Here is a 72,089-nt window from a genome sequence, read left to right as displayed (position 1 = left end):
ATGAGCTATCCATCAGTAAAATTTGACAAGGCAAGCTGGGCAAAATTACTAGAAAAAATAGGATCATCTTATGTTTATGTTTTATACACACAAGTTTAGACTCGTGAGTAAACTGGTATATACAGAAACTAAAATGGATGAAACACTGATCTTGAGTAGTAATGTATCCAGATGTACCACACACACCCTCTCCTTTATCAACACTGTCTTTGTGGTTGAGCAACCAGTATAGAAATGCTAAGGACCCTTCTAGCCATTGGTGAAACAGGAAGAGTGTAAGAAAACAACCTTTAAAAGAATGACATGGTCAAAGGACATGTCAAAAACTGGTTAGAATTAACTAGATCCAAGATGGTGGAAGATTCAACTTTCAGTAGACCTTGAGCCGTCAGTTCAGTTCAGTTCATTTCAGTCGCTCAGTCGTGTCCGACTCTTTGTGACCCCATGAATCACAGCATGCCAGGCCTCCCTGTCCATCACCAACTCCCAGAGTTTACCCAAACTCGTCCATCGAACCCGTGATGCCATCCAGTCATCTGATCCTCTGTTGTCCCCTTCTCCTCCTGCCCCCAATCCCTCCCAGCATCAGGGTCTTTTCCAAAGAGTCAACACTTTACATGAGGTGACCAAAGTATTGGGGTTTCAGCTTCAGCATCAGTCCTTCCAAAGAACACCCAGGACTGATCTCCTTTAGGATGGACTGGTTGGATCTCCTTGCAGTCCAAGGGACTCTCAAGAGTCATAGTAGTATACGCTCATTGTAATGCATTCAGTTCAGTCCAGTTCAGTTCACTCGCTCAATCGTGTCCAACTCTTTGCGACCCCATGAATAGCAAATACTAAATAACACACTCATAAACCTCATGACAGTTCTGAAAACGAAAATGCTAGTCGCTCAGTGGTGTCCAACTCTTTGCAACCACCTGAACGGTAGCCCCCCAGGCTCTTCTGTCCGTGGAATTCCCTAGGCAAGAATACTGGAGTGGGTGGCCATTTCCTTCTCCAGGAGATCTTCCTGAGGCCAATCATAAAAGGCCAAAAAAGTAGGTGGTGGCCTAATTCTGGGAAATCCCACCCCTTCCCTGAAATAGTTGGAATAATCCTCCCACTCATTAGCGTATGAAATTACCCACCCCATAAAAACTAACCTTGCCATATTTCAGGTCCTCTCATCTTCTGAGATGGTCCATACTCTGTCTGTGGACTGTGCTTCTTTCTAAATAAATCCACTTCTTACCTACTGCTTTGTCTCTCACTGAATTCTTTCTGTGATGAGACATGAAGAACCTGAGCTTCATTAAGTCCTAAGACCAGGTGTGTGATCTCAATAAAAGGACCATGGGTTCAAGTCCCAATCTACGTTGCATGGTTTTACTGGGATGACAGAAAGAGAACCAACTTTTCCTAGAAATTTCCAAAGAAGTGGAGAAAAATCCTCATCAGTGACCTTTGAGCATGTGTTCACCTGCATCTGCCACTAATAAATCACCCAGATCTGGACTAGTTGGTCAGTGAGAAGATGCCAAAGTTGACCTTGTGCTCGCTGTGTGACCCCATGTTTGTGAGGTCGCCATCTTGTTCCAAGTCTATTATTTGGAAGGATGAATGGAAGGAATGAAAGAACAAAGGAAGGAGTAGATTATATCCACAACAGTCAGAATATAGTTTAATTTGCCTTGGGCCTCCTTATCTAAATTTGAGTTGGGCAGTAGAAACAAGTAGTGACCTATTTCCTGGTTGTAATTATCAGTTCAGTTCAGTCACTCAGTCGTGTCCAGCTCTTTGCAACCCCATGGACTGCAGCACACCAGGCCTCCCTGTCCATCACCAACTCCCTGAGCTTGCTCAAACTCATGGCCGTCGAGTCAGTGATGCCATCCATTGGTTGCAGTTATATTTGCCATTATATCTGTTGTCACAAAGAAAACATCTGGGTCGTGGAGGGGTGGAGGGGGGAGGGTTCGTTGTGAAATCCAGTCAGGTCGGCAGCCCGAGTCCTTGAGGGAAAGTGCCTGGATTCAAGCTCTGACAATTCCATCCATTAGCTATATGACCTTGGGGATTTTTGTTGTCTCTCTATGTTTAAATTTCCTTATAAAAAGGTGATGTCTACCTCACTGAGTTTCATGAGGCTTAGAGAAATAATCGTATGTAAAGCACATTATTAACACTGAATAAATGTTGGCTGTTGTCATAACAATGCTAATTACTATCATCTTAAAAAACATACAGGCACAGAGTAGGGGTGGAAGTGAGAGTGGAGGGAAAGGAAGGGCTGGCGACTGTCACCAGTAAGTGAAAACCCAACACTGAGTCAAGTGAAGACAAACCAGAAGCCAAAGTCAGACTGAGAAATTTAACTGTGTCCCCCATGAGAGGTCCTGGCGTTGATGGAGGGTGAAGGCAGTGTCCAGCACGGCTCGGGACTGGAGTGTCAGGGTTGACTAGACTGGACGGTACCTGGTGAACATGTGGAGCTGCATTGTATTGGCTCCAAAGAACATAGAGCCACAGCCCAGGCCAAGAGGTTCTGAAGCTCTGACACCTGCCCTGAAGGTGTGGAATCGCTTTGGGGACAGGTGGTTCAGCCAGGATAGAGGCTGTTCTTCTTTGGTTATTTGGGTCCAAGAACTCATAGTCATTTGCTCCAGCGCTGGCTGATGAGTCCTGATGTCACAGCTTGGTAAGTGTTCCTTTCTGAACAGAAAATGGTTTAAATTCACCTATGGGAAATACAGACGCACTGTCAGAAATGAGGGGTTGAGGGTAATCGTTAGTTTAGAATAACAAGATGTTTGGGCTTGACACAAAATTAGAGGACATTGGAAGTATAATAGTTTTTGAGAAACGTACCCCAAATGAAAAGTCCTTTCCTTGGACAGTGCTACAAAATGAATACAGACCCTCGTGAGCTTAAATAAAACAGTGCCCAATTTCTCCAACCCTCTTCTCAGACAAACTTGAATTTGAATCTTGCACTCAACTTGTCTTCCACTGCCTTTATAGACAAGGAACCATGGAGCAGATTTAGCAACAGGAAGTAGCCAGAGCACACAGAGGAGAGGGTGGGGACAAGCAGGGAATCTGGCTTTTGTGGTTGAGATTGGACTCGTGATAAATGTCTCCAGTTCTCCTCCAGGAAGTGGGGAGTTTCATTTTATTTTTGCTGGCAGCCGAAATTGTCATTTCCCAAGAGCCACGCTTGGTACGGTTACGTTCACTTGTGGGTTTTGACTCATGGTTTTCAAAAGGGCTACAGCTACAGTTTCTTAAATAATGGCCAAGTGAGGGCTTCCCTGGTGACACAGTGGATAGGAATCTGCCCACCCACGCAGGGGACATGGGTTCAATCCTAGTCTGAGAAGATGCCACATGCCTCAGAGTCACTAACCCCATCCGCCACCAAGTACTGAGCCTGCACTCTAGAGCACCTGAGCTTCAGCTACCAAGCCTGTGTACTGCAACTCCAGCTCCTAGAACCCATGCTCTGCAGCAAGAAGTCACTCAATGAGACGCTCTCACACTGCAACAAAGAGCAGTCCCCGCTTACTAGAGAGAGCCCGCACACAGCAACGAAGACCCATCACAACCAAAAACAAATAAATGAATTTAAAAAATAATGGTTGAGTTTTGAGAATGATAACTCACCTCTAAGTATATTCATAGGCCAAAAAGAGGAATAGAGAATCGTATTAATATTACCATCCTTATGCCAATATGTGTAACCCTCATTTAGAGATGCCCTTGCTTACACACTGAAGGGTCTTTTTTGTTTCTGGCTGTGCCCCAAGCTCTCAGGAATATTAGTTCCCTGACCAGGAATGGAACCCACGCTCCTTGCAGTGGAGGTGCAGAGTCATAACCACTGGACCACCAGGGAATCCCCACGGTGGAGGAGCTTAAGGGAGTGGTTGGGATGCTGTACTTTCCACTTAACTTGAGGCTACATTCTGCACATGAAGCCCACAGAGCTCATCTCTTCAGAGCATTTTTTTTTTTTTGCTTTTTATTATTTTAAAAAGTTGTGACATTTCACATACCGTAAAACTCACCATTTAAAAGTATGCAGTTCAGTGTCATTTAGTAAGTATACAAGGCTGTACAACCATCACAGATGTATCCAAATATGGATATACCACATTTTGTTTATCCTTTCAGCTGCTGACAGACATTGAGTTGTTTCCAGATTTTAGCCATTATGACTAAGGTTGCTATGAACATTTGTGCACAAGTTTCATTTCTCTTGGGTATAGTCAATAAATGGAATTTCTGGTCAAAGGGTCACTCTATGTTTAACTTTCTAAGGAACTGAAAATTTTTTTTTCAGTAGCTGCACCATCAGCAATGTCTAAGCACTCTGCTCTCCTAACCAACACTGTTACTGTTAGCTCTGTGTGTATGTGAGACTACAGTCATCCATCCTTGTGGGTGTGAAATGGCACCTCACTATGGCTGTGATCATTTAAAAAAATTTTAAAATATACTTTTGCCATGCTGCATGGCATGTGGGATCATCATTCCCTGACCGGGGATAGACCCTGTGCCCCCTGCAGCGGAAGCATGGAGTCTTAACTGCTGGACCACCAGAGAAGTCTCGTATTTTTTTTTTTTTCCTCTAGGAATGTAGTTTATTGAATATGCACTGCATTTTTAAAACAATACTCCCACACACGTTAGAACTTTGATTTGCATATAGGAGTTCCCCTAGCCCGTAGTCTATCAGATAAGCTTAACCATCCACTCATTCAACCAAGGTCTGCTACGTCTGCTGTGTTCCCAGCACTTCTGAGGACACAAGGCAGGGGGAGCAGGCAGACCGGTTCAGCCCTGGGGGAGCTTTTGTTTGGTAAAGACTCTGAAGAAACAGATGAAACAATGAACAACACAGCTGCCTGTTGGTGCGGGCTTCTGAAGGACGAGAACAAAGAGTGAGGAAAAGAATAAGGGTGTGTGTGTGCACAGAGGGTGAATTGGTCAGGGTTCTCCAGAAAACAGAGCCAATGGGATGTGTGCATATAGACAGAAGGGGTTTCCAGGTGCTGCTAGTGGTAAAGAACCCACTTGCCAACGCAAGTTTGATGGGAGAGACACAGGTTCGATCCCTGTGTTGGGAAGACCCCCTGGAGGCGAGCATGGCAACCCACTCCAGTATTCTTGCCTGGAGAATCCCGTGGACAGAGGAGCCTGGCGGGCTACAGTCCACATGTTCACAAGAGTCAGACATGACTGAAGCGACTTAGCACACACAAAGACAGAAAGAGACTTACTTTAAGGAATTGGCTAACCCAACTGTGAAGGCTTGGGGAGTCCAGAATCTAATGCAGTCGGGGGTCGGGGAGAAGCAGGCTGAAGACTCAGGAAAGACCTGCAATCTGAGTCTGCTCTAGAACTGGGAGGAACTGATGATGCCAATGAAGACCGGAGGCCATCTGCTGGCAGAATTCCCCATTGCTCCTGGAAGGTCAGCCTTTGTCTCTATTCAAGCCTTTGACTGGTTGAGGTCCACCTGCATTAGGGAAGCCCACCTGCTTTAGTCATAGTCCACTGATCTAAATGTGCATCTCCTCCGAGAACACCCTCACGGAATACATCCAGAATGATGCTTGACCGTATCTGGAGACCATGGCCCACCATCACCTGTCACGGGGATATATCTATGGTAGACAGGCAATTGGGAAGTCCCCTGGGCAGGTGATATTTCAACCAAACCCTAAAGGATGAGAAGAAATCAAGCAGGAAGAGAGACATTCCAGGCAGAGGGAAACTGGCTTTATTAGTGTCACTTTCCCCCAAATTGTATTTTTCTTCCTTCCTTCATCGAGGTCAGTATATAACAAAAAGGGAATAACAGCTGGTCCTGGAGTGGAACCGGGGTTGTGGCATTGAGTGACTTGAGGGTTGTCTCTGTCTCAAAGCTATTCGGCTCGGTTCCGAAGAAGGGAAGTTTATCCATTTCCCGAGCTGAACACCAAGGCAGATTTCTAAGGGGAAAAGAAACCAACAACAACATCGCAAAAATTTCAGAGAAGATGATGATTAGCACTGAAGATTCTACTTGGTCATTTCCTGGAAAATGTCTAAAATTAGAAATTATATTTGATGGGCAGGAATCTGACTCATCTCTGAAAAGGCAGTCTGTTCTCACAGGGAAGTGTCCCCAAATTCAGGCCATCTATATGAGAGCGGGTGACTCCCTCCTCCTCCTGGCCTTTGGTGCCTCCTCCACACCTCCCAGAGCCTCTGATTCTGGACACACCTGACTCTGGATTTGCCTTTTTCCATTCTCTTGAGGTTTCAGAGCTCAAGGAAAACCAAACCAAATCAAACCCTACCAGAAACATTTCCGGTCTTCCATGCAGCTCAGATGGGACCGTGACCAGCGCTTGCTGTGTGCTGGACAGCAGGCTACCTGGATGCGCTGTGTTCTTCTGAGCAGGCCTTGGGCTTCAGGAAAGCGAGGCTGGTCTCTCCTCGGCCACCTTGCTGGTCTGCACTTTGCAGGTTTCCTTCACCCTTGCAGGAGGTGCTGCTGGGCAGCTTCCTTACTAACCAAAGGCGGGTAATTATTTGTGTTTCTGGTTTGTCTATACAGCAAAAACATGTGTCTTTTCCCTTTGGCTCCTGCTCTGAGAGTCTCTCTCTCTTGATCTCTCACTCTCTTGCTTTCAACACTCTGTCCTCTTCTTCTCGCAGGCTAGGAGTTGACTGAACCAGTAACTCAACTTTCACATGTACATGTTTTCACCAGCCAGACTGTAACACTTTCAAAAATTGGACCTAAAGCCAGAGAAGCTTGTGCTGTTTGAAAATACTTGTGTGAATACTTTAAATTCTGGCCAAAATTTTAGGTATGTGGATGGGTCCTAGGGAATTAATTCTGTCCTTGAGTGTTAACTCTTTCTAAGGATAAAAGAAAACCAAGAAGGAGGTCATGGGACCTCTTTTACCTCTCCTGAAATGAAAGTAACAACCACTAACCTAGGTAGCATTTGTGTGTGTGTGTGCACTCTAAGTCGCTTCAGTGCAAAATGTGACCCCATGGACTGTAGCCCGCCAGGTTCCTCTGTCCATGGGATTCTCCAGGCAAGAATACTGGAGTGGGTTGCCTTGCCCTCCTCCAGGGGATCTTCCCCACCCAGGGAATGAATCCATGTCTCCTGCGGCTCCTGCTTTGCGACAGATTCTTTACCGCTGAGCCACTGGGGAAGCCCTATGTAGCATTTACTATGCATCCAATACTGTTCTCAGACTCTGCAAGATTAACCCACTCAGTCCTCACACAGGGACTTCTCTGATCATCCAGTAGTTAAGCATCCACCTTCCAGTGCAGGGGATGCAGGTTCAATGCCTGGTCAGGGAACTAAGATCCCACATGCCGTAGGGCAACTAAGCCTGCATGCTGCCATGAAGACCCAGCACTGCCAAAATAAATTAGAAGGGAGGAAAAAAACCTCACATGGCCTCAGGAGGCAGGTACTATTATCCCTGTTTCCAGATGAGAAAACTGAACCAGGAGGTGCTTAAGAAACTGGACCAAAGTTTCAAATGGTGAAAACCCAGAGAGTTGTTTAGAAATCACTGCACAAAAATTTAAAGTAAGTACCAAAAATATAAAGTTTTCCCTCCCATGTCAAGAAATAGACTTGAGAGGGTCCCTGCTGCTCTTGTCATTGTGGCCTCGAAGGAGAGCTTTCTGAGCCTGCCAGGCCCTAAGGCAGGAGGCCCGTGGTCCCTTTTCTGTGTCTGGATTCAGCAAGAGCTTCTGAGGCACATCGACCAGCCCCCTCTCATCTGCAGCAAATAAGTCTTCTTTCAAAGTGTTGGGCTTCCCATGTGGCACTAATGCAGGAGATATAAGAGACTCATGTTTGATCCCTGGGTGGGGAAGATCCCCTGGAGGAGGGCATGGCAACCCACTCCAGTATTCCTGCCTGAAGAATCCCATAGACAGAGGAGCCTGGCGGGCTACAGTCCATGGGGTTACAAAGTTTTGGACACAACTGAAGTGACTTAGCACAACACATAGTCCTGCCTTTGAACACATATCAACTTGTGCTGTGCTTAGTTGCTCAGTCATGTCCAACTCTGTGGGACCCCATGGACTACAGCCCACCAGGCTCCTCTGTCCATGGGATTCTCCAGGCAAGAATACTGGAGTGGTTGCCATGCCCTCCTCCAGGGGATCTTCCCAACCCAGGTCTCCTGCATTGCAGGTGGATTCTTTATTGTCTGAGCCACTGGGGAAGCCATATCTGAGTCACCAGGGAGCCACCATATCAACCCCACTCCTACTTATTGTCTCTGTTTTCACTCACAAAGGTTAGACATTTTTTTGGTTTGGGAGGGTGCTGATTGAATTATTGTTGCTTAGTCACTTAGTCGTGTCCAACTCTTTGCATCCCCATGGACCATAGCCCCTCAGGTTCCTCTGCCCATGGGATTCTCCAGGCAAGAATACTGGAGTGGGTTGTCAAGCCCTCCTCCAGGGTATCTTCCTGAACCAGGGATTGAACTTGTGTCTCTTATGTTTCCTGCATTGGTTCTTTACCATAGTTCCACCCGGGAAGCCCCAGACTGGAGTACGGTGGGTACCGATGATCTGAACTCCGCTCCCATGTCAAAGGAACTAGATGCTGGGTGAATGTTGCTGGGAACCAGGGTTCCACCCACTAGTAGGCGACCTGAAAAAGCAGGTGGGTACTTTTTCTGCTTCTTCAGCAGCTACCAAGGGGGCACATGGCCCAAGTCTGGCCCATGGTGGAGTGAGGTAAGCAAACAAGAGCAGCTTGGAATCAGCTCTGGTGGCGGCAGTGGCTCCCTTTGTCCAGGGCCCAGCAGCCCTTGGGCAGTAGGAGAGGCCAGTATCTGGTGGTGGCGGGGCTGGAGGCAGGCCTGGGGTGCTATGGGATGTTCAGGGGCAGCAGCAGCAGCAGCTTCCCCCGGCCCAGGCTGTCCTGAATGACCCAGATGCGGTGAGTGGCTGGGTGCCCTTTGCTCCTCGCCCTTCTTCCAAGTCTGGTTCTCCAGCCGTCCCAACAATTCTCTCAGGCCCTCCAGGGGAGCTGGACTTCTGATAGATCCCCCTTCTGCTTAAGCTTCTAAAGCTGGTTTCTCTCTTTTGCAGTTGATACAGTGGACTGGTACAGTCATAAAGATTTTGAGCAATTGGTCTCACTTTCAAGCTTAAACATTCTTCATCTGGAATTCCTTTTACTCACCCATCTTTTATTGTCCTCCCCTTAGAAGGAGAATGATGAGGTTTCCTGTTTCCCATCTGTATTACTTCCAAGCAGACTCTGGGACTGTGGATCGCCTTGGTCCTCATAGGCTGTCTGAGAATAATCACTCTCTTCATTCACATGAGGGTCCAGGGAGCCATGGTAGGACGCCAGGCCTGCATCTTAATCTTCAGCCTTAAATCAAATGTCTCACAATGGTTCCTCAGAGCAGTGTGTTTGTACTGAAAATGAAGAGGAAAACAAACCATGTTTCCTCCAGTGGAGTTCACGCAGAGCTTTGGCAGCAGTAGAAGCATCTGGTGTGACTATGGAAACAGAGTCGAGCCAATTGCCCCACTGACATCAACATCCAGATCTCTAAAGTCCCACCTGCTACTCCAATGGCCCTCATCACCAGTTTTAAAATCTTCTACTGTAAAAGCTGTATTGATTAATTATCCGGATTTTTTTATTCCAATGCCTGAAGTCCAGTCAGACCGATTAATTTGGGCTGGAAGTGTGACCTGGCATTGGCTTCTTATTATTTATTTATTTAAGTTGCTAAGTTTTAAAAAAATTTATTTATTTGGCTGCATCCAGTCTTAATTGAAACATGCAGAATTTTCTTTGCATCATATGGGATCTTTCGCTGTGGCACGTGGACTCTCTAGTTGTGGCCTGTGGGCTTAGTTACTCAGAGGTATGTGAAATCCTAGCTCCCCTACCAGGGATTGAACCCTAGTCTCCTGCATTGCAAGGTAGATTCTTAACCTCTGAACCACCAGGGAAGTCCCTTAATTGATTTTTTAAAATTAATCAAGACGTGGCTACAGAGCTCTGAATGAATCTCTTAATCTCCCCAAAGCCTGTTCCATTATTTATGAGAAGAGAGTTATGGGATCAACTTTTCAGGGTGCTTTGAATTTACAGGATCCTAAGTGTTGGAGAAGACTCTTGAGAGTCCCTTGGACTGCAAGGAGATCCAACCAGTCCATTCTAAGGGAGATCAATCCTGGGTGTTCATTGGAAGGACTGATGCTAAAGCTGAAACTCCAATACTTTGGCCACCTTGCTACAAGTTGACTCACTGGAAAAGACTCTGATGCTAGGAAAGGTTGGGGGCAGGAGGAGAAGGGGACGACAGAGAATGAGATGGCTGGATGGCATCACCGACTCTGTGGACATGAGTTTGAGTGAACTCCGGGAGTTGGTGATGGACAGGGAGGCCTGGCGTGCTGTGATTCATGGGGTCACGGAGAGTCAGACACGACTGAGCGACTGAACTGAACTGAACTGAACTGAAGTTCTATCCACCACTGGGGGTCAGAAAAGGTCCAGCACATTTGGAAACCTGATGGGTCCAGTAAAAATTTAATTTGCCAAGAGGTTTGACAAGCCTCCTCAGCAAGAATTCCCCAGGACCCTGGCAAGGACAGTCTGCCCCAGTCACATGGACCACATCCATGGAAGGAGGTGTAATTCCCAATACAGTGCATGACTCTGCCTCCCATGTCCAGATCTGATGGAATCATAGGGATGAAGGCAGGACAGGAGGGGAGGTGGACACTAAGTGCCAAGAGAAAGAACCATTTCACTGAAAATGTTACAATATTGGGGGATGAACATCATTGTTTGGTGTTCCTCTAAAGGAATATGAGCTTCCGTGATGGCTTAGTGGGTGAAGAATCTGAATGCAAGGCAGGAGACACAGGAGTCTCGGGTTCAGTCACTGGGTTGGGAAGATCCCATGGAGGAGGAAATGGCAACCCACTCCAATATTCTTGCCTGAAAAATTCCTTGGACTGAGAAGCCTGGCTGACTACAGTCCATGGGGTCTGTAAACAGTACGCAGAGTTGGACATGACTGAACGGCTAAGCATGCTAAAGAAGCATTCTTTGGCATTGCCTTTCTTTGGGATTGGAATGAAAACTGACCTTTTCCAGTCCTGTGGCCACTGCTGAGTTTTCCAAATTTGCTGGCATATTGAGTGCAGCACTTTCACAGCATCATCTTTCAGGATTTGAAATAGTTCAGCTGGAATTCCATTGCCTTCACTAGCTTTGTTCATAGTGATGCTTTCTAAGACCCACTTGACTTCACTTTCCAAGGTGTCTGGCTCTAGGTGAGTGATCACACCATCGTGATTATCTTGATCGTGAAGATCTTTTTTGTACAGTTCTTCTGTGTATTCTTGCCACCTCTTCTTAATATCTTCTGCTTCTGTTAGGTCCATACCATTTCTGTCCTTTATCGAGCCCATCTTTGCATGAAATGTTCCCTTGGTATCTCTAATTTTCTTGAGGAGATCTCTAGTCTTTCCTATTCTGTTGTTTTCCTCTATTTCTTTGCACTGATCGCTGAGGAAGGCTTTATCTCTCCTTGCTATTCTTTGGAACTCTGCATTCAGGTGCTTATATCTTTCCTTTTCTCCTTTGCTTTTGGCTTCTCTTCTTTTCACAGCTATTTGTAAGGCCTCCTGAGACAGCCATTTTGCTTTTTTGCATTTCTTTTCCATGGGGATGGTCTTGATCCCTGTCTCCAGTACAATGTCACGAACCTCTGTCCATAGTTCATCAGGCACTCTATCTATCAGATCTAGTCCCTTAAATCTATTTCTCACTTCCACTGTATAATCATAAGGGATTTGATTTAGGTCATAGCTGAATGATCTAGTGGTTTTCCCTACTTTCTTCAATTTAAGTCTGAATTTGGCAATAAGGAGTTCAGGACCTGAGCCACAGTCAGCTCCCGCAATTTGGAAATATTGAAAATGGGTCTAGGACTCTTGCTTCTGTTTATTTTTTTATGTGGCTGTGCTGTTCTTTGTTGCTATGTGGGCTTTTCTCTAGTTGGGGTGATGGGGGCTACTCTCTAGTTGCATACTCGGGTTTCTCACTGAAGTGGCTTCTCTTGTTGCAGAGCACAAGTGCTTGGGCTCAGTTGTTCCATGGCATGTGGGATCTTCCCAGATCAGGGATCGAACCTGTGTCTCCTGCATTAGCAGGAGGATTCTTTACTACTGAGCCACCAGGGAAGCCCAGGACTCTCGTTTCTATCTTAATGGACCCCTAGGGAAGGGAGAGGAGGTCATCAGGTCAGAGATCATGAAGGACGTGAGTGAGCTAAGGCATCATCCCCCTTCTCCTGTGCTGCAGGCTAACCAGTGACTCCCGAGGAACACCAAATTCATGTGAGATGGGCAGTCGGCCAAGCCAAGGACCTTGGGAATGATTTATTTATTTGCTTGGTGGTGGAGCCAGTGACCCGGTGAAACCCTAGGAGATCTTGGGCTAAATAAAAAGGCCCGAACACTTCTGAGTTAGGAACATAGGGTTGAGAAAAGGAAATAACGCTGAATGTTGGGAAAATACTTGTGGGCTGTAAGTGCTATTCTCGGACTCCCGGAAAAGATTAAAACGCCACCTGTGAAATGTTTACCACCAGATTGATCAACAAACACGAGAATGAATTAAAGGAAATAGTGCTGCTGAGGAAAGTGAGATACCTGTAATTTTCCTTCAATCTCAGCTTTCTATAATCTTGGTAATTTTTGTTGCCTTTGTGTTTAGATAAACCCCTCTGTATATAACTCAAGGCTTTGGTCCTCAAATTGAGTCAAACCTGTGGTTTAAAATGTTTTTAAGGATCCCAAAGGAGAAACCTATGTGCACTTCCCTCTGTTGATAAAATATCCAGGGGATGTGGCTGCAATATTGCAGTAGGAGGGTTGGGAAGGTAAAGAGGATTGGAAGGGGCAGGTTCAACGTCTTTTGACAAGATGTAATATTCCAGTTAATTTCAGAGCCTGATGGAAGTGGGCAGAGATCAATTCTTTATCCTTTTTATTTTCTGGCTGCAGTGAGTTTTTGATGCCGCCTGAGGGCTTCCTCTAGTTGCTGCTAGTGGGGGCACTCGAGAGTCGCGGTGCATGGACTTCTCATCGTGGTGGCTTCTCTCGTTGCCGTGCACGGGGTCTAGGTGTGTGGGCTTAGCAGTTGTGGTGCATGGGCTTAGCTGCCTTGTGGAATGTGGGGTCTACCCAGGCCAGGGATCAAATCCATGTCCCCTGCATTGGCAGGCAGATTCTTAACCACTGGACCACCAGGAAAGCCCTATTTCTTTATTCTCAACCCCAACTAATACTTTTCTTATAACTTAATTTAGAAAAAGTCACAGAGAAGATTTTGCTAATCCATCTTCACCAGCAAACAAGATACCTCGCCTCCTACTTTACCGAAAAGTCACAGAAAGTCTTTAAGGGAAATCAAAGACAAACAAGATGGTGATATGAGAAGCTCTGAGCTCCCCTCCTCCCATGAATAGTTAGGAATTCTTGATATGACACACTGCCTGTTCAGCTTCTGTCTCCAGATTGGATAGTGCATGATACACATACAGCTCACTGTTACAGCATCGTAGGGTGTGGCCCTCATCCCTCTGGTCCAAGGAAGCACCACTATTCAGAACATCAAAGCAAAGAAGAGGTAAAAAGTGGTCCCTTAACACTTCTATTTACATCCAGGTGGCCAGAACTAAGTCAGAAGTCCACAGTTAGCTCCCAGAGAAGCTGGGAAATGTAGTCTTCATTCTGGTTGCGCAGGTGCCCAGGAAGAATTTCTATTACTGTGGAAGAAGGTGAAATCGAGACAAATAGGAGTCCTTATCATATGAGATAGAAGTGAAATAAAAGAATCAAGGCTAATTGCCTGATTTTCACCTGAGAAAATATAGATGGCAGCGCCATTTACAAGGATGGGTGAGCCTGGGAGCTGAGCAGGTATAGGGTAGAAGGTGGATGGGGAAAGAATTAAAGATCCTGTTTTTGCCATATCAAAATTGCTGTTGTCTTTAAAAATTCAAGTTAAACCACTGACCACAGAAACGTGGCACTCAGGGGAGTCTAAGCACAGAGATGGCATTTAAAGCTCTATAACTGGATGGGATCATCTAGGGAAAGAGTATAGAAAGAGATGTGAATAAAGTATGCAGCTTGAAGTTCCAACATTTAGAGGTTTGGGAGACAAGAGGATACAGCAAAGACAGCCAGGAAGAAGTAGTCATTGATATTTGATGATATAAAATGTTGTTCATTCTTTCCTCGAGTGTGATAACAATGGTGTGGTTATGTTTATTATCAAAGAGTTCTTATTTAGAGAGACATACTGAAATATTTAAGAATGAAATAATATGTCTGGGACTTGCAAATAATTTAGAAGGAGGAAGTAGGTGGGAGATAGATAAAACAAGACACATCATGAGTGCAGCTGACTGATAAGACCATGGGAATTCTTTAGACTCTTCTGCGTACTTTTATTTTTATTAACCTTTTTTTGTTTTGTCTTGCCATAGAGCCAGTTAACACTGTTGTGATAGTTTCAGGTGGACAGCAAAGTGACTCAATCATACATGTATCTCTTCTGTTTACTTTTGTACATATTGAAAATTTTCTATAATAAAAAGTTTTAAAAAGCCAGGAGGTGGTCCTGTGGCTAAGACTCCATGGCCCCAATGCAGGGGGCCCGGGTTCGATCCCTAGTCGGGGAACTAGATCCCACGTGTTGCAACTCAGAATTTGCATGCTGCCCACTGAGACCCAGCACAGCCAGATAAATAAATAAATAATGCAGGTGGGTGGACAGTGGAAAGTAGCCACACAAGTAGGATGACAACCAATGTAAGAAAAGACTGTGGTGCCGTGGAACCTAGGGAGAATGTGTCCGTGAAGGAAACAATGGTCAATGGCCAGTGCTGCTGAGGGTGAACAAGATGTGGAGAACTGACCACTGGATCTGATAAGAGAGCTGTCACTACTGATCTTAAGAGTCATTCAGTGGGTTGATGAGGACAAAAGTCTGGCTGGAAGTGGGGTTGTGTAAGAGAATGGAGGATGAGAGGGTAGAATGAAAAATACAGACAGTGTCATTGCTCTAAAGAACAGAAAAATGGATGAGTAGCCAGAAAGGTGTGAGGTCAAGAAATTCATTGAACCTGCCTGTAATGCGGGAGATCCCAGTTCAGTCCCTGGGTTGGGAAGATCCCCTGGAGAAGGGAATGGTAGACTACTCCAGTATTCTTGCCTAGAGAATCCCATGGACAGAGGAGCCCGGAGGGCTACAGCCCATGGGGTTGCAAACATCAGACATGACTGCGTGATTAACACTTCTACTTCTACTATTAAAGCCTATCAATATGTTGATTGGAATGATGAAGAATTTGATGCTGTAGGAACAGGAGCTTGGGTAGAGAGAGAGGGTTGGAGGAGAGCACAGGAGAGAGCAGGTTTTTGGAGAGGAGTGCTCATCTTTACTCCCCACTATCAATCAAGAAGGCAAAACGTGTGGTCCCAACACAGGTCCTGGGTTTGGTGGTGGGAAAACGAGGTAGTTCTCATATAATTTATCTATTTTTTCCATAGAGTTTGAAATGAGGTCACAAGCTGAAAGTGAGGGGGAACGTTTCTTGGAAGTTTGAAGATGGAGGAGAAGATGCCAAATAATCTGATTCAAGAGAAGGGACTGGATTCACATAGGGAAACGGAATGTCCAGTTGTTGTTGTTTAGTTGCTGAGTCATGTTCAACCCTTTGGGACCCTATGGACTATAGTCTGCCAGGCACCTCTGTCCATGAGATTTCTGAGGCAAAAATACTGGAGTGGGTTACCACTTCCTTCTCTAGGAGATCTTCCTGACCCTGGGATCAAACCCACTTCTCCTGTGTCAGCAGGTGGGTTCTTTACCACCAAGCCACCAGGGAAACCCACCCAGTTAAGAACGATCATCAGTTTAAAGTAAAACAAAAAAAGCAGTAGGATGTTTGCTTTTCTTCATCTTGTTTTGGCAGCTGGAGTGCCCGCATGAGATAGGCAGGCAGTTGAGTTGAATTAGGGCCGGAGTTCTGCCAAGTGACTTCAATGGCATGAGAGAGACAGGAGACCAGGGCTGTTTGTAGGAGAGGGGCTAGAATGCTGAACTCTGAGCTGGGAAAGGAAGAGATGGAGAGGGTGGCTCTTTTGTATGCTGCGTGTGTGTCCGTGTGTGTGCGTGTGCCTGCTGAGCATCAGGGCACCTTGTGATTTTGAAGTGCAACTGAAACGGGAAAGCACGAGTGAATGAGTCAGGAGCGGAGGAAGTGGTCGTCACACATGAACAGGATGCTTGAAATAAAGGATTTGGAGCACATGTGGTTAATGGTGCAGACGGAGCTGAGGCTGGGTGGAAAGACTAACACTGCAGCCAAAAAGCCAAGAGGTTGGAGTTCAGGTCCTTTCTGCTCCCACCAGACCCTACATGCTATCAGTCCTCGGGAATGCTGACTAAATGTTGGACCAGAAGCCAGATACAGAGGGGAAGAGGGAGCAGGGATGGATTTAGTCGGGGGGGAAGGGGGGAAAAAGAGGGAAGAGCAGTTTCTAAATCATCTCCTGTCCCCTTGGGCCAGCCTAGAAAGCTGTCACTTGGTAGACTTTAATAGCCTCTAGCAGAGTAATCTGAGGTCCATGGGAAGACATATTTGATTCCATTCAATTTGACCAATTTACTGAGCACCTACTGTTTGGAATGGCAGGTTCTATGCCTAGAATATCTAGAGACGTTTATACCATAGTTGGAGAGAGGGCATAAACCAGACTTTAGAATGTCAGGCAGCTTCAATGCAGTGCCAAACAGTAAATAAAAAGCCTTGCACACTGTTGCCGGGCTTCCCAGATGGTGCTAGAGGTAAAGAATCCACTCACCAATGCAGGAGACATAAGAGATGAGGGTTTGATCCCTGGGTGGGGAAGATCCCCTGGAGAAGGAAGTGGCAACCCACTCCAGTATTCTCGCCTGGAGAATCCCATGGACAGAGGAGCCTGGCGGGCTATGGTCCATAGGATTGCGAAGTGTCGGACACAACCAAAGCAACTTAGCATGCACTGTTGACAGTGAAGTAAATTCCTTGAGAGCTTTGTTTGAAATTGTAGAGTCTCTGGAAGGCCTGAGCTCTTTTTTTGTTTTGTTTTTTAATTTTATTTATTTGCCTGCACTGGGTCTTAGTTGTTGCATGTAGGATCCAGTTTCCTGACGAGGGATCAAATCTAGGCCCCCTGCATTGCAAGTGTGGAGTCTTAGCCACTGGACTACCAGGAAAGTCCCTATGGGAGACAAGCTTTAATGCAATGTGGAACTGAGATTGAAGAGAACCCAAATTAGAAACTCGCAAACAGAGAGTTGGATTGACTGCTTGATTATTATACACCCGCTGCTGCTGCTGCTGCTGCTAAGTCACTTCAGTCGTGTCCGACTCTGTGTGACCCCATAGACGGAAGCCCACCAGGCTCCCCCGTCCCTGGGATTCTCCAGGGAAGAACACTGGAGTGGGTTGCCATTTCCTTCTCCAATGTGTGAAAGTGGAAAGTGAAAGTGAAGTCGCTCAGTCGTGTCCGACCCTTAGCGACCCCACGGACTGCAGCCCACCAGGCTCCTCCATCCATGGGATTTTCTAGGCAAGAGTACTGGAGTGGCTTGCCATTGCCTTCTCTGATACACCCGCTAGCTCGCTTCAAAAATGCTCTGGATTTGTATTCCCCAGAGAGAGCAGTTTTTAGCCCACTGCTTCCCCTTGTATATCAATCTTAATTATTTCTCATACATTCATGTCAGATGTTTTACTTATCAAGTTTTTTCCAGAGAAACAGAGCCAATAAGACACAGGCACGCACAGGCATGCAGAAGTTTATTTTAACGTACTGGTTCACATGAATGTAGGGTCAAGTTCAAACAGCATGAAACAGTCTAGTAGGCTGGGAATTCTAGTAAGAGTTATGCTGTAGTCTTGAGTCCAAATCCCCCAGGGCAGTAGGCTGGAATCTCAGGCAGGGTTTCTGTGTTGCCATCTTGAAAATTCCTCTTATTCTGTGGAATCTTAGTCTTTGCTCTCAAGGCCTTCATCTAATAGGATGAGGCCCACAGACATGATACAGGATAATTAGCTTTGCTCAAAGTCTGCTGATTGAATTGTTCATCTCATCTGAAAAAACACCATCATGGCAACATCCAGACTGGTATTTGACTAAACCACTGAGCACCATAACTTAGACAAGTTGATACATAAAATTAGCCATAATACCTGCCAAGAAGATAATTCAACATTCAAGAGTCTAAATTTAATCATCTCCTCTGCAGAACTTTCACACTCTACTTGGGGTATAATTTTTGTGTAAGTGTCTTATCTGAACCACTAGATTTTGAGCTGACTCATTGGAAAAGACCCTGATGCTGGAAAAGACTGAGGGCAGGAGGAGAACAGGGCAGCAATGGATGAGACGGTTGGATGGCATCACCGACTCAATGGACGTGAGTTTGAGCAAACTCGGGGATAGTGAAGGACAGGGGAGCCTGGTGTGCTACAGTCTATGGGGTTGCAAAGAGTTGGACAGGACTTAGCAACTGAACAAAAACAGCCATGCTTTAGGAGACAGTGGGGCTAGAGAGGCACCTTGGATGTTCTAATTCTGGCTCATAAGAAGAAACTCGTTTTTTTCTTTTCTATCACTTTACACAGAGAGAAAAAACATCAGCCTTACATCAAGCTGGTTCCTTAACACACCCTGCTAGGTTTTCTGGGGTTTCATCCTTCCAGGCTCCTAATTACTATACATGATCAAAACAGAAGAGTGTTTCTATGTGCACCAGCAGAAAGAATTTATAAACACTGACATCCCTGGAGTGTGAGAAATTCAGCATGCCTTCCCTGGCAAATTCCATGGCTGTCCAGTGGTTAGGACTCCATGCTCTCACTGCTGAGGGCTTGAGTTCAATCCTTGATCATGAAACTACAATCCCACAAGCCTCGTGGCGCAGCAAAAAAAAAAAAAAGCAACAAGAAGAATGCCTTCTCCACTGTGCATTTCCCATCTGTTTATCTGCAGCACCCACACCTTTACCAAACCCACCTCCCTGCATACCAGAAGGATGGAGCCCAGGCTCCTTTCCTTCCACAGCATGAAGCTCCCCTGCTCCCCACAAGCGCAGAGAGCAGCCTCTAATTGCACCCTGGCTTGTCATCAACAGGAGCCTCCCGGCTTGTCTATGAGAAGCAAACTGAATTGGCTAGTCTGGGCAGTTCCAAGGGCTTGGGACTTGGACCTCCCTAATGACTTGGATGAAATAATACAATTTCCCGGGCTTTGCAGATTTCTGAAGTCTCCAGTTATTCAGTTCAGTTCAGTTGATCAGTCGTGTCCGACTCTTTGTGACCTCATGAACCGCAGCATGCCAGGCCTCTCTGTCCATTACCAACTCCCGGAGTCCACCCAAACCCATGTCCATTGAGTCGGTGATGCCATCCAACCATCTCATCCTCTGTCGTCCCCTTCGCCTCCTGCTCTCAATCCTTCCAGCTATTAGAGCAACTGCAAAGTACTCTTGAGATACTTTATTAAATACATAATTTTATCTATTTATTTAGGGCTGGGCTGGATCTTCACTTCTGGGTGGGTTTTTCTCTAGTTTCGGGGCTCTGGTTCTCACTACGGTGGCTTCTCCTGCTGTGCAGCATGGGCCCCAAGGCTCAGGGGCTTCAGTTGGAGCATGTGGGCTCAGCAGTTGAGGTTCCCAGGCTCTAGAGCACGGTTCAATAGTTATGGTGCATGAGCTTAGTTGCTGGCAGCACGTGGGATCTTCCCTGATCAGGGATTGAACCCGTCTCCTGCACTGGCACTTGGATTCTTTACCACTGAGCCACCAAAGAAGCCCTCTTTAGATACTTAAATGCACAATACATATTTTTTTGTTTTGTTTTGTTTTCTTCGCCCATCTATTCTGTTGCACATGCCCAGTTTCATTTTAGTTTGACCTGTCCAAGAGGCCCTTCCTGCTCGCATCCTTAAGCTGTTAAGATGCACAGAAGCCTTCCTAACTGAGGAAACAATGGTGCTCAATGAATGTGAGTGTCACGTAAATGCTCAGCAAGGCTAAGAGAAGCTATTGGTTCTGTTAGTAAGCAGAAATTCCCTAATATGGGCAGGATGGGTTTATCATAGCCAAAGGAACTACAATTGGTATTGTCAGTATTTGCTAATGATAGGAGGATGCATGAGTACTCAGGCTTCCCAGGCTAGAGGTAATGAACCCGGCCGCCAATGCAGGAGACAAAAGAGACTCGGGTTCGATCCCTGGATAGGGAAGATCCCCTGGAGAAGGGAATGGCAACCCACTCCACCTTGGAGAATCCCATGTATTGAGGAGCCTGGCAGCCTACAGACCATGGGGTTGCAAAGAGTTGGACACGACCGAAGACTTGGCACACATGCATGATTACTCAACTCTTCTGAAATGCAGGATCCTTATCATATAGATATTATGAGATAGGACTGTATTTCACTGTCCTATGAAACCTGTGTGTGGCAGTGCCTGGCACGGGCCTGGCACGTGAAGGGTGGCCAGCAGCTGACTGCTGGAGAAGTCAGTGTGGTGAACACATCCCTCAAAGATGAGGAGCTCGTTAGGGAAGCCCCTCCCTCAGCTTACCTGGACCTTGGTGACACAGTCACCAAAGACTAACCAGAAACATAGAAGCCATTCTGAATATTTAAAACAGGGAAGGTTTGGGGACTTCTCTAGCAGTCCAATGGTTAGGACTCCACACTTTCACTGCTGTGGGCCTGGGGTTCAATCCCTGGTCAGGGAATTAAGATCCCACATGCCACGTGGGACAACCAAAAAAAATTTTTAAATAATAATAAAAAAAAACCAGGGAAGGTTTGCTCAGGTAATGCAAGAGCCGAGAGACCAAAAGAGGAAAGGACAGACTAGGGTATCTGAGACTAACAGCCCATGTGACCATCACAGGCTACATGGACAGAGGGTAAACATGGCCTTCCCCAAGCTCAGGGGTCACCCAGCAGAAGCTGGACCTCTGGCATGTGGGCGGGGGGAGCAGAAGCTGGAGCCACAGTGGAGACACAGTTGCCATCAGAAATGCCACATGAGGGACTTTCCTGGTGGTCCAGTGGTTAAGACTCTGCACTTCCACTGAAGGGGGGTTGGGTTCAACCCCTGGCATGACATGCAGCACTGCCAAAAAAAGAAATGCCACATGAGGAGCAGATGAGAAGAAATACCACGGCTTGTTTTCCCTTTCTTCCACTAGTTCCACACCCCAGTAAGACCAAGAGCAGGGCAGAGACAGGAATACAGCTGTGAGTCAACAGGCCCAGGCCCTGGGCCACCCAACTGGCTCCAGAGCCTCTGGGGCAGAGGGACCAAGTGAAGTGGTCTGGCTCCCAGCTCTTCATCTGGGGTGAGTTTGTTTCCAACCCATCTCCTCCTCTCCTCCTCTCCCAGTCGGTCCCATGCCTCTGTTTCCCCGATGTCCCTGAGATGTTCTGCTCAAGCTGGGTCATTCTTCCATCTCCGGATGGGAAAGGAAAACTGACAGCAGGCCCACTGAGCCATCAGGGCAGCACCGCGGTCTAAACGTCAACACGCGTGCAAGATCTGAACCCGCCAAGCCACACGGAATTCCGGCAATACCACGCCCCTGCGGCGCATGCGCTCTGCCCAGAGTTTGAAAGAAGTAGGATTTTTCACACCCCCGGGGGCTTGGACTTGGGGTATGGTATCAGGGGAGACTCCGCTCCCCGAGCCACCTATATTAGTAGTTCTTAAAACCCTGGCCTCAGATTCAACTCGGAGAATGTGGAGAGCAGAATATTTTTTAGGATTTTCTGACGGCTCATTTGTCATTTATTTCAAGAGCGTTTGCTCTGTTGAGCTTAATGTTTACAAACTCACTCCTTACATTCTGTTATTGAAACTAACCCGGAGCCATCCACAGCGATCTGTCACCCCAAATTTGGGAACAGCTTCATGCATCAGGGGAAAACAGATAACAATGAAGACGATTTATTCTCCAAACTGTAGTGCGTCTTGTTGATGAGTTGTCATTAAAATATGTATACTGACATGGGAAGACCTGTTAAAGTGTATGGTGAGGGAAAAGTGGAATGAAAATTTATGTCAAACACAGGAAGTGACAAATGAGCAAACAACATAGTAAAATGTCCAGAAGGCAGTGCAGGAAAACGCTGTGTTTTGGGGCTTTTTAGAATGATTGATGGTGGGGTTCCCTGGTGGTTCACCTGGCAAAGATTCTGCCTACAATGCAGGAGACCTGGGTTTGATCCCTGGGTTGGGAAGATCCCTTGGAGAAGGGAATGGTTACCCACTCCAGTATCCTTTCCCTGGGAAATCCCACAGACAGAGGACCGTGGCGGGTTATCATCCTTGGGGTCGCAAAGAGTCAGACACAAATGAGCGGCTGACATTACTACTGTTAGTCGTAGGACTGATATTTGTGGAAGGAAACTAAGTTTATCCTAGAAATCCTTGTGTTCAAGTAGTAACTGGTCATACTTGCCTTTGTATCCTCAATTTCTTCCCCTTGCCCCATGGAGGAGTCCCAGTGTGTTTCCAAAAACCACACAACATAGCCTGAAGACATCGGACCAGACTGTCTCTTTGCTCCCTTTTCAGGGTTCTTATCTAGCCACCTGTCACCTCAGGCAAAGATGGGAATGAGGAAGGCAGTCAGTTGCCAGGACAGAGGGCAGGGAGAGAGACTTGAGAGTGGGTCAGGCTGGGCTCATGATGTCATGGCTGGGATTTAGAGGAAACCAGAAGGCAACAATGAGAAATTCCAGATTTGAAACTAAACACGTGAGTTTAGGTTCTCTTCTGTACATGTGTTTTGTTCAGGCTCTAATTCTGTGGGCTTTTTCCAGAATGTGTTATGTTCTAATACATTCTTAGGCCCTAATTAATCATAAGCGACTTTGTTTCCTCTAAAAGGTCTAGGATGGGAAGCAAGAGATTTTCAGGGGCTCAGAGAGGAGGGGAGGGGGATCTGATAAGGGAATGGAGAGTGGGAGGGCTTCTCCATCTTCGTGTGTTGGTCGCTCAGACGTGTCTGACTCTCTGCGATCCCGTGGAGTGTAGCCTGCCAGGCTCCTTTGTTGACCCCCTTCACAAAGTAACCTCTGTGTACACATCATACTGAGGAAAATGAACTTGCTTCTTTGCCAAGACTGTCAGCTGGGCCCCTTAATGTCTAGACCTGGAGTCTCTTGACTCATTACCATGCAATATTCTGCAAGGAAAGTTAACCGCCTGTTAGACTTCTCAACTCAGCAACACATCACCAATTTGCTCAACGTTTTTTTTTTTTTAAAAGCGCTTTGCAGGGTTTCCCTGGTGGCTCAGTAGTAGAGAATCTGCCTGCCAATGCAGGAGACATGGGTTTGATCCCTACCCTGGGAAGATCCCACATGCCTCAGAGCAGCACAGCCTGTGCTCCACAACTCCTGAGCCTGTGCTCCAGAGCCTGTGCTCCACAATAGGAGAAGCCTCAGCAATGAGAAGCCCCTGAATTGTGACTGGAGGGTAACCCCCTGCTCCCGGCAACTAGAGAACAGTGCAGCAAGGAAGACCCAGCACAGTTAAAGAAGAATAAATAATTTTTTTTTAAAGTATTTTGCAATAGGATAAGTGTGTATGTGCTGGGGGTGGGGAGGGGGCACTGTAATGTATCACGTGACTGACCAGCAGCATGGTTCTCTTCCATCTCCTTCTTCCTGCTCTCTGGCTGGACTATAGTGGCTGTTAATGTTCACGTCAGGCTTCTGAGGTGGTGCTCATGGTAAAGAACCTGCCTGGAGACACAAGAGACATGCAGGAGACCCAAGAGACTCGGGTTCTATCCCTGAGTGAGGAAGATCCCCTAGAGGAGGGTGTAGGAACCCACTACAGTATTCTTGCCTGGAGAATCCCATGGACAGAGGAGGCTGGAGGGCTACAGTCTATGCAGTCGCAAAGAGTCAGACATGACTGAAGTGACTTAGCACAGCACACAATGCTCCCTCCAGCCTCAGCATCTCTCCATGGAGCCAGCCCTCCTTGGGAAGCTAAGTTGTTCCTCTGAAAGGAGGATTAATCATGAAAGACTGAAAATCAAAATATTAAAATAAGAGAATTTTTATCTTAATAAAAACTAAGTCCTCTATGGATTAAACCTTTGGATGGTTCATGGCAACCGACCACTTTCTTCCTGAATTTTAGGTCCTCAAGGTTGGAGAAGGTAGGTATATGAGCTCCCTAAGATTGTCATACAAGTTGCCACTAATTTGGCTTAAAACAACAAAAAATTTATTCTCTCACACTTCCGGAACCAGTTTTCTGACATCAAGGTGTTGGGAGAGCACCCTCTGGAGGTTCCAGGGGAATCCTTCCTTGTTTTTTCCAGCTTCTGTGGCTTCTGGCTGGAATCAAGGACAGCGGATCCACTCTGCCCACTTCAGGGGGCCTTATCCCCTGTGGGGTTCTGTCAGAAGTCCCTCGGCCCCTCTGTTATAACAGTACCTGTGATTGCATTTTGAGCCCACCTGAATAATCCAGGAGTGATTCCTCCTCTTGGGATCCTATATCAGTCACACCTTTTGCCATATAAGGCAGTATTAGGTGATCTTTCTGAACATCCGAGAAGCCACACGGAAAGGATGAAGAACTTGAACTTTTTGGCCATGTCATATGGCATATGGGATCTTAGTTCCCCGACCTGGGGTTGAATCTGCACCCCCTGCGTTGGAAGTCTTAACCACCAGACTACCAGGGAAGTCCCAAGGATGAAGCACTTTAACTGTCAAGTATGCTTTCTTTTTGCTGCTTTTGTTTTTTAAATTTTAAGTTACTGGGACAAGTCCAGTCACTGCAATATTAAACTCTGGTTGTAGATTTTGTTCTACTTCACCATCAAGGGATGCCTGAAGAGTGGGCACTCAAGAGATGGCCTGGGAAGAAGGAGGTCCTGAAGGGTTTCTGTGGATTCCTCACTCCCCAATTGCAGGGTCAGGGTCTCCTCACCACACTTAGCATCACAGTAAACCACACCAGCATTGCCTTTTGTAGAATTAAACTGATGTGTATCAGGTATAACTAAGGAATAAACATCAAAACCAGTTAAGTGTTAGGAGATCCAACCAGTCCATTCTAAAGGAGATCAATCCTGGGTGTTCATTGGAGGGACTGATGCTAAAGCTGAAACTCTAATACTTTGGCCACCTCATGTGATGAGTTGACTCACTGGAAAAGTCTCTGATGCTGGGAAGGATTGGGGGCGGGAGGAGAAGGGAATGACAGAGAATGAGATGGCTGGATGGCATCACTGACTCGATGGACATGAGTTTGTGTGAACTCCGGGAGTTGGTGATGGACAGGGAGGCCTGGTGGGCTGTGATTCATGGGGTTGCAAAGAGTCGGACACGACTGAGCGACTGAACTAAACTGAACTGAACTGAGCCATACTGAACATAATTTAATCTGATTCAGAATAAATTTAGAACGTCTCTCCAAAACATGTGCAGATTCTGGGGTTAGGGTGTAGACATGTTTTTGGTGCCACAGTTCAGTCCACTACACTGGCTAATTCTTTTCTCTTATCACAGAATGAGTCCAACTGCACATGAAGTTTGTTGTTTTCTAAATTGTATGAGTTTTCAAGTTTTGCTTTCATTTTTTTCACTTTGCTAACTACCTAAGTTGGATTGAGAAAAGGCATAGAAACCAGAGATCAAATTGGCAACATAGAAAAAGCAAGGGAATTCCAGAAAAACATCTACTTTTACTTCATTAACTATGCTAAAGCCTTTGACTGTGTAAGAAAAAGAAAGTGAAGTCACTCAGTCACGTCCGACTCTTTGCAACCCTGCGGACTATAGCCCGCCAGGCTCCTCTGTCCATGGGATTCTCCAGGCAAGAATACTGGAGTGGGGACTGTGTGGATTACAGCAAACTGTGGAAAATTCTTCAAAAGATGGGAATACCAGACCACCTTACCTGTCTCCTGAGTAAGCTGTATGCAGGTCAAGAAGTAACTGTTAGAAATGGATGTGGAACAATGGACTGGTTCAAAATTGGGAAAGGAATACATCAAGGCTGTATGTTGTCACCCTGCTTACTGAACTTCTATGCAGAGTACATCATGAGAAATGGCAGACTGGATGACTTACAAGCTGAAATCAAGATTGTCAGGAGAAATATGATATGTAGATGATACCACTTTAATGGCAGAAAACAAAGAAGAACTAAAGAGCCTCTTTTTGAGGGTAAAAGAGGAGAGTGAAAAAGCTGACTTAAAACTCAACATTGAAAAAACAAAGATCATGGCATCCGGTCCCATCACTTCATGCAAATAGATGGGGAAAAAGTGGAAACAATGACAGATTTTACTTTCTTGGGCTCCAAAATCACTGAAGATGGTGACTGCAGCAATAAAATTAAAAGACACTTGCTCCTTGGGAAAAAAGCTATGACAAAACTAGACAGCATATTAAAAACAGAGACATCACTTTGCCAACAAAGGTCTGTCTAGTCAAGGCTATGGTTTTCCCAGTAGTCGTGTATGGATGTGAAAGTTGGAACATAAAAAAGACTGAGTGCTGAAGAATTGATGCTTTTGAGCTGTGGTGTTGGAGAAGACTCTTGAGAGTCCCTTGGATAGCAAGGAGATCAAACGGTCAGTCCTAAAGGAAATAAACCCAGAATATTCACTGGAAGGACTGATGCTGAAGCTGAGGCTCCAATACTTTGGCCAATACATGGTGCAAAGAGCTGACTCATTGGAAATGACCATCTGGTGTGGGGAAAGATTGAGGGCAGGAGGACAAGAGGGTGACAGAGGATGAGATGGTTGGTTGGCATCACTGACTCAATGGACATGAGTTTGAGCAAGCTCCAGGAGATAGTGAAGGACAAGGAAGCCTGGTGTGCTGCAGCCAATGGGGTCAGAAAGAGCTGGACACAACTTAGTGACTGAACAAAAACAAATGACCTAAATAGAAACATGATTCCTGTTTACCTCTTCCTTGCGTTCTGAACATAAGCTATTCTCTCTGGTTCTGATTGCTTAAAAATCCCAGATTTGTGTTTGTGAGAACATACCTGCTAGAGTCAAGCTTGGTGGTGGCGGTTTAGTTGATCACTTGTGTCTGACTCTTTTGTGACCCCCATAGACTGTAGCCTGCTGGACTCCTCTGTCCATTGGATTCTCCAGGCAAGAATACTGGAGTGGATTGCCATTTCCTTCTCCAGGAGATCTTCCAGACCCGGGGATCAAACTCACGTCTCGCAGGCAGATTCTTTACCGACTGAGCCAAGCTTGTGTCTAAAAGTCTGAGTCAACGACCCTGTGACTAGTGCTTTAGTGTAATCCACAAGAAATTGGCCCCACTTCTCCTTAACTCACTTTGTCATCCAGGAATAAACTGAAAGATCTCCTTCAAAATTAGAGTCGATTCTCATCTTTGAAGACTTTTTCAGGCCCTTTAGAGTTCCAGAGAAGTTCTCTGTGCACTGTGTATGTTGAACATGTTGCCATTTTTGTTGTTGCTATTTGTTTCTCAAGGTCATCAGGAGTAACTAGTTGAAAAATGTGTTGATTCATTTCTCTGCTGTCTTAGGATTATCTTCTCTTTAAAGCCATGGACTCTTTCCCTGTCTACTGCAAACAAACAATTTCATTTTTCATCCTGGCAAATCTGATTAAAATGAGATTTTATTTCTTTATGTCCTCAGATCAAGTTGTACAAGGGAAGAGTTTATAATGGGTACCTTTCATCCTGTCTGTATAGCTATTTGAAATCCTAGGCTGTTCTAAAAATAAAATCTTGAAGAGATTTCTCCTCTCCCTGAGGTTAACATGTTGAGAGGTAGGGAGGGAAAAAAAATGAAGAAGAAACTTTTCTCTCCTTATCATTCTTAAAAAAGAGTCTTGTTCTGCTCCTTGAAAACCTGACATGCAGAGTTAGCTCTGGAAGTAGAGGGTTGAATTTCTTTTTAACTTTATTTTAATGAGATGTACATTAGTCAAGACTCTTGAGAGTCCCTTGGACAGCAAGGAGATCAAATCAGTCAATCCTTAAGGAAATCAATCCTGAATATTCTTTGGAAGGATTGCTGCTGAAGCTGAAACTCCAATACTTTGGCCACCTAATTCGAAGAACTGACTCACTGGAAAAGGTACTGGGAAAGATTGAAGGTAGGAGGAGAAAGGGGTGACAGAGGGTGAGATGGTTGGATGACATCACCAACTGGATGAACCTGAGTATAAACAAACTCCAGGAGATAGTGAAGGACAGGGAAGCCTGGCATGCTGCAGTCCATGGGGTTGCAAGAGTCAGACATGACTTAGTGACGGAACAATAAAATTAGTCAATTTATTGGACTTTTGGGGAAAGGAATGAAAACCTATAGTGGTCAATTATAGAATTATTTTTTCAAGCATTTTTCCCCCTAAGAGTAAGAACAGTAATGTTGTAATATTTGTACACTGTGAATTTCCAGTTGAGTTAATTAAATATTAGAAATAAAGTCCCAGGTTCAGGAAGAATCTTGTTTTCAGAGCAACAGGCTTGGCCTCAGCCCCTTCTCCACAGCTCCACGAAGAAGCAGCACAGAGAACTGCCTGCCCTCATACTCAGTTCTTCAGTGTGAAGTTCAGACCACTGCACTGTCCTGGCCACAGTCATGGCCAGAGAGCAATGGGACATTCAGGCAACAGATCCAGGAGCCTCTTCCCTCTCCATCTTGGCAGCAGCAGCCCAGAGCTTTCAAGGAAGACCTATTTTTCATTGCCTCAAGTCTTCCCTGGTGGCTCAGATGGTAAAGAGTCTGCCTGCAATGTGGGAGACCTGGGTTCGAGCCCTGGGTTGGGAAGACACCCTGGAGAAGGAAATGGCAACCACTCCTGTATTCTTGCCTGGAGAATCCCATGGACAGAGGACCCGGCGGGCTACAGTCCCTGGGGTCACACAGAGTCGGACATGACTGAGCGACTAACACCATGTACCAGTATGTACTACGTAAGTCTCAAGATTTTTGTCATTTTGGGGGAGCTACATATTGGATGAGGAAGGTCTGGACTAGGGCTGGGAAGGACTGGGGCTGGGTGCTGAACTGACTGGTTTCCAGGGACGGAGGAGTCCAAGGATGAACATGTGTCTAGAGATAGTTTGTCTTTCCTACAGCCTCTAGGTCAACAGAGGGCAGAAGGGGAAGCAGGCATCATGGACTCTTAGCAGCTTTTCAGACCCCTGCTCTGGGATCCAGGCCTAGAGGAATATTTACTAGCTGTGTGCAGGGACTGGGGAGGGGAGTGAAGGGTTCAGCAGGTCTGAGCCTCTGTTTGGTCATATGGATCATGATCTTTTTTTTCCCCAGATCTTTTATAGTTCCAGCAAATAAACTATAAACAAGCAAAACAATCAAAGCCTTCTTACAGTTCAAGGAAGGATTTGTTACTATAGTATACTATAGTTACTATAGTAACAAATATAGTTACTATAGTAACTATTTGTATAATATATAACAAATATAGTTATCCAACACAATAAACTCCTTACCATTTTGCACTCCTCTCAGATCTGAAAATAGTGCTTTTTATTTTGGGAGATGAACAAATATTTCAATTTGACTGGAGTGTGGGTAAGGAGCATGAGGGCTCCTTAACAGGACATGTGACCAAAAAGAAAGGCTGAGTTGGGACCTTGAGGGCGGAACTGCTGGTAGCCTTGGGCATGGCGAGACACTGCCCTGGGTGTCAGGGTTTGGTCCACCCCGCTCTGGTCCTCTCCCAGCCCTTTCTGTCAGAAGGGGACTGGGAGTCTGTGGGGCTAAAGGGTGTGCCCATCCCCTCGGCCCCCCTTCCTGAGAATTCCCCAGTCAAATATTCCCAGGGGCTGTGTGCGCTCTTCCCTGGATGTGTTAGAGATACATCTTGTGTACCTCTGTGGCCTAGGGTGGCCAAGAGTGCCTGTTTGCAGGGGCAGCAAAACAGACATGAAGGCTGGAGTGTCCACAGGCCTAAGTGTGGTCTTGGCAATCTTGTCAAAGACGATGTTTCTGAGCTCTCTATGCTGCACCAGTAAGCAATATATCTGTCTTCATGCTAATCCTAAACATTTTTTTTTTTTATTACTATAGTTTTGTAGTAAGTTTTGAAATCAGGAAGTGTTTGACCTCCAACTTTTTTCTCCTTTTTAAACATTGTTTTGGCTCTTTGGGGGTCCCTTTAAATTCTCCATTTTGAACATTCAGGAATAGCTGAAGCAAAGCCGATGAATCCCTGAAGTAGTAATTAGTAAAAGTTTATTGTGCACATATTGAAAAGGTACTATAGACTGGGAGGATTCAAATCAAAACCTGGAATGAGATGCAAAAGTATATTGTTATAAAGCAGCTTCTATAGGGAGAAAGTAGTAACCGCTCATTCTTCGCAGTGATTGGTTCATTTTTCACAGTGATTAGTTGCAATATCAGAATTTTCGGTGATTGCCTCATATCAGTCTTGGGAAACAGTTCAAGTTTTGCTTATGATTTCCAGAGGCATAAGCAAGAAATGACCCCAGCAGTGTTAGTCTTGCCAGTAAACAAAATTAAGCTTCATATAACTAAACTGGTTTTGTTTTTCAAGGCTGGTCTCCATTTATTGTTTATTTTAATTGTTGTTTAGTCACTAAATTGTGTCAAACTCTTGGCGACCCCATGGACTGCAGCATACCATGCTTCCCTGTCCTTCACCATCTCCCAAAGTTTGCTCAAACTCATGTCCATTGAGTTGGTGATGCCATCCAACCATCTCATCCTCTGTCGTCCCCTTCTCCTGCCCTCAGTCTTTCCCAGTATCAGGGTCTTTTCCAGTGAGTTGGCTCTTCACATCAGGTGGCCAAAATATTGGAGCTTCAACTTAAGCATCAGTCCTTCCAATTTATATTCAGGGGTGAGTTCCTTTAGGATTGACTGATTTGATTTCCTTGCTGTCCAAAGGACTCTCAAGAGTCTTCTTCTGCACATAGTCAAAAGCTTCAATTCTTCCACGCTCAGCCTTTTTTATGGTCCTTTTGGTCATTCTTTCAGCAGCCTGAGAGTATCACCAACTGATATAGCATTACTCTCATTTACCTACTGTTGATGGATAGTCAGGCCAAAGAATGGCATATTCGCTGTGTCCATTAGTTGAAGCATAAGGCCAGAGGGCCATGTGGTCATCATCTTCATTATTTATGTGGTTATTGTTGATTTCATCCGGTTGTCTGATTGTGATTGATACCACTTCGCGTGAGAGCGGCTCTGACAGGCTTTAAAAATCCTCAAGAGAATGCAATGTCCTCCGGCGGTTAATATGATAACTACAAGGAAACTAATAGCCAAGTATTGGAAAGTTGCCTGTAGCAGAGATCCCCAGGAGACAAGATTTAAGCAATTAAAAATTCAAATGGGTTATAATCAGATGCAAGTTTTACCTCTATTTACAATTTTTTGGATAACGTGTAATTGGGTTTAAACTTTTAAACTTATTTACATGGACTCAACATGATGTAATAGCAAACACAGATCCCCATGTTCTCATGGTGGCAAGATGAACATGAGGATGTTGTAATTCAAGAGATGGTACTGAAGGTGAGTTTCCACTAAGATTAAGCTTCTATAGGGTGTAAGTTGGGCTTCCCCACTGACCCAGCAGTAAAGAATCCACGTACAATGAGGGAGACTAGCAGGAGATGTGGGTTTGATCCTTGGGTAGGGAAAATCTCCTGGAGAAGGAAACGGCAACCTACTCCAATAGTCTTGCCTGGAGAATCCCATGGACAGTGGAGCCTGGCAGGTTACAGTCCATGAGGTCACAAAGAGTTGGACATGACTGAAGTGACTGAGCACACAGCACAGAGTGTGAGCAACCAGGTAATTTAATGAGAGTAGTTTCCATGGAAACAAAAGAAAAATAAAGGTTAATATAAAAGTATAAATTCCATTTCTGAGCAAACTATAAATTCAGTTTCTGAGTTTGGAGAGCAGCCAGTATGGAAAATTTTCAATGTTGAGTTTGCCTTTCTTCAGGTGGAAGGCGGGCAAGCAGCAGCAATAGGTTTTCCTGGTTTGCAGCGTGAATATCTCGGGTGATTTTTCTAAGTGATCATATAGCAACAGGAACAAAATGGGCCACACGTGAGCTGTTGTGATGATTCCTCTGAAGTTTATTTTAACTTGTCCAGCTTTGGTTTGCATGACTTTGGGAAAAAGGACAGTTTTTGTTTACAAGTCAAAATGGGAAAAAATCAGAAATGTTTATTTGGGAAGTTCTAGCCAAACATTCGGAGAAGGCAATGGCAACCCACTCCAATACTCTTGCCTGGAAAATCCCATGGACGAGGAGCCTGGTGGGCTGCCGTCTATGGGGTCGCACAGTATCAGACACAACTGAGCGACTTAGCAGCAGCAGTGAAGTTGCTCAGTCGGGTCCAACTCTTTGCGACCCCATGGACTGTAGCCCACCAGGCTCCTCCATCCATGGAATTTTCCAGGCAAGAGTACTGGAGTAGGTTGCCATTTCCTTCAGTCAAATATTGGAGGAAACTAGAAGAATTCAGTTTTCATTCCAGTGAATAGGTAGAAAACAAAACCTTAAAGATGACAGCACTAGAATCTGCTATCCAAAAAGGTGTATTAATAAAACACAATTTTTTCTCTCTATAATCTTCCCCTATTTTTTAAATCACAGCTGATTACAGTAAGACGAATTTGTTTGCAAATTAAGCTTAGTTTCAGTAAACTTGACCTGATTATTTATATAAGTGCAGCACGAGTAGTGATTGACTATATTATTTTATATCTCTGCTAGAACTTTAGTTAGGAATCTCAGCTTGAACTTTCCAAAGATTCTCAAAATAAATCAATAAAAGCAAAGATGGGGAGGGGGGAAAGCCTCTCAAGGCTAAGAACTCAAGGTAAGAACTTGTCCAATTGTGCCCTGGCTCAATGGTAAAGAATTTGCTTGCCTATTCAGGAAACGAGTTCAACCCCTATTCCACGAAGATCTCCTGGAGAAGTAAACGGCAACCCACTCCAGTATTCTTGCCTGGGAAGTCCCATGGACAGAGGAGCCAGGCAGGCTACAGTCCATGGGGTTGCAAAAGAGTTGGGTATGACTTAGCCACTAAACAACAACAGTAAGGAGATTAGATTCCTTTTGAACACAGACAAATACAAACATTGTCATGAAAAATAAAAATCTTTAATAAGAAATTAAAAATTCTGGAGGGATCAGGTAAGGAGAAAAATGTAAGTGTGCTAACTTTTGTTGCAAAGATCCCCTTTACCAAATTGTCATAAGTTATTGATAGATTGCTTTAAAGAGAGGAGAAAAGGGAGTCCTTTGAATCTCAGAAGAAAACATGAAAGAAACAGCAGTGTTTTATATGAAGTCATAAAAATTATAGTCATCCTCATCAGTTCATTTAGTAGCCTGTAATCCTTATTTATCTTGATCTTTTATTAGCAGTTTTATAAATTCATCAGTTTTCCATCAGAGTTTTAGAAATTCTTACTTTGTTTATTATTATGATCTTCAAGTTATCAGAAAACCTCATTCTAAAGTACTGGTCAGGGTCTTCTCCATGAGTTTCTTCAAAGATATTTTGCAATATCTTTGAAGCAATTTTGTAGGAACACTTTTGCAAAAGCAACAGGGTAAAGCAATAACCATCGACAAATGACAAAAGACTAAAAAACAGCCATGGTCGAGTGAAAGGTCACAGACAGACACACACAAAAAACAGCAATTGACAAATAAATTTAGTTATTTCTGTGACATACATTTAAAAATTATGATTGATAACATTATGTCGACAAAAAAAGATATACAACTCAAGAGTTGTGAGTTAAGTTTTATTTGAGGCAAAATGAGGACTGCAGCCCAGGAGGCAACATCTCAGATAGCTCTGAGAAGCTGCTCCAAAGCTGCGGTAGGGGAATATATAAGGTTTTGGTGAAGCGAGTTCAATACCATGTTGGATCTCCTAGCAGTATAAGGGACTCTCAGGAGTCTTCTCCAGCACCACAGTTCAAAAGCATCAATTCTTTGGCGATCAGCTTTCTTCACAGTCCAACTCTCACATCCATACCCAACCAGTCCATTCTAAAGGAGATCAATCCTGGGTGTTCATTGGAAGGACTGATGCTAAAGCTGAAACTGCAATACTTTGGCCACCTCATGCGACGAGTTGACTCACTGGAAAAGACTCTGATGCTGGGAAAGGTTGGGGGTGGGAGGAGACGGGGACAACAGAGAATGAGATGGCTGGATGGCATCACCGACTCTGTGGACATGAGTTTGAGTGAACTCCGGGAGTTGGTGATGGATAGGGAGGCCTGGTGTGCTGTGATTCATGGGGTCGCAGAGAGTCGGACACAACTGAGCGACTGAAATGAACTGAACTGAACTGAAATATGAGGAGATGCAAGGATTGAGACCATAAAATCTGTTCCTAAAAACATCCAACTATCTAAAGTCCTGTCCCACCAGATTCCCTGGAGCACAGAGTACCTCACTCCACCTGAACTCCCTCAGTGGGTGTTGAAGGTCAACAGCTATCGCAGTGTGGGTTTCAGTCTTCATATCAGATGGCAAATGCCTTTGTTGTTCAGTCATTGGCAATGCTCTTGGTAAGTGCCAGTTTGTAGTTGACAATTATATCAGAATTTTAGGAATTTTATATTATTTAATTTCTAGAACATGTTGTTGCTGTTTAGTTGCTCAGTCATGTCCAACTTTTTGAGACCCCACGAACTGCAGCATGCCACGTTTCCCTCAGTTCAGTTCAGTTCAGTCGCTCAGTCGTGTCTGACTCTTTGCAATCCCATAGATAGCAGCACGCCAGGCCTCCCTGTCCATCACCAGCTCCCAGAGTTTACTCAAACTCATGTCCATTGAGTCAGTGATGCCATCCAACCATCTCATCCTCTGTCGTCCCCTTCTCCTACTGCCTTCAATCTTTCTCAGCATCAAGGTCTTTTCGAATGAGTCAGTTCTTCGCATCAGGTGGCCAAAGTATTGGAGTTTCAGCTTCAACATCAATGAATATTCAGGACTGAATTCCTTTAGAATGGAAAGGTTGGATCTCCTTGCAGTGCAAGGGACTCTCAAGAGTCTTCTCTAACACCACAGTTCAAAACCATCAGTTCTTTGGTGCTCAGCTTTCTTTATAGTCCAACTTTCACATCCATACATGACTACTGGAAAAACCATAGCCTTGACTAGACAGACCTTTGTTGGCAAAGTAATGTCTTTGCTTTTTAATACACTATCTAGGTTGGTCATAGCTTTCCTTCCAAGGAGTAAGGGTCTTTTAATTTCATGGCGGCAGTCATCATCTGCAGTGATTTTGGAGCCCAAAAATATAAAGTCTGACACTGTTTCCACTGTTTCTCCATCTATTTACCATGAAGTGATGGGACCAGATGCCATGATCTTAGTTTTCTGAATGTTGAACTTTAAGCCAACTTTTTCACTCTCCTCTTTCACTTTCATCAAGAGGCTCTTTAGTTCTTCTTCACTTTCTGCCATAAGGGTGGTTTCATCTGCATATCTGAGGTTATTGATATTTCTCCCAGCAATCTTGATTTCAGCTTGTGCTTCTTCCAGCCCAGCATTTCTCATGATGTACTCTGCATATAAGTTAAATAAGCAGATTGACAATATGCAGCCTTGACGTACTCCTTTTCCTATTTGGAACCAGTCTGTTGTTCCATGTTCAGTTCTAACTGTTGCTTCCTGACCTGCATACAAGTTTCTTAAGAGGCAGGCCAGGTGGTCTGGTGTTCCCATCTCTTTCAGAATTTTCCACAGTTTATTGTGATCCACACAGTCAAAGGCTTTGGCATAGTCAATAAAGCAGAAATAGATGTTTTTCTGGAACTCTCTTGCTTTTTCAATGAGCCAATGGATGTTGGCAATTTGATCTCTGGTTCCTCTGCCTTTTCTAAATCCAGCTTGAACATCTGGAAGTTCATGGTTCACATACTGTTGAAGCCTGGCTTGGAGAATTTTGAGCATTACTTTGCTAGCATGTGAGATGAGTACAATTGTGTGGTAGTTTGAGCATTCTTTGGCATTGTCTTTCTTTGGGATTAGAATGAAAACTGACCTTTTCCAGTCCCATGGCCACTGCTGAGTTTTCCAAATTTGCTGGCATACTGAGTGCAGCGCTTTCACAGCATCATCTTTTAGGATTTGAAATAGCTCAACAGGAATTCCATCACCTCCACTAGCTTTGTTCATAGTGATGCTTCCTGAGGCCCACTTGACTTCACATTCCAGGATGTCTGGCTATAGGTCAGTGATCACACCATCGTGATTATCTGGGTCATGAAGACCTTTTTTGTATAGTTCTTTTGTGTATTCTTTCCACCTTTTCTTAATATCTTCTGCTTCTGTTAGGCCCATACCATCTGTCCTTTATTGAGCCCATCTTTGCATGAAATATTCCCTTGGTATCTCTAAGTTTCTTGAAGAGATCTCTAGTCTTTCCCATTCTGTTTTTTTCCTCTATTTCTTTACACTGATCTCTGAGGAGGGCTTTCTTATCTCTCCTTGCTATTCTTTGGAACTCTGCATTCAAACGGGTATATCTTTCCTTTTCTCCTTTGCTTTTTGCTTCTCTTCTTTTCTTAGCCATTTGTAAGGCTTCCTCAGACAACCATTTTGCTTTTTTGCATTTCTTTTTCTTGGGGATGATCTCTTGTACAGTGTCATGAACTTCCATCCATAGTTCATCAGGCTTCCCTGTCCTTCACTATCTCCTGGAGTTTGCTCAAACTCATATCCATTGCATCTATGATGCCATCCAGCCATCTCATCCTCTGTTGCTTCCTTCTCCAAGAACACATAGCATGTAACTATACAAATACAACATAAAGAAAGCTTAATTTAACATATTAAATAAACCTAATCAGTTTAACTTATCTTCTTTAAAAGACAAGATAAATCTTTTGCAATGTTCTAGTGTTCTTGCTTGGAGAATCCCAGGGACTGTGGAGCCTGGTGGGCTGCCGTCTCTGGGGTCACACAGAGTCAGACACAACTGAAGTGACTTAGCAGCAGGGGCCTTCTACAAAATCTCAACTTGCTTCCAGATCCAAACGACTCCAATTTACAATTTGCTTTTGGGAAGTTTGTCAAAACGATTTTACTGAGGTTAAGTTCATCTTGCAAAATAAATTAGGCTTAATTAAAATTATTTTAGTTTAGCTTTAGTTGTGCAATCAGGTTTTGTTTGTTGTTGGAATTTTCAAGGAATTTTTTTCGCAGCATGAATTTTAGGATGGGTTTTTTCTGTTTCTCTAAAAAGCACCATTGATAGGGATTGTGCTGAATCTGTAGCTCAGTTTGGGTAGTATATTAATAATATGAAGCCTTCCAATTCATGAACGTGGGATATGTTTCCACTTATTTATGTCTCTCATATTTTTCAGCCATGTTTTATTTTCAGTGTACAAATCTTTAACCTCCTTGGTTAAGTTGATTCCTATGGGGATTTTTTGATGCTGTTATAAATGAAATTTCCTTGTTGGATTGATCATTGTTAGTGCACAGGAATGCAACTGATTTTTGTGTATCCTGCCATTTTGCAAACTTTTTTTTATTAGTTCTGTTAGGTCTCTTTGTGTGTGCAGTCTTTAGTGTTTTCTACATGTAGGATTATATCATCTATGAACAGACATAATTTTACTTCTTTCTTTCCAATTTGGATGCCTTTTGCTGTGCTTAGTCACTCAGTCATGTCCGACTCTCTGCAACCCCATGGATTGTAGCCCTTCAGGATCCTCTGTCCATGGAGATTCTCCAGGCAAGAATACTGGTATGGGCTTTATTTCTTGCTTAATGTTGCTGCTGCTGCTGCTGCTGCTGCTAAGTCACTTCAGTCGTGTCAGACTCTGTGTGACCCCATAGACGGAAGCCCACCAGGCTCCCCCGTCCCTGGGATTCTCCAGGCAAGAACACTGGAGTAGGTTGCCATTTCCTTCTCCAGTGTGTGAAAGTGGAAAGTGAAAAGTGAAAGTGAAGTCGCTCAGTCGTGTCCGACCCTTAGCGACCCCACGGACTGCAGCCTACCAGGCTCCTCCATCCATGGGATTTTCTAGGCAATAGTACTGGAGTGGCTTGCCATTGCCTTCTCCGTTGCCTAATGTTATTGCAGCATTAATGCTGACGATATTAATGAAATGGGGAAAGTGAGAAATGGTTAGACTTAGAACATATATTGCAGGTAGAACAAACGGAATTGTTGGCTTGCATGTTGGCTGTGGGAGAAAGAGAAGTTAAGGATGCCCTCTAGGTTTATGTGAGATTGACTGGCTGAATCATTGCAGTGCCGTTTCATTAGATTGGGCAAATGAGAGAGTGTGTACTCGGGTAGGGAAGAGAAAAGCTCTGTTTGGCCACATTACGCCCATGAATGTGGATGATACAGGCTTCCCAAGTGGCTCAGTGGTGAAGAATCTGCCTGCCAATTCAGGAGACACAAGAGATGCAGGTTCAATTCCTGGGTCAAGAAGATCCCCTGGAGGAGGAAACGGCAATCCACTGCAGTGTTCTTGCTGGGATAATCCCATGGACAGAGGACCTGGCAGGCCACAGTTCTTGGGGGTGCAAGTCGAACACGACAGATTGACTGAGCATGCATCCAGGTGGGTAATATAGATAAAAGCAGAATATAACGACAAAAGATCAGAAGACAGACTGTTGTGTCTTCTGGTCTTATCGTCCATTTCTAAAAGCTCACATTTAGAAAAAGGAGAATCAGAAAGGAAGCAAAGAAGAAATAATCCAAGGAATAGAATGGGAGCCAAGAGAGTCAGAGAAACAAGGAGGACGGTTTCAAGAAACTGACAGTGGTTAACTGTGCCAAACAGTCGAGGAAGGAAGATGAGGTCTGAAAAAGGACCTTTAAGTGAGCAGCGAGGACACCATGGAGAACTTCTGACAGCATTTTCACCAGAATGGATAACATCTCTGCCTGTGTACAAGTAAGCTGAAAAAGCAAGTGGGTGTTGGAATCGCCTGAACAGCTTTGAAGTGCTATACTAATAAGGTGGTGTTGATTTTAGTGTCGTCATAGAAGCAAAAAACATGTAGGAGAACTAAAGCCACGTAAAACTCCTGACTCCAGCCCATCACATCCCTTTGATTTGTTGTGAAAGATGCCAATAAAAACAACGAGAGGGGAGGAGCTAATCCAGATTTCTTCTTTTAGTTGTGGTCCCTAATTAGAAATCTTGCACTCTATCTTGAGAAGGAAGCCAGCACCAGCTCTGACACCAAAGTTCCTTACAGTACAAATGGCTGTCTGACCGGAGTTCCTTCTTTTGTTTGCCATTGGCTGACGCTGTTCATAAAATACAATTTGCTGTTTTGCTTTTTTTTAAAACAAGCAAACTGAATTACTTGGAGGAGGAAGACAGCAGAGACAGAGGAGACAGAGGCAAGGCAGCTGAAAGAAAGAAGACTCAGGTGAGCATTTTCATCTTTGCCTTGTTAACTTGCTGTTAAAAATTGTGCTTTTCTATGCTTCATAGGAAGAAGAATAATTTTTAAAATAAGTTTATTTTGTTCTACTATAAACTTTTTTCTACTACATGATACTTTAAAAAAATATTGGGAAAATACAAAAAAAGTAGAAGGAAGAAAAACCTCCACTGAGATAGCTGCTATTGATATTTTGGGGATTATTTCTTTCCATTTATTATGTGTGTCTACCTATGATTTTAGTTAACTTTCATAGTCATGCTTGTACACAATGGATACATTTATATTCCTTTTTTCCATTACAGCATACATTTTCCCACATTGTTGTAAATGCTTTATAATCATAATTTAAAATTGCTGTATAATATTACACGGAGGAAGTTTTCTGTACTTTGCCCAAGCATTCCCCTATATGGGGTCATATAGCCTCTTTCCTTTTTTCATAGAGTGGGTCATTTGATAATATAAGATATATATTTTTTCCTTTCAGAGTCTTGTTTTTTGAGGAGAGGAAGTTAAACTTGAGAATGTAGATTTCAGCTCTGAGTTTTACTGAGTTTCAGTTTTACTCAGAGGCACAGTGAGAGGGAAGGTGTGCGTGAGACGGTGTGCTTATAATCTGCTTGTTGCCTTTCGGTGACCTCAGCCAGTAGTTCTCAACTCTGGCTGCACATCCCATCAGAATCATTTGATTCTTGGGAGATTATAAAATTATCTTTAGAATAATTGAAAATTAACTTTGGTGAGGAGCCACTCATCTGTTGTTGTTGCTATTGTTTTAACTTAAAAATTTTTTTCAGGTGGCTCTAACGGGTGAGAAGCATAATAACAACCAACGTAGGTTATTTGTAATATTTCTCTCTCTCTGACCCATACCTGAAAGCTATACATTTTAAGGGAAAGGGGATACACTATCAAGCAAGCTGACTAAGTCTCCCTTTCAACACTGCCTTCACTGTTTACAAAATTCCTTCACATACAGTCGTTAATTTGATTCACACGAGTGCTGGAGTGTGTAACTCTTACTTTAAAATAAGAAAGTGAGGCCAAGAGGACACAGGCTCTTTCCTAGGGTTGAACCAGAACTGGCCCAATATGGTTCAGTTCAGGGCACATACAGCTTGAGTAATGGTTATTGTAGAAAAAAATTGTTCAAATTTTGTTATATTTATATAATTGAATATTCTTTTAGCTGTTTACATGACATTGACATGTAATCGTTATTTACATGACAATGATCATGATTTAGCAAGAAGAAAAAAGCAAGGTTACAAAAGAGCATTAAAATATGGACTCATTTTTGTTTGAAAATATGTATATTTGAAGAAAAGTGAAAGGAAGTAAAGGCACAAACACTTGTATGTGTCTGGTTGGTGGTAAATCTTATAATTTAAGTTTATTTCAGCTGGTATTACTTTACATTTTTTAACCACATTCATGCTTGTGTAATAAAGATGTGAAGTAAATTGAATGGAATTGTTCTTGTCTTTCTGGTTGGCTCTTCTCTAGATGAAATGGTAGCAACTCATTTTACTTGGCCATAAAGAAACCTTTCTTTTAATTCTCAATGAGTTTTGTTCATACTTGTCACAAATATTCCTGTTATTGTTAGCTGCTGCTGCTGCTGCTAAGTCGCTTCGGTCGTGTCTGACTCTGTGCGACCCCATAGATGGCAGCCCACCAGGCTCCGCCATTCCTGGGATTCTCCAGGCAAGAACACTGGAGTGGGTTGCCATTTCCTTCTCCAATGTGTGAAAGTAAAAAGCGAAAGTGAAGTTGCTCAGTCGTGTCTGACTCTTCGCGACCCCATGGACTACAGCCTACCAGGCTCCTCCATCCATGGGATTTCCCAGGCAAGAGTACTGGAGTGGCTTGCCATTGCCTTCTCTGTATTGTTAGCTAGCATGTTCTTATTATTGCTGGCTAGCATCGCCTGGAAGCTTACCAAGTGTCAGGCCTTGGGTTAATCGTATCAGTTTCCTCATCAATGCCCAGTCTTCCCTCTGCGGATGAAGCACAGGAATAAGAGTGGCCGAGAGGCAGAGCGGAGGCGCACACCTAGGTCCCGCTAACTCAAAACACATGTTTCCATTCGTTATACCATCTTTCCTCCCTGACCTGAGGTCATTAAGGGTACCCCGCGTCACGTACACATCACTCATTTGGGAAGAAAGGGATGTATTTTTTGTGGTATACTCATTGCATTGGAAAAGACCCTGATGCTGAGAAAGATTGAAGGCAAAAGGAGAAGAGGGCGACAGAGGATGAGATGGCTGGATGGCATCACCGACTCAATGGACATGAGTTTGAGCAAACTCTGGGAGACAGTGAAGGACAGGGAAGCCTGGCGTGCTGCAGTCCATGGGGTTGCAAAGAGCTGGACGTGATTAGCGACTGAACAACAGCAACCTTGCTATATGTCAGGATCACCTTGGGCATTTGAGTATCTCAGGTGTGCTCCAGACTCAGGGACTCCTGCTTTCCTAGTTTGTCTGGCTCACCAGACATCTGAGACATGCTAATCCCCCAAGGCTAAATCTAGAAGGTAGAAGCCTAACAAGGGATTGTGTAATGACCCAGTGAGCTCTGGTTAATACAGCAGCCAAGCTGGGCAATGTTGAAAAAGTCAAGAATTGGCCTGGGTTTATCAGCTTTTCTGTAGAGCCTTATCAAATCCACAGCAGAACCCACAGCACTGTACCTATGGTGTTCTCACTGAACTGCCCAATACTTCTTTGTGTTGGAATTACTTATGTGTGAGTCTCATTCCTTCTGCTGGATGAAGAACCTCTGAAGATGGAGTCTCTGCAGACAGCCCAGTACATGGGCTCCATTAAGAATATATGTTGTTTATCGCTAAGTCGTGTCTGACTCTTTTGCGTTGCCATGGACTGTAGCCCACATGGCTCCTCTGTTCAGTGGATTTCCGAGGCAAGAATACTGGAATGAGTTGCCATTTCCTGCTCCAGAGGATCTTCCCAACCCAGGGATTAAACCTATGTCTCCTGCATTGGCAGGCAAATTTTTTATCACTGAGTCACCTGGGAAGCCCTAAGAATAAACGGGAAGGTGTAAATACATTAATTCATCAGTGAATGTGAACTTTAGTTAACAGCTTCTTTTTATCTCTATTGAACCTATTAACCTGTTTATGTGAATTGACCCATGGAGAAAGTGGTATAGTCTTCGACAATCTTTAAAGGAAAACTTCTCCTATGGCTTGGTGGCAGTAAGGGCCACTTGGACAGAGAAAGTAATGGAAGCTGAAACAGCAACCTGGAACCAAAGAATCTTAAAGTTGGAGCATCCTCAGGAAGAGCCAGGGTTAGTGCAGAAGCTTTTTACATCTTCAGTGTTTCAAGAAGAGGTTTTAAAGAAGCAAGCAGATCTGAGGAAGAACAAGAAGAAGGGGGGATATGTGGATAAGTCAGGGGAGGAGAAGCGAAAGGAAGAGAGGAAGAAGGGGTAGGATGGGGAGTCTATTTGCTCCAGGCGTTCATCAAGCTGGGAGAACTGAAAAGGGTCCAGTCCACGGTTATTATTCCTATTGCACGTTATGAAAACAAGAATATGTTTATCATGGATAAAACAAAACACCTTTCCCCAACTAAGTGTCTTCCTGTGGGAGTATAGTTTTATCTTGTTCGTTCCTCTAGTACAGGAATCACAATCATCTACCAAAGGCTCGAAGGCATCACAGATTCTTTGAAATAAGTTTGTTTCTTTTTATTTTGAATCTTACCTCAACTAGAACTTTGTTCTCTTGCAAATTCTGAGAGATTTGAAAGCGACTTCCCTTGTTAGTTGTAGTGGAATTTGTTGGCCCAGAGCCAGAAAGACAATTTGCAACCCTCAAAGGGTCGGACACGACTGAGCGACTTCACTTTCACTTTTCACTTTCACACATTGGAGAAGGAGATGGCAACCCACTCCAGTGTTCTTGCCTGGAGAATCCCAGGGATGGGGGAGCCTGGTGGGCTTCCATCTATGGGGTCACACAGAGTCGGACACGACTGAAGCGACTTAGCAGCAGCAGCAGCAGCAGAGATAAAAAAGAGAGTCACCTCCTATGATGTCTGGGTGTCTTTTGCAACTTCCCTCTTGCCTAAGGCCACTGACCTGATATATTCCAGTCCCCAATGTCTCAGCAGGTAAAGAAACCACCTGCAATGCAGGAGACACAGAAGACGTGCACTTGATCCCTGGATGAGCAAGATCCTCTGGAGGAGGAAATGGCAGCCCACTCCAGTATTCTTGCTAAAAACCCCGTGGATGGAGGAGCCTGGCGGGCTGCAGTCCAAAGGGTCGCAAAGAATTAGACACACAACTGAGTGGCTGAGCACTCACATGCATTCCTGTCCCCAGATCTTAGATTTGAAATTCAGAGACAAAAAGTTTGTGAGGAAAAATGCCTGGACATCAGTTCAGTTCAGTTGCTCAGTCGTGTCCGACTCTTTGCGAGCCATGAACTGCAGCACGCCAGGCTTCCGTCTATCACCAACTCCCGGAGCTTAGAAACCATGTCCATCGAGTCGGTGATGCCATCCAACCGTCTCATCCTCTGTCATCCCCTTCTCCTCCTGCCTTCAATCTTCCCCAGCATCAGGGTCTTTTCCAGTGAGTCAGATCTTCAATTCTGTTGTAAAAGGCCGTTGAGAATTTTTCTTCCCTGGAAGATTTCTATCGTGAAACATAAGATGAGCAGGGAGTGGGTAAATCAGCTTCATTCGCTCACTCACTGGTAATTTCTTTGTGCACATTTATGGCCACGAGCTCTGCCAGGGCCCAGGATGCAGCAGTAACAAGTAAGGTGTTCTTGCTTCGGTGAGTGAACATTCTGCAGGGTAGAGATAAGGAGGAGCTAGTGGCTGCCCCGTGGGTGGTGTGAAGACAGGAAGCACTGGAACAGCCAAGACCCGGAGGGCTCAGAGAAGGCTCTTTCTAGAAGTGATTCTGGGAAGAAACTTGAGGCTGGTAAGAAAGAGCCTGGAGTAGAAAATGGCAGCCCACTCCAATATTCTTGCCTGGAAAATCCCATGGATGGAGGAGCCTGGTGGGCTACATACAGTCCATAGGGTTGCGAAGAGTCAGACATGACTGAGCACACACACACGCAAATAAAGGGCCCGGTGAGGAACTGGAGCTGAGATTCAGTGGGGAAGACAGAGTCTGGTATGTTCAGAGCACTGAACTAAGTCATGAGGCTGGAGTGGATTTTTCTGAGGACAGCGGTGGAGAGCTGACAGTCTGTCGTGGGCTGCCTTGAGCAGGCCCCTGGGTGGAAAGAGGGGCTGGCGGGAACCTTGGGTAACAAGTGCAGGCCTTCCTTGAAGGAGACACTGGGTGGCAGGACGATCTGGGGCTGTGGGCTGAGGCCTGGGGGAGCCGGTGGTGGGCTTTGTCCTTTGACCTCTCCCTTTTAGGTCACCCACAACCACTGTCCCCCAGGCTACTGGCAGCTGGTTAGGACACCTTCCTGGACAATTCTCCTGATTTTCAATTTTTTTGAGACCTAGGAAAACATTTTCTTCTTATCCTTTACAGGTTTCTTACTTTCCTTTACAGCAGGGGTAACCCTAACCTCCTAACCTCCAGGATCTAATGCCTGATGATCTGAGGTGGAGCTGATGTAATAATAATAATAGAAATAAAGTGCACAGTTAATGTGATATGCTTGAATCATCCTGAAACCATCACCCCCCACCCTGATCCACAGAAAAATTCTCTTCCATGAAACCCATCCTTGGTGCAGAAAAGACTGGAGACCACTGCCTTATAGTTTTCTTACCGTTCTTTACAGGTATCCTGTGCCTGGAGTACTATTTTCCCCCTGGCAGTAGCCAGGCTTGCACAGGCTGCTGATGCCTTGAAAGTGTGTGGTGTGCAGGCTCCGTGCCGCTGTGGGGGGTCTTTCATGGTGTTGTCTCCCTGGGTCTTCTCAATGATGCCGAAAGGCTGAGTACTTGCTGATAATGCTCAGGCCACCGCTAAGGGCTGGAGCTAGGGTTTGGATCCTGTTGGGATTTACTCCCCCAATTTTTCTATGACTTCATCCTGCCACTGTATCCTGCCAGGACTCACATGATGCTTAACTACCTACCTTGGTCAATAATTCCTTTGCTCCAAGAAGTGAATTTAATAATGGAAGGTGAAATGCTAAGGTGGAAGGGGAAAGACAGAGGGGGAGTTTTCATTTGAATAAGTGGGCTTTAGGGGAGCCCCTAAGGCGTGTCTCATAGTCACTTGGATTGTGGACAGCGAGAGTCCTAATGCTGACACGACCCCTGTGAAATTACTGAGGTGAGTAGGGCAATGGCCTCTGAGATCACACTTGCTGGTTTTGTCTTTGGAATCAGAAGACTTGGAAATCAGAGGCTCAGCTGCAGAATGAGTCTTTGACGTTTCTTGGATATTTCTTGATATTTCTTGGATCAGAAATTGGGTTAATAACAGATACTTCCAATCTTCATAGACTGATGAAGTGCATTAGAAAACAACTTTTTAAATGCTCAGATTCTTTATGGAATTGAATCCATAATCAGCTTTGTTGCTGTCGTTGTTCAGTCACTCAGTCGTATCCAACACTTTGCAACCCCATGAACTGCAGCACACCAGACCTCCCTGTCCCTCACTCTTTCCCAGAATTTGCCCAAGTTCATGTCCATTGATTCGGTCCACTGATGTGAGCCATGCATCTCGCTCTCAGAGGCAGAAAGGCCCCTCAGTGGCTTGGGTGTTAACCTTCCCCTAGGGTTCAGTCCCCTGGGATAAACTGTTCTCTGGGAGCATTTTTCTCCTTCAAATAGCACATCAAATAACAAAATTGGGCAGAGACTCAAGTACACAGGCACCTTTGGGCACAGGGAAATTCTCCAGAATGGAATTTCAGAAGAGAATGTGCAAACTGACTGATCAAGTGAACAGAGAACGGAAACTGGTCAGCGACAGAGAGAGAAAAGGCAGCTATTGCTAAACCATCAGCAAGACGCTGTGACTCAAAGGAGCTGACATTTTGACAACTCCAGTGCTCTCGAAATTGTCACCTTTCATGTATCTGTGCTGATCTTTGCCCTGATGGTGGCCCTGGCAACAGGCTTCTTCTCGAGGTTCTTCTTCCTGCGTCTGCCCGCGTGCATTTGCGGTGGTGAATGTCATTGACCACACACTCTGCATCTGAGTCAAGTTCTCCTTTTGGGGGCAGCAGGCCATAGCTGCTGTGCACTGCATGTGCACCCCACCCCAATGGGGTCTGACAGACAGTGTTTCAAGCAGCCTGAGGCTGAGTCCAGGCAAGGAAGGCTCTGGTGGCTCCCAGGGCTTCCATCCCTAGATCAGGAAGATCCCCTGGAGGAGGGCATGGCAACCCACTCCATTATTCTTGCCTGGAGAATTCCACAGACAAAGGAGCCTGCTGCTGCTGCTGCTGCTAAGTCACAGGCTATACAATCCATAGGGTTGCAAAGAGTCAGAAACACAACTGAGTGACTAACACTTTCCCCCTTCCTGTTGCCAAATCCTGTGGGGTTCCTGAGAAATCTGCGGAGAGATGAAGGCAGGCCAGGCAGCTTCCTTATAAAAGAAGCCAGTGAGAGGAGGCGATTATAAGCAGGGAAGTACTCAGGGCATTCGGTCTCCCACAGGGGCTATCCGCCACAAGGATTCCCACCCTTGCTGCGAAGACTCACTCAACTCTTCCCCCGATGACAAAGAGACCAGATCCAAAGACTGTTCCTTGGGTCTTCAAGCTCCCCAGGAACTCCTGGAAATGTCGTGAAGAGCACACTGACTTTTCTGTCTGCTGAGTCCTGGAATGAGTCCAGTACAGTTTGGTTGGGATCTGGGAGGACAGGTTGGGCCTTATGAGATTTGTAACTTGAGCACGTGAACTCCTAGGCAGAGGACAGATAGGAGACAATGAAAGTATACAGTGAAAGCCATAGGCCCTGGAGGGGAAGCTTGAAGGTCATCCTATCAGGCCCAGGACTCTGGTTGAGGGGTCCCTCTGGGCCCCGGATCTGTTAAAGAGATCTTGGCAGCACGGACTGGAGAATTTGTGCCTGGGGGAGCTTCCCAAGCCCTAAATGCTATTTAACACCTACTGGTTTTACAGCAGATCCACTAGCACCTCTTTCACTGACAGGCTGACATCATAGCTATGAAGTGTGGGATGAAAATGGCATTTGGCAGACAAAGGACCATTAGGCTGGTGGTACGGGAAAGGATGGGAGGCATTGGCACTATGGGACGGACAGGGCGGAGGATCGGAGTGGCAGAACACTCCAAGATGCTGACTCCATAGAACAAGGCTCTGAGTGGTTCACTCGTCTGCCCTCTGTTTATTTTAGAAGCCCAGAGACCAGCTCAGGTCCTCATTCAAAAGATATGGTAATCTCAGGTCTGTTCGTTTGTATTTCTGTTTCGATCTGTAAGTGTCTAATTCACGTTAGCCCTTGAAAAACTCTGAAAGTATTAATACAAGACTGTTTCTGGGAGGCTAAAGAAGTGTCTCAAGCTATACGTTTCCATCTTGACATTTGGAGCCTGTTACAACTGAGGGCTGAGCTAGCAGGTTTGGATTTCAAGAACAAAGCACTCACTGATACTTCTCTGTTTTGGAGGGCATATTAGCTACCACTCTGGGGCCTCTGGGATTTGAGGCTGTAAAACCTTTCAGTCCAGAGGATTGAGTCCTCTCTGCACAGCTTCAGGGAGCTCAGTCTGTGAACTTTTGCAGTAATAAGAGCTAATGATACAGAAGGGCTTTCCAGGTGGCTCAGATGGTAAAGAATCTGCTTGCAAATGCAGGAGACCCAGGTTTGATCCCTGAGTTGGGAAGACCCCCCTGGAGAAGGAAATGGTTACCCACTCCAGTATTCTTGCCTGGAGAATTCCGTGGACAGAGGAGTCTGGTGGGCTACAGTCCATGGGTTTGCAGAGTTGGACATGACTGAACTACTAACAATTTTAATTATTTAATTCTTCCCTGGTCATTCAGACAGTAAAGAATCTACCCTCAATGCAGGGACCTGGTTTAGATTCCTGGGTTGGGAGGCTACCCTGGAGAAGGGAACAGCTACCCACGCCAGTGTTCTGGATGGTGAGATGATGCTGAAAGCTCAGCATCTGTGCACTGGTGCCGAACTGAGCCTTGGAGACAAAGTTCGGGGTGAAGTAGGAAAGAATAGCTTTATTGCTTTGCCAGGCAAAGGGGGGCACAATGGGCTCCTGCCCTCAAAATGGTGTATCCTAACCCAGAAGGGTTTGATGAGGAGTTTTATAGCAAATGATTCAAGGGTGGGAGTGCTGATAAGATTAGCGTGTGTCCAGAGCCTACACTCCTCTAATCTGGTCTCAGTTCAGTCCCTCAGTTGTGCCCAACTCTTTGCAACGCCATGGACTGCAGCACGCCAGGCCTCCTGTCCATTGTCAACTCCCGGAGTTTACTCAAACTCATGTCCATTGAGTCGGTGATGCCATTCAACCATCTCATCCTGTCGTCCCCTTCTCCTCCTGCCCCCAATCTTTCCCAGCATCAGGGTCTTTTCCAATGAGTCAGTTCTTTGCATCAGGTGGTCAAAGTATTGGAGTTTCAGCTTCAACATCAGTCCTTCCAATGAACACCCAGGACTGATCTCCTTTAGAATGGACTGGTTGGATCTCCTTGCAGTCCAAGGGACTCTCAAGAGTCTTCTCTAACACCACAGTTCAAAAGCATCAATTCTTCGGCACTCAGCTTTCTTCACAGTCCAACTCTCACATCCATACATGACCGCTGGAAAAACCATAGCCTTGACTAGACGGTCCTTTGTTGGCAAAGTAATGTCTCTGCTTTTTAATATGCTGTCTAGGTTGGTCATAACTTTTCTCCCAAGGAGTAAGCGTCTTTTAATTTCACAGCTGCAGCCACCATCTGCAGTGATTTTGGAGCCCCCAAATATAAAGTCTGACACTGTTTCCACTGTTTCCACTGTTTCCCCATCTATTTCCCATAAAGTGATGGCACCGGATGCCATGATCTTAGTTTTCTCAATGTTGAGCTTTAAACCAAATTTTTCACTCTCCTCTTTCACTTTCATCAAGAGGCTCTTTAGTTCTTCTTCACTTTCTGCCATAAGGGTGGTTTCATCTGCATATCTGAGGTTATTGATATTTCTCCCAGCAATCTTGATTCCAGCTTGTGCTTCTTCCAGCCCAGCATTCCTCATGACATACTCTGCGTATAAGTTAAATAAGCAGGGTGACAATATACAACCTTGACGTACTCCTTTCCCTATTTGGAACCAGTCTGTCGTTTCATGTCCAGTTCTAACTTTTGCTTCCTGACCTGCATACAGATTTCTCAAGAGGCAGGACAGGTGGTCTGGTATTCCCATCTCTTTCAGAATTTTCCACAATTTATTGTGATCCACACAGTCAAAGGCTTTGGCATAGTCAATAAAGCAGAAATAGATGTTTTTCTGGAACTCTTGCTTTTTCGATGATCCAGCAGATGTTGGCAATTTGATCTCTGGTTCCTCTGCCTTTTCTAAAACCAGCTTTGGAACTTAGGGGAGGTTATGGAGGCCAGAGTCTGTTTCCTACAAGAAAGGTAATGACAGAAAGCCTTTCATTCCCTGGAGCCCCACTGGGGGCTCAGTTTCACTAACACCTGTTGCTTTCTCCAGGGTTTCCTCTGAACTAGGTTCTAACCTCATGGGTTGTCTTGCTTAATTCTCACAGCAACCCAGACAAGTAAGGACTATTGTTTTAGTTATCTCCATTTTATTGATAAGGAACTGAGGCTCTGTGAGATAAGGTCCAAGGTCACAGAGGTGGTGAGTGAAAGAACCAGGTTTCAAACCAAAGCTTTAGCTCTCACCTGCTTCTCTAGTCCTGCTTACTGCAGTAGAGGGGAACCCCTATCATCCTTTCACCATCTTTATCATTAAATCACCTCTCAGCCTTTCATATTTTTACTAATGCTCTGAGATCCTTTTCATCTCTTTATCATGGGTCTAAGCCCACGCTTTGAGATTTAATCATGGTAGTTGATGTCACTGAGTAGTCAAAGTGTGAAACACTTTAAAGTCTTCACGCCACTTACAGATGAGGAAACTGAGACTCTGAGAAAATAAATTGTTTGTGCAAGATTTCCCAAGCTTGTAAGTGGCAGATTTGGCTCCTTATACCAACATTTCTGTGAACTTTAACAGGGATGTTACAAGAGCTGCAGGAGTGATGAGAGAGACCTGTGAAAAGTGTCGGTTAGGTAAGGCGACATGCCGAAGGTGATGCAGGTGTTGAAGAAGAAGATTTGGCTTGACTAGAGTTGGGCTTCCCTGTTGGCTCAGTCAGCAAAGAATCTGCCTGCAATGCAGGAGACCTGGGTTCGATCCCTGGGTTGGGAAGATCCCCTGGAGAAGGGCAAGGAAACCCATTCCAGTATTCTTGCCTGGAGAGTCCCCATGGACAGAGGAGCCTGGCAGGCTACAGTCCATGGGGTCACAAAGAGTTGGACATGACTGAGTGACTAAACACACACACACACAGAATTGGGGAGGAGGGAGATAGAGAAGAGGGGAAAAGGTGGAGATAAAAGAGAACAGAGTAGACAGTCCAGTGTTCAGGACGCCATGCTTCCAATGCAAGGGCCACAGGTTTGATTCCTGATTGTGAAACTAACATCTCACATGCTGCAGGACATGGCCAGGTTAAAAAAAAAGTAGCAGTGAACAGCACGGGTACATACCTGAAGAAGTGCAAATGCAGTCCCCAGCTTCCTGGCGTTGAGGAGCAGCAAAATAATAGCAATAATGCCAGCTTCATGGTTTTCAAAGTGCTTTGCCTGCATTTGCTTCTCTCGGAGCTCTTTTCAGTTCAGAGTCAGTGGACAGCATTATCCTCATTTCACAGACACACTTCCCCAAATAAGCTAAGTGATGTGTTAGCCAAGGCCACGTGCATCTAGAAACTGACAGAGCAGGACCCAGACTTCTATGCTTTTTCCACCATCTGTGCCCTTGTGGCATGGCTCCATTAGCTGACTCTCATTTATAAAAATACAGATATAACTGTGACCAGTGGTGCAAGGTCTTAACAGCTAGAAACTGGGAGAGCTGGGAGTCAAATTTCAGGTTCAGTGTCCATTCTACTCTAGCTTGGTTCAGGTGTATGAAGTTTGAGGAGATAAGATGAGAAATGAACAGAAGAAGAGATGGAAGCCCATTTGGAGATGGGCTGAGAGTTAAGAGGGCGTCTGCAGAGAACAGAATGCGTCTTTCCTCCCTGACTTCCTCCAGCAACAAACACTTCACAGAAGCCTGCAGAGACGTTCTCACCTCTCAGAGTGGCCACTTATTTATTTAACCCCTGCTCCTTTATCAGCTCTCTGGCCTTGGGCTCCCAAGCCACCACACCCGCTCTCCCCCAGGAGCACTGATAAGCTTACTGTGAAATCTTTCAATGCTTTTTATCCCCCATGACCACTCCCTCCTCCTTAAACTCCTTAAAGCAGTCTTGGCCTCCCTGAAGTTCTCTGATTTTTTTTTCGGGGGGGTTGCTGCACTAGGGTCTTAGTTGTGGCATGAGAGATCCAGTTCCCTGACCAAGCATTGAACCCAGGTCCCCTGCATTAGTAGTATGAAATCTTAGCCACTAGACCACCAGGGCTGTCCCGGAGTTGCATTTCTGATTCATCTCTTATCATTCAATTACTTTCTCGGTTATCTTTCCAGGTTCCCGTTCTCTCTTCCTGTTCCTTAATTGTTGATGTTCCCCGAGGTTCTGTCCCTGATCCTCTTCCATCTCTGCTGCCACACCCCTGCAGGAGCTTGTCCACTCTTCTGGCTTCAATTACCAAGTGCTGATGGCCCCTAAACCCAACAGGCTTGCTTGTCTCCTCCTCCCCGGCTCTAGACTGCGATTGGACACTTCTTCTGTGTGTTTCACAAATGCTTCAAATTCAAAATGCTCAGTCGAACTCATTTTACATGGCCCTTCCCAAATAGCAACTTCCTCTTATTCCTTTCATGTTCTTTTTATTAACATAAGGCACCATCTTCTCACAAAATAAGAGAATATTGACCATCCCCTACCCCAAGTTTTCCTGACCTCCCAACCTCCCATAATGAATCTATCCCCAGCTCCAGTCAACTCTCATTTCTTTATATTCTCAATCTCATTCAAATATGTTCGTGCAGGCACACACACATACACACACACATACCGGCTTTCCTGGACAATTGCAAGAGCATCCCCAGGAGTCTCTGGGGACCTAGGCTTGTCCTCCATCACACCTGTAAAATGTAAATCCACTTTCCACCATTCAAGGGCTCCCATTGCTCTCAAGGTAAAACCCAAACTCCACGGTGTGGAGGAGGAGTTTGGGCTTCACCCTCCGCCCACCTGGCCCTCCCTTTCGTGCCTCACCTGGACCATATGCCTGCAGTTCCTCAGGCTGTGTCACTGTGTCCTAGGGCCTCGGTCTTTGGGGTCCACAGCCAGGCCACAGGCTCGTACCTGAGACACAAAGGTAAGCACACCTGTGGGCTCCCCATCCTGGTCAGAGCTGAGAGTGCGGACAGGATGTGCGACAGGTCTATCAAGCTCCTGGCAAAGCATTAAAAGATTCGGGGATGGGGACCTCCCTGTCAAACCAGTGGTAAGATTCCAAACTTCCACTGCAGATCCCTGGTTGGGGAACTGAGATCCTGCAAGCTGTGAGGCGCAGGTCGGCCAATAAAGAAAAAAAAGAAATAAAAGATTTTTTCCTAAGTATAAATAAAAATAAACTTCTGTGAGGTTTTGAAGAGTTGCAGCTTTGCAGTGACCATGAAGATGTTCTAATCAGCCAGGTAAGCTCACTGTTCTCATCAGCGCACACGCAGCATGCTTAGTTTTCTTCATAATTGCAACCCAGAATCTCCATCTGCTGCGGCTTTGCACTCTTTCTTCTTTGTCGTTTTAGTACCATTAAAGCTTCAGGAGACAAAGACTCAATTCTTTCTTTGTTCTGAGGCCCCTTTCAGTCCAGGAATCTATGCGCATACTCAAGCCCTCCTCTGCGTGCACGTGTGTTAAGTCACTTCAGTTGTGTCCAACTCTGTGCGACCCTATGGACCAGAATCCATATGGACCAGGTTCCTTTGTCCATGGGATTCTCCAGGCAACCATACTGGAGTGGTAGCCAAGCTCTCCTCCAGGGGATCTTCCCAACCCAGGGATCAAACTCCTGTCTCTTACATCTCCTGCATTGGCAGGCAGGTTATTTACCACTAACGCTGCCTGGAAAGCCTCTCCTATCTCTCTAAAGCAGTGCAAATTATGCTGTCAATTTATTTCCTAATTTTCCTTGAATTTGCCTCTTCTCAGCTTCGTGTCACATACTTAATTTGTCTGGCTGATTTTTAGAGCCACATCTAGTAGATGATTTTCTTTTCCTTTCCTTTTTTTTTTTTAACAGTCTAGTGAAAGGTAGCAATATGGTACAGTCAAGTGCATGTTTCTATGGGCAGTAAAGAACAAAGTGTTTTAAAGATTTCTTAAAGGAAAGCCATGCGCTGAATGGAATTTGTGATTTGAGCTGGCCCTGCTTTTAACCTGTGACTCTTAGTTAAATGAGGCTTCTAGGAAGGGTTGTTGTTTAGTTGCTCAGTTGTGTCTTTTATGCGACCCTGTGGACTGTAGCCCATCCAGGCTCCTCTGTCCATGGGATTTCCCAAGCAAGAATACTAGAGTGGGGCTACCATTCCCTCCTCCAGGGTATCTTCCCAATCCAGGGATTGAACCCACATTTTCTGTTTTGCAGGCAGATTCTTTACCGCTAAGCCACCAGAAAAGACCCTCTAGGTGGGGGGTTTGTGTTTTTCTTTCTTTAGGTTTCCAAGGATGAAGATGCTCTTTGAGTCAAAGCCCCGGCTTCTGTAGCCTCAGCCCCTCTCCCTCCCACTGGGGCAGTTTGACAGCCTTGAGCCATGCCTCCAGCCCCTTGGGGCCCAGAACACATCCCAATCTGAGGCAGAGGACTTGAAGTAACTCTGGGACCCAGTGTTCCTTACCCTTGGGGTTGATCTCTTCCTGATCTGGTGCCTTGATTCTAAAACTGAGCATCTCTCTCATTCCTGAGATTCGGTCCCCTTCTCAGCAAAGGCAAAGGGCCCCTCTCTTGGCATCCCTGGCCCAAATCTCTGCGCCCAAGGTGTTGTCTGGCATTCAGGTTCTCCCGCAATGACTGGGGCCTGCCTGCAATGGCCAGGCCTCCTCTCAGGTCCAAAGTCCTCTCTTTTGATCGTGTCCTGGCAGTACAAGCACCTCACTGCCTGCCAATGGACCTTCCCTCCTGAGTTCTGCCTTCTTCCCCAATTGCTCACACCCATCAATATCCTGGGGAGCAACTGCTACCATCTCTTTTTGCTCTCCTATCCATGCTCATACCTGCTGGGTCCCATGCTCTGCCTGGGATAAGGGACTCTCCCAGCATCTGTCGCTCTCCTTGCAGGCTCACTGCCCCCAGTGATGGAGAGGACAGGGTGGAGGGCCAGACTGCCTTCCTCATTGCAAGTCACAGGGATCCTGTTGGTCTTGAGATGGGAGAAGCCATTTTAAGGTCTTGATGGTCAAAACATTTAAGGACTTGATTGCTTTCAAGTCTGTTTCTACTATTTTAGATCCTTTCCTGATATAAACTTTTCCTAAGATTCTATCCAAGTTCTGGCTCCAAAGTCAGGGCCATATGTACAGGACTCTGTCCTTTTCTAAAAAGGCCATTGGTAATAGAACACATGGGCTTCCCAGGTGGCTCAATGGTAAAGAATTCCCCTGCCAATACAGGAAAGGTAGGTTTGATCCCTGGGTCAGGAAGATCCCCTGGAGAAGGAAATGGCAACCCACTCCAGTACTCTTGCCTGGGAAATCCCATGGACAGAGGAACCTGGGGGGCCACAGTCCATGGGGTCTCGGGAGAGTTAGGCAGGACTTAGCAACTAAATAACAACAACCCATGTAGGGCAGCACGGTGCAAGAGTTCCCTGTGCTACACACTGTGCTCCCAACAGCTGAGTATTTTGTACATTGTATTGATGGTGTGTATGTATCAATCCCAGTCTCCCAATTTCTCCCACTCCACCCCTTTCCTCCTTGTGTGTGCGTGCTCAGTCATGTTCAATTCTTTTCAGCCTTAAGGACTGCAGCCCACCAGTCTCCTCTGTCTGTGGAATCTCCCAGGCAAGAATGCTGGAGTGGGTTGCCATTTCCTTCTCCAGGGGATCTTCCTGACCCAGGGGTCGAACCCAGGTCTCCTGCATTGACAGCAGTAGTAGTAGTGTTAGTCGCTCAGTCGTGTCTGACTCTTTGCGACCCCATGGACCGTAGCCCACCAGGCTCCTCTGTCCATGGGATTCTCCATGGCAAGAACACTAGACTGGATTGCCATTCCCTTCTCCAGAGGATCTTCCAGACCCAGGGATCGAACCTGGGTCTCCTGCATTGCAGGCAGATTCCTTACTGTCTGAGCCACAGGGAAGACCATTGATAGACAGATTCTTTACCACTGAGCCACCAGCAAAGCCCCGAGTGTGTGTTTTTTGTTTGTATGTTTGTTGCTTGTTTGTTTTGACTGCACCGCATGGCTTTGGGGATTGAATCTGCAACACAGCACAGCAGTGAAAGGGCTGAATTGCAACCACTGGACCACCAGGGAACTCCCTGTGGTACTTTGTTAAAGAGCCTTAGGAAACTAATACAACTCTCATTTCACAAAGTAACGGATGCTTAGAAATGCTCATTCCCCTAATAATAAGTGCTTCCAAATTTCCAAATGTCATTGACTCTAACATAAAAGGTAGAAAGTGAAAGTGAAGTCACTCAGTCGTGTCCGACTCTTTGTGACCCCATGGACTGTAGGCTCCTCTGTCCATGGGATTTTCTAGGCAAGAGTACTGGAGTGGGTTGCCATTTCCTTCTCCAGGGGATCTTCCCAACCCAGGGATCGAACTCAGGTCTCCTGCATTGCAGGCACCATCTGAGCCACCAGGGAAGCCCCCAAAGTCAGTGCTTAGAGCCCTTTAATTCCAGACATTTGAATCCTGGCTTGTTGATCTGGCCCATTAAGTAGGGATCCTCTTCATCTATCAAAATCATATTCTAGATAAATTATATAACATCAGCATTTCACAGGGAAGATTTTATAGAACATTAGTTCTGTGGAATAGTAGACTGTTTCAATGTGCAAAAACGTTTTCAGAGTAAAAAATAAATAAATAAAGAGGGACACCCTGTATTAATCAGACTTGTTTTTTTTCTTATAGGACCTCCTAGAGCTTTGATATGTGTTGTGAATCTCCAAGAGAGGGATACTAAAGCTTGCTGTGTCTCTCAGGCTGATTTGAACACAGAAGCCTTTCCTTACACAGAACATCTCATGGAATTCATAGTTTGTGGAAGATACTTTGGGAAGTGCTGAACTAAAGAAAAGACTTTTTTGTTTTTCTTTTACATCATTTATTCACCAACCATGTTCTCTGAGTTGCATCTTCACATCAGTCTCTGAAGGAGAATTGAAAAACATATTTGCCCTATCGGAAGTACATTTACAAAGCATCCACTTGGGTATGTTAATTTAACTAACATTTTACCATACTTCTTTTAGTCTTTAGATCATTCTGTGAATTCTCAGTCAGTGTCTTCTAGTCAAAGGCCTATACGAACACCCCTGTAGTTGAACACCGCTGTGTTTATTGACTTGTTGTATCAAGGAGAATGCACACCATGGGAAATCAGAATATCTCAGGAAGAGGGTGTTGGAAAAGAATTATTGTAGGAATTGTGCTTGTGTTAGGTAATTTGGGGCTTAGATTAAAAAATGGAGGACTTTGCAGAAACAAAGATGGTTATTAGTTCTTATAAAAAAAACTCTGTAAAATAGGGACCCAGACTACCATACCCAGACAATGAAAATATGTCCCCCAAAGTCACTTGTTTTTTTCCCTAGACATCTATAAGTCTGCCCGCCCCCCCCCCCCACCTCTGCAGTTATGGGCTGTCCTGTAGTATTCACATAGGTAAGGCAAGAAGCGTTTAGTATAAATTTCTCTTTGACTAGAAAAGACGAAATTAAGTACCATGTGATTATCCATGACAACTATGCCTGAGTAAATTTACATTTAAACCAATGCTTGGTCAAAGATAAACAAACCTGCACACTTCTAAGAGTGGTAAGACAGATTTTATTCAATAATATACTATTGCAATTTTTTCAATAATATACTAGCCCAACATGAACTGAACTCAGAAGTAACTGGATGTTTTAATTTATTTATTCATTTTTTAAAAGATACTTATTCATTTATTTGGCTGTGTCGAGTCTTAGTTGCAAAACACAGGACCCTTGTTGGACCCTATGGGATCTCTCACTGCTGCGCTTGGACTCTCCAGTCACGGCATGGATGCTCAGTATTTGCAGGGCGCAAGCTCAGTTGCTCCATGGCATGTAGGATCTTAGTTCCCTGACCAGGGATCAAACCCACGTTCCCTGCACTGCAAGGAAGATTCTTACCCATTGGACCACCAAGGAAGTCCCTGGGTGTTTTAAAAAGAGAATGAGAGAAAGGAGAGGGGAGGGAGTGAGCAGGGGCGCAGCAGAGTCAGGGAATTTAAAAAATTCAAATAGGAAGGAGGGGTTGGGTCCACGTAGAAAATATCTGGGTTTCCTAACTGGTGTTTAAGAGATTTGGCTCCTACCCTCCCACAGAGGCTTGAGGCGGAGGCCCTATGTCCAGGTGTTGGCTGGAACCAACACTGAATTCTTTTGGCAGCCTTGAGTTTTCCCAGGCTATGTAAGAAGGGGAGGTTGTGGTCATCCTCAAGATGCAGTCTTGAGTTGTTCAAAACTATGTTAGTGTTTTTATGTTAGTTGTTATTCTCGTCAGCGTAAGCCAAGGTTGACGAGAGGACTCAGAGGAGCCTGGCTAGAGTTTCATCAAGAAGAGAATCTTTGTCAGTTTCCATAGCAGAGAATGTGTAATTGATGACTTTCTCCAGGATCAGAGACAAGCTTTAGCTGATCTTCATCTGGACACTGGGCAAGAGTTCCCCTAGTCTGAGACTTCAGCTTCAGTCAAATAAATGAATGGTTATTCTGCATTCCAGAAGTTTATCATAAAATGAAAAGAAACATATAGTAAAGACAGATGGTAAAAGTGTAAGCACATGGTAAGACATAGCCAATTTTTTTTGATTCAAGTTTCAAAGAAAAGCTAGTATTTCTGTTTCATTAAAACCTGGATAGATGTAAGTGATGAGCAGGAAGCAACTTTTTGTATCTGTTTCTTTTTGATTCAGCATGGAAAGAAAACTTGTGTCCTTATCTCCATCCGTCTCCACCTCAGAAATGGAAACCAACAGCACCTTCAGCGATCACCATAGCAACAGGAACTGCACAGTTGAAAACTTTAAGAGAGAATTTTACCCCATTGTGTACCTGATAATATTTATCTGGGGAGCCTTGGGAAATGGCTTTTCCATATATGTTTTCCTGCAGCCTTATAGGAAGTCCACATCTGTGAACATTTTCATGCTCAATCTGGCTACTTCAGATCTCTTGTTCACAGCCACCCTGCCCTTCAGGGTGGACTATTACCTCAGAGGGTCCAATTGGATATTTGGGGACCTGACTTGCAGGATTATGTCTTACTCTTTGTATGTCAACATGTACAGCAGCATTTATTTCCTGACTGTGTTGAGTGTTGTGCGTTTCCTGGCAACCGTTCACCCCTTCCGGCTCCTTCATGCCACCAGCATCAAGAATGCCTGGATTGTTTGTGGCTTCATATGGATCTTTATCATGGCTTCCTCAATAATGCTTCTTTACAATGGCTCTGAGCTGAAGGGCAATGTCACATTGTGCTTGGAGCTGAATCGTAATAAAGCTTCTAAACTGAAGACCATGAACTATATTGCCTTGGTGGTGGGCTTTCTGCTGCCCTTCTGCACGCTCAGCATCTGCTATCTGCTGATAATTCGAGCTCTGTTGAAAGTGGAGGTCCCAGAATCAGGGCTGCGGCTTTCTCACAGGAAGGCACTGACCACCATCATCATTGCCTTGATCATCTTCCTCCTGTGTTTCTTGCCCTATCATACACTGAGAACTGTCCACCTGCTCCAGTGGAAGGCGGATACATGCAGAGACCCGCTGCATAAAGCTGTGGCCATCACACTGGCTTTGGCGGCAGCCAACAGCTGCTTCAACCCTTTGCTTTATTACTTTGCTGGGGAGAATTTTAAGGACAGACTAAAGTCTGCACTCGGGAAATATCATCCACAGGAACCAAAGTGCAGCTTTCCTTTCTGTGTGTGGCTGAAAAATGAAACAAGAGTGTAAGGGGTTCTTGGGTGAGGCTGTTCCTATGTCTTGCGTCCACCTTCATTCACACGTGGTCTCCAAATGACCATGTATTTACACCATTCCCAACAAAGGTCGATTCCCAAGATTTAATTGACCATGATTTTATTATAAGATCTACTTCAAATTTTTCATTAGGTATATCTTCAGTGTTTGAACCTAAATGAGGACTATAGCAGGAAAAATCCCCTTTAGAGCCTTGCAACCAGAAATGTCAGACTGGGAGAAAATGCTGAGCGCAGTGACTGCCGCTTCTCATCAAATTCTGTATTAGTTAGATCTCTGGCCCACTAGGCATTCTAGATGCTTAGTTTTAAGACAACCCCAACGTTTCCAGCTTCTCTTGTTCCTCGTCCTTCTTCAATCTCCTGTTATTATTGTTGTTTATTCACTAAGTTGTGTCTGACTCTTTGCGATCCCCTGGACTGCAGCATGCCAGGCTTCCCTGTCCTTCACCGTCTCCCAGAGTCTGATCAAATTCATGTCCATGGAGTCAGTGATGATAACCATCTCATTCTCCTGAGATACAGCCAATTAACAAAGCTACTGGAGGCCCCAGAACAGATAAGGAAAGCATCCTTAGAATTCAGGGGAAAGACTGTGAAGAGAAAAATCTGCCCTCTAACAAAGCTGAGTCAAGTCCCCAATAAGAACTGAGGGAGGAAAACAGAGAGAAGCCCTGGGACAAGAGAGAAAGGGCAAAAAGAATTTCATTTTGCACTAGGAGAGGATTTCTAGTGCAAAATGAAAATCCAAAGGCAAAAGCTATGCCTTTCTCTTGTCAGGGGCTTGGGAAAGACAGGAAGATTAGGAGAAGGATGCGGGGCATTGCCCTCGGGGTGGAGGGATTACTGCAGAATAGGAAAGAAGGGGGTCAATTTTACTCTTGAGATTTGGGTTCGGGCTGTTTACTGCAGTTCTCATCCTACAAGTTAATCCATTTGGATGGGGTAAACCTCCAGAATAAAGGAGATTGTGCTAGGATTTAGCTGGGCACTCAGAGAGAGGCTAAGCTGGAAGGCAAGTTGCAAAGATTGTGGTACCCCTGAAATTCCATGCAATTCGATGAACATTTTGACAGAACGTGAGAAGGGTGGCTTTCTTCTGAGAGAGTGTAGGAAAGCACTGGTTTGTTGTTTTGGGGGGGTCCTATCTGCCCACTGAAGCAAAACCAAGGAGACTACCTACTGCCACCCCCACGACCACTGTCTTGTCAACAAACGAGTGCCCTCTCTGTGCTGGGCAGACTGCGCAAGGCCTGTGCCATGCTGTGCTTAGTCACACGGTCACGTCCGACTCTCTGTGACCCCATGGACTGCAGCTCACCAGGCTCCACTGTCCTTGGGGATTCTCCAGCAAGAATACTGAAGTGGATTGCCATGCCCTCCTCCAGGGGATCTTCCCAACCCAGGGAGTGAACCCAGATCTCCCACATTGCAGGTGGATTCTTTACCATCTGAGCCACCAGAGAAGCCTGTGCAAGGCACTACTCATCCATTAATCCCACTTAACCCTCACACCAAAGCCCTGTATTTTCATTTTACAGATGAAGGAACTAAAGCCCAGAGAAATTAAGAATGTTGTTCAAGTTCATACAGCTCCACAAGAATTTTAAAAACATCTGTGCAGAGGGGCTGGCTGGGTGCTTCACCCACCGTTCCCCTGGCAAACCTCCAGGGACATTACTTGAACGTCTTTAGTGAGAGTTTTCTTCCCTCATCAGGTACCTACCCCTTCTTATTCTCATGAAAAGACTGAAGGCTGGAGTTTCTCTCTTTGGAATTGTCAGCCCCAAGGTAGAGTGGAGGGTGGGAAGGTGGGGTTCTGAAACTAGGAAAAGACTGAGGGAAAGTCCTCATAGTGAACAGGAGCCTCAGAGTTCTTCGGTCACTCAGCTGCCAGAATGCTGACAGACTCACACCTTGTCAAGACAGATGCCTGGAGGAACCTCCTACAGGACAGCAGTCAGTGACTACTCCACATCAGAGAAAAGGGCCAGAACATGAAAAAGCAACAATAAATGAGAGGGTAGATAGAAACATTTTCAATATGAAAGGTCTCAACATTTTCAACACCTTTGCATTTTTTAACAGAAAACCACAGGAGAATTTGCTTCTCCAAAGAGAGTAAACCAAGATAAAGGAAAACATGACATCTAGAAAGCAGACTCCAACACAGGATAAAGATGAAGAAAATTCCTAGGACGTTGGTGTGTAGCAGAAAAACAAGAAACTGATTGATACATGTGTTGGAGAGATTTATGTCTTTCTTGGATAGTGTGGGATGAACTGGTAAAAATACGCAGGAAAATAAGCAAGTTAAAAGACAAGGCAATTATTAAATAATAGGGGGAAAGACTGATGTTCAAGAATGGAAATAAAACCATAGTACACTACATGGTTCAGCTGTGAACAATATTTACATAGAGAATGTAAATAGCAAAATACTGTGATATAATTTTTTTCAGGAAATGAGGGAGAGAGGTTGTGTGTGTGTGGGGAGGGGTATAAGAAATCTATGTCCTTATTTTTTATCACAGAAAATGCATAATAACTAAAGCTAAAGAATGATAACTACCTGTATAAAAATGTTATTTAACAATAGAAGCTAAAGCCCAGAATAAACAGTAAAAATGATTGCGAGGATTGCCTTTGGAGAGAAGTTGGGTGTGGGAAGTTAGGGTGGGGATTTCTCTTTTCCTTTTAATAACTATTTAACTGTCTAACTTGTGAATATGTATTGCTGAAATAAAATAAAAATTAAGTCAAATTAAATTTTAAAATTCAAATTAATTCTGCCTTAAAAAATAAAAAAGACAAGGAAGAAAAGAAAGCTACCAGAAATGGAAATTGAACACAGAGAAGAAAGGAAAGCAGAAAAGGAGTACATTTGGATCTGGGCCCTTGAGGGTAGCCCACCCAGCCTTGCCACGGAAAGGAAGCTCCATTTTGAGGTGAGGGGAGTCTGAGGTCAGGGGTGATTTGGCCTGACAGAATTGTTTTTTAGTTGCAAGTAACAGAAAACCCAACTACAAGGGGCTTAAACAGTCACTGTATCACATAACTGAACCATACAAAGGAAAGCTGGGCTTCAGGTCCTATTCAGCCAGGATGTCTATGAGGCTTCCTCTTCAGGTTTGGGCTTGGTCCCACGGCTGAATCACCTCATGGAAATAAGCTGATTGCAAAACAGCCAGGGGCGGCATGCTTCCTTACTTGTATCCAGGAAAAGAAATAGTATCTCCTGCCTAAGTCATCTAATAAAATCACCGACTTCCTTCTGATAGACCTACTCAGATTACATGGGCTTCCCTGGTGGTTCCATGAAAAAGAACACTCCTGCCAATACAGGACACCCAGGTTCGATTCCTAACCCTGGGTTGGGAAGATCCCCTCAAAGAGGAAATGGCAACCTACTCTAATATTTTTGCCTGGGAAATCCCTCGGACAGAGGAGCCTGGTGGGCCACAGTCCATGGGCTCAAAAAACAAGTCAGACATGACTAAGTGACTGAACAGCTCAGATTACACACCAGCTCCTTAATAAACCAAGAAATAAGGGATTGCTCTGACTGAGAGGATGAACTGAGTCTACACCTCAAGAGGGAGTTGAGGGGAGGAGATCAAAATGGCAGAGTAGGAGGATGCAGACCTCACTTTCCCCCAGAAACACATCCAAAATTCATCCACACGTGGAACAATTCTGACTGAAAACTAACTGGAGACTGGCAGGAACACTTGTCTACAAGCAAAGCTATGAGAAAGATCCACACGCAATCAGGTAGGAGAGGAAGAGAAACTACTGGGACTCGGAAGAGAAGGGAGATTACACGGGTGGAGACCCTCCCTGGGGAGTGAGTAGTTAGAACCACATATTAGGCACCCCTGCCTGGGGGTTGGACACCAGGAAGACGCATCCCTCTGGCTGCTTGGAGGTCTGGTAAGACTAAGAGGAGGACTGTGGGAAGACTGGACTCCACTCGTGAGAAACATGTACACAGTATTTTATTCCTCAAACAGTGTGGAGAGGGTGGCTTGAAACTGCACGGGTGACTGGGTGGTTTTCCACAGTCACCCCTGCCTGAACCTCGGAACTGCTCCAGCCCCACTTGCTTCACAATGCAGCTCCACGCTGGGGCAAGAGCTGCTGCAGTGCGGCCGCAGGGTAGCCAAGGTCAAGGGAGAGCTAGGCTGTGAGGGACAACGGAGGCTCAGACACCCAGTGGTATCTGAGTTGGGGTAGGGAGGGCAGCCATTATTTCCACAGGTAGCTCATCAGAAGCAGAAGCATCTGGATCCCACAGCCCAGGCTGCCAGCCACAGTGAGGGCCCGCACAAGCCCTTATTTCTCCAGCACTGCTCCCCTCTGGGGTGGGGTGCTAGTTCTGGGAGCCGGCAGAGCAGATGCTCGCAGGGAATAGAGCCAACTTGGATCCGACCCTCAGGGCTTCCGCTCGAGCAACTTGGGACCCACCCCCACCCCCAATAGGGAAGTGACAGCCACTGAGCAGAGAAGAACCCACACACACAAACACACACACACACCTGGCTCTGACCCTCACCCCTCCCTCCAGCCCCACCTCCTACCAAGATGATAACTGCCAGCACATCCTGAGGAAGATGGAACTTGTGTTCAGATCCCCTGAAGGAGGGCACTGGCAACCCACTCCAGTATTCTTGCCTAGAGAATTCCATGGACAGGGGAGCCTGGTAGTACAATCCACAGGGTCACACAGAGGAGGATATTACTGAAGCAACTGAGCACTCACGTGTTCGGATGCAGGTCTCCCACCAAAGCCAGTGGCACAGGCAGTGGGTACAGGGGTGACCCAACACTAGGATATCCCTTCAAGACCCCTTCATATAGGTAACTGTTTCTCCTAATTTCATAGACAGAGAAAGTTAAGCAAAAGGAAAAGAGAGAAATTTGTTTCAATTGAAAGAGCAAGAGAAACACCCCCCCAATAAACCACTAATGAAACAAAGAGTAGTAATAAATATGGTAACTGGATTAGGGAACAGAACAGATGAAAACAGTGAGAATTTTAACAAGGAAACAGAAACTATAGAAAAAATCAGTCAGAAATGAAGAATATAATAACTGAAATGAAAAACACACTAGCAGGAATTACGAGTAGGCTATGTGATACAGAAGAATGAATGCATAAACCACCCAATCAGAACAGCAAAAAGAAAAATAAATTTAAAAAATGAGGACAGTCTGAGGCAGCATCAAGTGTACCAATATTTACATTATGATTCCAGAAAGGAATGAGGGAAAGGGTTTGAAAATGTATTTGATGAAATAATGGCTGAAAAATTCCCAAAACTGAAGACGGAAACAGATACCCAGGTACAGGAAGCACAGAAGTTTCCAAACAAGATGGTCCCACACAGACCCACACCAAGACATATAATAATTAAAACTATATCTTTATAGAGAGAATTCCAAAGGCAGCAAGAAAAAAACAGACTCACGTACAAGAGAAACCCTAAAGACTATAAGCTGATTTTTCAGGAGAAACTTCACAGGCCAGAGGGAGTGGAATGATATATTTAAAGTGTTGAAGGGAAAACCTGCAACCTAGACTCTACCCAGCAAGATCATCATTTGGAATAGAAGGAGAGACTTCCCTAGTGGCCCAGTGGCTGAGACTCCACACTCCCAATGCTGGGGCCCCAAGTTCGAACCTGGTCAGGGAACTAGATTCTGCATGTCACAGCGAAGACCCAGTGTAGCAAACTAAATAAACAATAAAATAGAATAGAAGGAGAGATAAAGATTTCTCAGGTGAGCAAAAATCGTTCATCAATGCTAAACCTACCCTACAAGAAATTAAGGGGTCTTATCTACATGGAAACCACAAATCAACCACAAGTATTTAACAAAACAGAATCCAACTCATGGTACAGAGAGCAAACTAGTGGTTACCAATGGGGAGAGGGAAGGGTGGAGGGGTGAGATAGAAATAAGGGGATGCTATGTATAAAATAAACAATCAACAAAGATGTATCATGCAGCACAGGGAAATATAACCATTATTTTGTAACAACTTTAAATTGAGTATAATAAATAAAAATAATGAATGACGATGTTGTACATCTGGACTATACAATACTGTAAATCAAGTATACTTCAATAAAAATAAATAGAGAGATGGATGGAAAAAGAGGGATTAGGGTTGCATGCATGCTAAGTCGCTTCAGTCATGTCCAAATCTTTGCGACCCTAAGGACTGTAGCCTGCCAGGCTCCTCTGTCCAAGTGATTCTCCAGGCAAGAATACTGGAGTGGGTTGTAATGCCCTTCTACAAAGGATCTTCCTGACCCAGGGATCAAACTGGAGTTTCCTGCATTGCAGGCAGATACCAATGAGACACAGCAGAAGACTATGGTTAAACCCATTGAAATCTCATCTGGGAACAGGTTGAAATTGTGCTTACAGAGATCACATATTCTGTGTTGTAAGTGAAGTGGAAAGAGAACCCCCAGCCAGCCAGCCATCTATAATGGACATAATCTGAATCCATTTGACAAACCCAGCAACTAAGCAGGGAGGAAGGAATGATGTTCTCAAAGAAAGGTGAAAGATAAAACATATGCTTTTATTGTACAGTCTTAGAGATTTTTAAATGGCAATTAGAAATCTCAGCGGGGGCTTCCCAGGTGGCTCAGCAGTAAAGAATCCAACTGCAATGCAGGAGTCGCAGGAGACATGGGTTTGATCCCCTCATCAAGAAGATGCCCTGGAGGAGGACATGGCAACCCACTTCAGTATTCTTGTCTGGAGAATCCCATGGACAGAGAAGCCTGATGGGTTACAGTTTATGAGGTCTCAAAGAGTTGGACATGTCTAAAGCAACTGAGCACAGCACAGCCCAGAAATCTCAATAACTTTCCAAGGGTCAGCCTAAATAAAGCCGGGGATACTGGGAGCAACCAAGGATCCTTGGGATGAGTAGCAATGAAAGTGTTGTGAGTTATTAAGTCTTTAAGTCTATGGTGTGTGTATGTTTATAAGAGAGAGGAACTTGATGATTTACTTTTCTTTTTTCCCAAGACTTCCTTTTCCCAGTGGGGTGAAGAACGTTGTCCTTGAACAGTAAAACAAAAGGGAACTCTTCATTTACCAAAGTGAAAGTCAAGAGTGTCTGGGGTTTTAGATAGTCTTTTTTATTTGAGAGGTTAGGTATTTCCTCAAATAAGTACATATATTGTTCAATGGAGAGAAAATATTTTTGTTGTGTAAACTTTAGTAGAATTATGATACTGGGACTATACTTTTACCATGGTACCTAAAAGGCAAATGCCATTCAATTTTGTAACTATTTTAAATGACCAATTCTCTGTTTTTTATTTAGCTAAGCTGTATATTGTCACCCTGTTTATTTAACTTATATTCAGAGTACATAATGAGGAACGCTGGGCTGGAAGAAGCATAAACTGGAATCAAGATTGCCTGGAGAACTATCAATAACCTCAGATATGCAGATGACACCTCCCTTATGGCAGAAAGTGAAGAGGAACTAAAGAGCCTCTGGATGAAAGTGAAAGAGGAGAGTGAAAAAGTTGGCTTAAAGCTCATCATTCAGAAAACTAAGATCAAGGCGTCTGGTCCCATCATTTCATGGGAAATAGATGGGGAAACAGTGGAAACAGTGTCAGACTTCATTTTTTTGGGCTCCAAAATCACTGCGGATGTTGAGTGCAGCCGTGAAATTTAAAGACACTTACTCCTTGGAAGGAAAGTTATGACCAACCTAGATAGCATATTACAAAGCAGAGACATTACTTTGCCAACCAAGGTCCGTCTAGTCAAGACTATGTTTTTTCCCGTGGTCATGTATGGATGTGAGAATTGGACTGTGAAGAAAGCTGAGCGTTGAAGAATTGATGCTTTTGAACTGTGGTGCTGGAGAAGACTCTTGAGAGTCCCTTGGACTGCAAGGAGATCCAACCAGTCCATTCTAAAGGAGATCAATCCTGGGTGTTCATTGGAAGGACTGATGCTAAAGCTGAAACTGCAATACTTTGACCACCTCATGCGACGAGTTGACTCACTGGAAAAGACTCTGATGCTGGGAGGGATTAGGGGCGGGAGGAGAAGGGGACGACAGAGAATGAGGTGGCTGGATGGCATCACCAACTCGATGGACATGAGTTTGAGTGAACTCCGGGAGTTGGTGATGGACAGGGAGGCCTGGTGTGCTGTGGTTCATGGGGTCGCAAAGAGTCGGACATGACTGAGCGACTGAACTGAACTGACTGAAGCTGATTTGTAATTTATTCTGGAGTAGTGCTGTGATAGTCTCTCAGTCGTGTCCAACTCTTTGAGACCCCATAGACTATAGTCCGCCCGGATCCCCTGTCCATGGAATTCTCCAGGCAAGAATGCTGGAATGGGTAGCCATTCCCTTCTCCAGGGGATCCTCCCAATCCAGGGATTGAACCTGGGTCTCCTGCAATGCAAGCAGATTCTTCACCATCTGAGCCACCAGGAACTGGAGGAGGGATCATATCAAACTAGTCAAAGATGTGTTAGGAGGGATGTCAGTAAGGGAGATGGCTTTCTATAGAGAATTCACTTTTCTTCTTGGAAAAGATGTTGAAAATAGAGGTCCTATTTGTAGAGAATGGGAGTGGGGAGGGAGTAATCTGGGGGATGTAGTGACCACGGGCTTCTATTCTTTGGATTTTGACCAGTGAAAAAATTTTGAGGCTCATGCTGAGGTTTTGCTCTTATTTTCTGCCAGGTTCTTGAATGCATTGCAATCCTATGACCGCATTAGATTAAATTCATTACTGGATTTCTTTTTTATACCACACAGATAATGAAAATTCTGGCCATAATTCCCCAAGAACTGGCTTGTGATTCAAATATTCCACCTGCACCTCAGGGGTCCACACAGACAAAGTCTATTACTTCTGTCTGATGTCTGTTTCTTATTTGCTCTTACACTGAGAATGGAGCTTATGAAACCAAGTAGGACCCTATGGGGCTCCTGGGCATGAAAGCCTTTCTGTGTCCCCTGTTTCTTGTTTGTAGGGAATAGGCTTCAGTCTCCATGACCTTCCCTAAGTTCCAAAGAGCAAACGGCTCTAATCATGGAAGGAAGCCGTTTCAAACAGCTGCTGATTAGGGAAGGAAGGCAATGCAGAAACAAGGGAGGAGCAGTCAAGAAACAATAATACAGCCCTGGGACGGGATCCTGGTCCCATCTCAAAGGATAAATATAACAATATCTTTGAGCTCTTCTGCAAAATTAAAACCCCCATCAAATGGAAGATGTTAACCACTTGATGAAGCACTCTTCATTCCAGAGAGAAGGTCTGATAATCTTGAAAACCACAGAAGCTCATCAGGAGACCACCTAAGCCCCGATTAAAGGAATGTAGGCCCTGCACACACCCTGACGCTTATCAGCAACCCCCCCTTGAACCATTGCTATAAAGCTCCTCGCCAAACCCCCCATGTTGGGACACACAGTTTTGAGGGTGTTAGCTGTGTCCCCCTTTTCCTGGCAAAGCAATAAAGCTACTGTTTTCTACTTCCACCCAAAACTCTGTCTCTGAGATTCAATTTGGCACTGGTACACAGAGGCCAAGTTTTGGCATCACTTACAGCAGTGTCCTCATGCGAGGAGTTGACTCACTGGAAAAGACTCTGATGCTGGGAGGAATTGGGGGCAGGAGGAGAAGGGGACGACAGAGAATGAGATGGATGGATGGCATCACCGACTCGATGGGCATGAGTTTGAGTGAACTCTGTGAGTTGGTGATGGACAGGGAGGCCTGGCGTGCTGCGATTCATGGGGTTGCAAAGAGTCAGACACGACTGAGCTACTGAACTGAACAGCAGTGTTCCAGCTTTATTCCAAAGGTATTGTAGACCTTCTCCAGAAAGGTCACCACTGAGTCCTTCTCAATCTGTAATTGCATAGTGTTCATCACATCAAAAAGTGGAATCTAATTTCATGTCTCTTGAATCTGGTCTGGGCTTAGTAACTTGCTTGGACAACAGGATATAGCACAAGTGACATTCTGGGACTTCCAAGACTTGGTCATGACAAGCCTTGAGGCTTCTGCCTGAGTCTTTTGGACCATTGTTCTTGAGATGCTTACTCTTAGAATGTGACTGTCATTCTGTGAGAAGACCAAACTACGTGGAGAGATAGCATGAAGATGTTTTGGTTTGCAGCCCTGGCCAAGTTCCAACAAATAGCCAGCATCAACTGCCAGCCACGTGAGTGAGCCCTCCCCAGTGGACAGCTGAGCTTTCAGATGACTCCAGCCCCAGCTTCCCTCCAGACACCACCCCAGGAAAGTCTCCAAGTGAGAACTTCCCAGCTGAGTCCAGTCAGCCCACAGACAGAAATTAGCAGGCAGACACTGAGGAAGAGAAAAGTAAAGGGAATTTTAATTGAGGGACATGGATAAAGACACAAATAAAATCTAGTGCTTTTTGAAAATTGTAAGCACTCTAATGTGGACTGGTGGACCTACAGGTATTTAGGGGGCCATGGGAGACCATGGTAAACTTCTGAGGGAAGTTAAATTAATGTACAAGTTGACTCACTGGAGAAGAGTCTGATACTGGGAGGGATTAGGGGTGGGAGGAGACAGGGACGACAGAGAATGAGATGGCTGGATGGCATCACCGACTCGATAGACATGTATTTGAGTGATCTTTGGGAGCTGGTGATGGACAGGGAGGCCTGGCGTGCTGTGATTCATGGGGTTGCAAAGAGTCGGACATGACTGAGCGACTGAACTGAAATTAATAATTAATTAATTATTAATATTAATATAGTGACTAAGCCACCTGTGTGTGAAAACCATCACTCTAGAAGTAGCTTATAGGCTAGATCTTCAGCATAAATATAGAACCATGTTCTAAAGCTAAACAGAACTTATTCTTGATTGTCTTCAATTATAAATGATTCATTCTTCTCTGCTAGCAGAGTTAAGTGCAAATTAATTTTATTAAGTTTTCCTACAAGGAAATAGCATAAATCTATGAGCACAGGAGCCACTTACTTTGAAAATCTCAGTCTTTTCAGCTATCCTCAGATTTCCTCACTCTGGCCACATTTGAACTTGTGCTTTTTAGTTGTGGCTGACTCAACTCTTTAAAGAAAAACAAACAAACCCATACCTGGAAATTCTTATTGAGTATAATTGTAGTCCAGGATCAGAGTAGGCAATGGCACCCCACTCCAGTACTCTTGCTTGGAAAATCCCATGGACGGAAGAGCCTGGTAGGCTGCAGTCCATGGGGTCGCTAAGAGTTGGACATGACTGAAGCGACTTAGCAGCAGCAGCAGCAGTAGTCTGGGATGATCATCTTTTTTTAAAAAAAAGCTTCATCAGTTATCTGGGTGAAGTATATTTTTAGATCCTCTCTTCAGAACCACACAGATCTCCAGTTACCCTCTTTGCTACTGCTGCTGCTACTGCTGCTAAGTCGCTTCAATCGTGTCCAACTCTGTGCAACCCCATAGACGGCAGCCCACCAGGCTCCCCCGTCCCTGGGATTCTCCAGGCAAGAACACTGGAGTGGGTTGCCATTTCCTTCTCCAATGCATGAAAGTGAAAAGTGAAAGTGAAGTCGCTCAGTTGTGTCCGACTCTTAGTGACCCCAGGGACTGCAGCCCACCAGGCTCCTCTGTCCACAGGATTTTCCAGGCAAGAGTACTGGAGTGGGGTGCCGTTGCCTTCTCCAAGTTACCCTCTTTGGAAGAAGTCAAATCATTTTTTATAAACAGTTCTCCATTTTAAATTTGAATATACTCCAAAATAGCTCTTAAGTATCTGAGTTCTGCTACAAAGGGAAAAATAACTCTAAAAAACAAGTGTGCTTATACAGGGTAGAGTGTTTTAGCAAAGAGTCCCGTGAGCTGGGGTCTAACCTCATCTCAGACACCTTCCAGCTATGTGGCCTCAGGCCAAGGACTTAGCTCTCTTGGCTTTGTTTTCTCATCTGTAATACTGTAATACTTACCCCCATCATGCAAAGTGATCCTGATGACAAAATAAAATATGAAAACCCATGTCAAATCCTTTTGAAATTCATCAGCCCCCACAGAAATGTCAGTCATTCTATGCTAC

General features: G+C 45.0%; 1 protein-coding gene across 2 annotated transcripts; it reads left to right on the top strand.

The window, feature by feature from the left end:
- Positions 1–39,223: 39,223 nt before the first annotated feature.
- CYSLTR2 (cysteinyl leukotriene receptor 2) lies at positions 39,224–62,975 on the top strand. 2 transcript variants are annotated; one of them, XR_008685949.2, is made up of 4 exons: positions 39,224–39,594; positions 56,892–57,192; positions 58,924–61,706; positions 62,077–62,975. XR_008685949.2 is itself a non-coding variant. In XM_055426105.2 (3 exons), the coding sequence occupies exon 3, from the start codon at positions 58,925–58,927 to the stop codon at positions 59,960–59,962; it is 1,038 nt and encodes a 345-aa protein (XP_055282080.2). In that variant the 5' UTR covers positions 39,224–39,594; positions 56,892–57,192; position 58,924; the 3' UTR covers positions 59,963–62,974. The 2 variants fall into 2 exon arrangements, 1 of the variants encoding a protein (XP_055282080.2); XM_055426105.2 differs by having other exon boundaries at positions 58,924–62,974.
- Positions 62,976–72,089: the final 9,114 nt, after the last annotated feature.

The sequence above is a fragment of the Moschus berezovskii genome, chromosome 13 (assembly GCF_049115385.1).
Source record: "Moschus berezovskii isolate FMDL1 chromosome 13, NW_MosBer_1.0, whole genome shotgun sequence".
NCBI classification, from domain to species: Eukaryota; Metazoa; Chordata; class Mammalia; order Artiodactyla; family Moschidae; genus Moschus; species Moschus berezovskii.
The sequence above is the reverse complement of the archived record's forward strand: the minus strand, read 5'-3'. Positions and strand labels throughout refer to the sequence as shown.

Excerpts from the sequence above, each read along its gene's own strand:
- CYSLTR2 (XM_055426105.2), top strand. The coding sequence starts at position 58,925 with ATGGAAAGAAAACTTGTGTCCTTATCTCCATCCGTCTCCACCTCAGAA.